Source organism: Myotis nattereri (assembly GCF_964212035.1).
Source record: "Myotis nattereri genome assembly, chromosome: 10".
Classification (NCBI taxonomy): Eukaryota; Metazoa; Chordata; class Mammalia; order Chiroptera; family Vespertilionidae; genus Myotis; species Myotis nattereri.
The window spans coordinates 43,940,346-44,012,434 of NC_138085.1; the positions used below are offsets into that span (position 1 = coordinate 43,940,346).

Below are 72,089 nucleotides of genomic sequence, written 5' to 3' on the forward strand. Positions count from 1 at the left end.
CAGGATAGGGAAAGAGTGAGCAAGGACATTGCCTGAGGTAAAACCTTGGCCTCATCCATCGGATGGACCCTGGAGCAGCGCTGTCCAATAGATATTACTGCAGTGATGGGCATGTTCTGTATAGTTGGCACTGTCCAGTCCAGTGACCACTAGCTATCTCTGGCCATTGAGTGTTTGAAATATGGCAAGCTGACGAACTGAATTTTGAATTTACATAGCTACCTATGGCTAATGGCTACCATATCAGATAATGTAGTTCTGGGGTATAAACCTCACGACAAAATTGAGGGGAGGAGGCTGGCCCCTTGTGCCGTCATTGGCAATGGGCCACCCTGGCCTTGGTGGGAGGGTGGGGCAGGCACAATTTCCCAGGCAAGGCTAGCAGGACTTCACAGAGTGGAGGGGGGTGTGCACTGGCCAAGTAAAGGGGAAGGAGCGCACCAGAGTGCCCACTACAGGTCATTCTCACCTGGGCCATCCTGCCATCCTATTTTCATCCAACTTCATAGTTTTCTCCAAGAACTGAATTTTAACCATAAAATAACTCAAAGCTGACAATTGGCTACGTACCTCATACAGCAGAATGGCCTTCCTAACCCTCCACCCCCACCCGGAGCTGTTGCTTCCTCTCCCCACCCCACTCTCAAATCTCTACGGGCAATTCTTCTACTGGTTTGGGAGTTTCAAGAGGAGGGTGACGATCTTTTGCATAAGAACACAGAAGGAATTTTTCTGTAGACTTATGATTTTTAGCTGTTTCAGCCACAGAGCGGAAATGTTTTGATTTTACAATCTCTCCTATAATCTTAGAGACAGCTAGCCCAACAGCGCTAAAAAATGAGAAAAGAACAAAAACAACTTTGCCTTTTCTACACTGACATGTCTTAGATATGAAGTTATAAATGAGGAAACCCGGGCTCATGTTTTATTTATACCTATTGCACATGATTTATGGTGTTGATACACCCATTCAGCTTAATTTATGCAGAAATTAACATTGGTAGAGATTAATTTTGAATCTATGGCACCTTCCTAAAGTATATTATCTTTATTCATAATCTTGGCTTGCAGATAGAGATGATAGTGAATAAAAAAAAGAAGTAAAATAAAAACAAGACCATAAATAAAAAAAAGAAATAAAGCCCTTAAAATGAGGATAACAAGTTGTTTTTTAAATTTGGATACCTTGGAGTTCACTGACACAGCCAGAATTTAGAATTAATCTAACTGTCCTTTCCATTGAGTTAAGCATTTCAGTAGAGAGTTTCATGTGAAAAGTCATAAAAGAGAAGAAAATAAAAACAAGACCTTGCACATATTAATATATTTATTATTTATTTGTGGGTTTTTTTTAGAGAGTAGAAGGGAAAAGGAGAGAAAGAAAAAGAAACATCAATGTAAGAGAAAACATTGAGCCCTCGCCGGTTTGGCTCAGTGGATAGAGTGTTGGCCTGCAGACTGAAGGGTCCTGGGTTCAATTCTGGCCAAGGGCACATACCTGGGTTTTAGGCTTGAGTGGGGGCATGCAGGAGGCAGCAGATCAATGGTTCTCTCTCATGATGTTTCTATCTCTTTCTCCCTCTCCCTTCCTCTCTGAAATGAATAAAAATATATTTTTTAAAAAAGAAACATTGATTGTTGCCTCCTGCATGCACCCCAACCAGGGATCAAACCGCAATCCTGGCATCTGCCCCTACCTGTATCTGCAACTCCTGGGTGCATGGGATGACGCTCCAACCAACTGAGCCACACTGTCCAGGGTACATATTAATATTTAGTAATAATAAATTAAAAACTCTGAAATATTAACCAGTATTATATCTATGTTACCTATGTCACATCTATACAGACTACCAGGCAAGTGTGTGTGTGTGTGTGTGTGTGTGTGTGTGTGTGTGTGTGTGTGTTGGGAGAGGAGAGGGTGGGAGGGGAGAAAGATAGCTGTGTCAAAAAAAATCAAAGGGGGAGAACCAAGATGGCGGCATAGGTTAACGCCGGAGTTTGCTGCCTTGAACAACTACTTCAAAAGTGAAACTAAAAGACGGAACGGACATCACCCAGAACCACAGGAACGCTGGCTGAGTGGAAGTCCTACAACTAGGAGGAAAGAGAAACGCATACGGACACTCAGAGGAGGCACAGTGCTGAAGTCAAATTCTGAGGTGTGGAGTGCGCGGAGCGGGCTGGCGGCGGAGAGCGCGGTTGGTGTTTTCAATCGGGAGGGAGTCGCAGACTCTGAGCTCCAGATCCGGGCGAGTCTTTAGGGACCCAGACTCAAACGGGAGAAGCGGGACTGTCTGGCTTCGGTCAGAGCGAGTGCAGCTTTCTCTCCGAGGTTTGCAGCGGTCGCTGGGACTCAGAGAGGCAGAGCCCCTGGGGACAGGACTGAGAGCCGCCATAACTGCTCTCTCCGGCCCACCTTGTTGATCCTGTGCGACCCGCCCCGACCAAGCCCTGCACAGAGGCATTTGCCGGATAGCCTCAGGCAAAGGCTAGATTAGCACCTCCCTAGAGGACAGAAGTTCTCTCACTGCAGACACAGCTGATTCTCATAGCCACTTGGCCTGGAGGTCAAACCCTCCCTGGTATTAGCTACAACAATCAAGGCTTAACTACAAGACTGTGCACAAAGACCACTAGGGGGTGCACCAAGGAAGCATAACAAAATGCGGAGACAAAGAAACAGGACAAAATTGTCAATGGAAGATATAGAGTTCAGAACCACACTTTTAAGGTCTCTCAAGAATTGTTTAGAAGCCGCCGATAAACTTAATGAGATCTACAAGAAAACTAATGAGACCCTCGATGCTATGTTGGGGAACCAACTAGAAATTAAGCATACACGGACTGAAATAACGAATACTATACAGACTCCCGACAGCAGACCAGAGGAGCGCAAGAATCAAGTCAATGATTTGAAATGCGAGGAAGCAAAAAACACCCAACCGGAGGGGCGGAATGAAAAAAGAATCCAAAAATGCGAGGATAGTGTAAGGAGCCTCTGGGACAGCTTCAAGCATACCAACATCAGAATTATAGGGGTGCTAGAAGATGAGAGAGAGCAAGATATTGAAAACCTATTTGAAGAAATAATGACAGAAAACTTCCCCCACCTGGTGAAAGAAATGGACTTTCAGGTCCAAGAAGCACGGAGAACCCCAAACAAAAGGATTCCAAAGAGGACCACACCAAGACACATCATAATTAAAATGCCAAGAGCAAAAGACAAAGAGAGAATCTTAAAAGCAGCAAGAGAAAGAAACTCAGTTACCTACAAGGGAATACCCATACGACTGTCAGCTGATTTCTCAACAGAAACTTTGCAGGCCAGAAGGGAGTGGCAAGAAATACTCAAAGTGATGAATACCAAGAACCTACAACCAAGATTACTTTATCCAGCAAAGCTATCATTCAGAATTGAAGGTCAGATAAAGAGCTTCACAGATAAGGAAAAGCTAAAGGAGTTCATCACCACCAAACCAGGATTATATGAAATGCTGAAAGGTATCCTTTAAGAAGAGGAAGAGGAAGAAAAAGGTAAAGATACAAATTATGAACAACAAATATGCATCTATCAACAAGTGAATCTAAGAATCAAGTGAATAAATAATCTGATGAACAGAATGAACTGGTGATTATAATAGAATCAGGGACATGGAAAGGGAATGGACTGACTATACTTGGGGGGAAAAGGGGTGTGGGAGATGCGGGAAGAGACTGGACAAATATCCTGCACCTATGGATGAGGACAGTGGGTGGGGAGTGAGGGCGGAGGGTGGGGCGTGAACTGGGAGGAGGGGAGTTATGGGGGGGAAAAAAGAGGAACAAATGTAATAATCTGAACAATAAAGATTTAATTAAAAAAAAATCAAAGGGAAACACAAAATACAGCTTTGAGCCTCTTGACCAGGGGTCCTCAAACTACGGCCCGCGGGCCACATGCAAATACAAATATTGTATTTGTTCCTGTTTTGTTTTTTTACTTCAAAATAAGATATGTGCAGTGTGCATAGGAATTTGTTCATAGTTTTTTTTTAAACTATAGTCCGGCCCTCCAACGGTCTGAGGGACAGTGAACTGGCCCCCTGTTTAAAAAGTCTGAGGACCCCTGCTCTTGACAGTCAAAGGAAACAGGGAACATAGACCTCATGCCTAATACAAGAAAACATACTACTTTGCCGAGAGGAACTAATTTTGTTTTTGTTTCAGACTATTGTCTTTATTTTAAAAAGAAAGCTTTCTTTATTAAAAAACAAATCAATAATATTGTAGACGTCCTTTTTTCTGATGCTTTTTTAAGACCCCCCAACCCTGTATTGCCTTACATCCGTTTCACTCCCTGACAGCTAGCTGCCTGTGTTCGTGACCCGTGGTCCTGGGGATGCTGTTCAGAGTTTATCTACTCCCCCCCTCCTCCCCACCCTCACCCCCAGCCTCTTCCTGCTGAAGCCTTGGCCAGTCAGAGTGCCTCAGGCGGGCAGAGGAGACCCAGTGAGTGTCCCTCCCCCACTTCCCATGCAGATGACACTCTCCCCACAGCTATTTGGTTTCCCTGACGTTCCCCAGCCCCCAGGCACTGTCGTCCCCCCAGCAGCCAGCCTGGGCCCAGAGCGCCAGGCCATCTCTAGTGATGGGCTAGGGGTGCCCCAGGAGGGTGATGGAGGAGAGGGCACCCAAGAGGTCTCCCTCACAGATGGGGTCTTGTCTGTCAGTTTTTACTTGTAAAAAGGTAGGGGCATTCTACCTGGCCATGCGTTTTGCTGGACAAAAGCAGAGAGTGTAATTTTTTTTAAAAAAATATATTTGTATTGATTTCAGAGAGGAAGGGAGAGGGAGAGAGAGGAACATAAATGATGAGAGAGAATCAAGGATCGGCTGCCTCCTGCACGCCCCACGCTGGGGATGGAGCCTGCAACCCCGGCATGTGCCCTTGGCAGGAATCAAACCCGGGACTCTGCAGTCCACAGGTGGGCACGCTATCCACTGAGCCAAACCCGCTAGGGCCAGGGGGTATAAGCCATCTGATAGATCCTGCCTTCCCCCAACTGGTGGGCGGAGTATGACGTAACCTGCAGCCCAGAAACACCTGAGTGACTAACCATGTACCTTATATGGACTATACATTGGACCACCAATCCACACCTGCCAAATACCCTAAGCCCTTGTCCTATATGGACAATGCAGTGAGCCACCAATCAGTGTGCCCCCAGTACACTAAGCCCCTACCCCTTCCCATTCCGCCCCTCAAAAGGCTGCCCACCCCTGCACGTTCTGCTGTCCTTCCCTTTGGAGACAGCCCGGCAGGGGCGTCTCCTCTAATAAAGCCTGTAGTCCTGGTTTTCGGCCTCTGTCTGATTTTTCACCTTCCAGACTGGTTCATCTGTTTAGTCCATTCTCAATCTCGGCCTCTAGACTCAGCCAGAGGGGATGATTCCAATTGGCTTCCAGTGGTTCTCAACCTTCCTAATGCCGGGACCCTTTAATACAGTTCCTCATGTTGTGGTGACCCCCAATTCATTGTTACAAATTGAACATAATTAAAGCATAGTGATTAATCACAAAAACGATATGTAGTTATCTATGTGTTTTCCGATGGTCTTAGGCGACCCTTGTGAAAGGGTCGTTCCACCCCCAAAGGGGTCGCGACCCACAGGTTGAGAACCGCTGGCTTAAACGGAGTCCTTGCGGGGGTGGGGGTGGGGGTGGGGGTGGGGTGCGGGGGATGGGGGGAGCGCCCCTTTCCTGCGGCCAGCAGCCGCCAGAGCAGCGCGGGGCGGGGGCGGTCGGTGCGGGTCAGGTGCGAGCCCTGCTGGGAGCTTCCTGCCAAGGAGGGATGGCTGGCCCCTGACAGCGCTCGCTCTCGGGTAAGAAGCAGGTGGTCACGCGCCTGGACACGGAGGTTCGCGGCCCCGCTCAGAACGGTGCCAAGTGCAGCCTCAAGGGCAGCGTGTCGGGAGGTTCGGACTGGAAACGGCGTCGCTTTACGCTGCCGTTCTCCTTTCAGGCTCTTCCTCGGGCCTCGCCATGGCGCCCTGCCCCGTCCTTTCCCTCCCCGGGGCACACACGCAGGTTGGCGATGCTTCTCGCTTGCGGACTGAGCAGAGCCGAGTGCATTCGGTGTGACCGACGGCCTAGCTCCGGCTCCGCGGCATGTGCTCGCTGCGGAGGAGAGCACGCCAGGAAAAGCCGCTGCCCCGAAGGGCCGGCCTGTCTCGGGGCAATGGCTCACTTTTGTCCACCCTGGGCCTGACGGAGTAGGTTACTGAAGGGCCGGCCCTGCGGTGGGAAGCCCGCCCCGCAGCAGCCCTGCCCCGGCCCCTCCCGGCCTCCTCCGCCCACCAGGCTCAGCGGCGCAGGCCCCCACGGTCTCCTCTCAATTCCTGACCCTCCCCCGCCCCCCTGAGGTTCTCCCCGGCTCCAGCCCCTGGGCTCCCGGCCGCTGAAACAAAACCGCAGGGAAACCTGCTCAGCTCTCTGCACCGTGCTGGAAGCCCTCCTCAGCCAGGGGCCACCCCTTCATCTCGGGTCAGGGGCTGCTGGAGCCACCGGGCGCAGAAGCCTGAGTCATGGCCCTGGCCAACAGGAGGCCAAAGTCTGCATCCAGAAGGAAGGAGCAGGTTCAGGCCCAGCCCAAAGCCGCCTGTTTCCTGGGAGCAACCTCCCATCTCAGACTTCCCGGGGCATCCTGCTCCAAGCGTCCCTATGTTGGGAGCTCTGAAGGTCCCCTGCCGTTATTGGAGCACGTGTTCTCACTGTGCTGGGCGGGCGGAGAGGTTGGGAAACATGTAGGTTAGGAGCTGACAGAAATCCAGGTCGCAGTTCAGAGTGTGCCTGGGCGCCCAGCCCCACTGTTAGGGCACTGGGCTACTTAGAAGGGCCGCGGGCCGGGACAGCAGCATCCGCTCAGCCCATTCGCAGTCTCGGCCATTGCACAGAAATGGGGCTCTGAGGAGTGTAGGAGGAAGACGCCCAGCAGGACGTGGAGCTGGGAGCACTAGGAGGGCCAGGAGCCTCTGGCAGGATTGCGTTGGAGCGATTCACAGGCAGAGGCCCTCCCCGGGGGCCTGGGGACCTGGGAGAGAGGCTAAGAGGGAAGGGAGGCCCAGCAAAAGGGAGGACTAGGATAAGCTGTGCCTGTTAAGTCATCCTTAACCCCTGGGATTCAACTTTTCATCAGGAATTAAAACTCTTACCACAAACAAGTGACCTCAGACTTGGATACCGATGATGAGACACATTGGCCAGGGCCATTGGCCAGTTCTTAGCAGTCTTACTGGCATGGGTGTTTGAAGATGAACTGTGCCCCAAAGGGTTTGGCAATCTGGCCCCAGTCCACCTTTCCCAGTTCATCTTTCCCACCTTCCCATCAACCCCTTGCTCTTTTCTTAAAATTATTTTTTATTGATTTCAGAGAGGAAGGGAGAGGGATAGAGAGAGAAACATCAACGACAAGAGAGAATCACTGATTGGCTGCCTCCTGCACAGCCCCAGACTGGGATGGAGCCCACAACCCTGACATGTGCCCTGACCTGGAATTGGACCGTGACCTCCTGGTTCATATAGGTCGATGCTCAACCACTGAGTTACGTCGGCAGGGCAGCCCCTTGCTCTTGTCCTTGGGAACTCTTCCTGTTCCCATGCACACCTGCACGCGCACTGCTGTGCTGAGAGCGTTGTCATGCCTGAGACAAGTCCCTCTGGAAATTTCTACTTTGGAAATTTCTTGTTATCTATTCTTCATGTTTCCCTTTGGGTTCCTTCTATCATGATTTTTCTAACTCCCCAGACAAAATTAATCCAATCCTCCTCTGAACTTTCATTTTTATGCTACTTTAGCATATGCAGAATTATAATTATTCTTCATTGCTATTGTTCTGCTAGATCACGTATGCTTTAACCAGGGAGACCAAAGTTAAATTGAGCTGCCTTGTCCTTCATTAAACTAAATAAACAGTCTGAGATATGCTAGTGCTCTCTCAGTATTTGGCAGGAGGGGAGAGAAGGGGGGTAGAGACACTCTATCTCTGCTATCAAGGTTGCATGTTGGCATACACACACACTAATTTAAAAATACTTGTGTGTATACACACATACACACATATATAGATGTATAAAGATACTTACTATGTACCATGTATGTGCTAAGCAATTTTACAGGGACATTTTTATTTAATCCTCACAAGGCAGGAAATAGTACTGCCTCTATTTTAGAGGTGAGGAAATAGAAACCATTAAGGATTTAAGTAATTTGACCAATGTTATATAGATAGTGATAGATATAAATTTAAGTTCAGATAGTCTGGCTCCAGAGCCCAAGACTTAATCTGTTATTATTTACTAGAGACCCGGTGCACAAAATTCATGCACTGGGGTGGGGGCCTGGGTACCTGGGATAGAGGCTAAGAGGGAAGGGAGACCCAGCAAAAGGGAGGACTAGGATAAGCTGTGCCTGTTAAGTCATCCTTAACCCCTGGGATTTAACTTTTCATCAGGAATTAAAACTCTTACCACAAACAAATGACCTCAGCCTGGCCTGTTCCCTCTCACAGTCCAGGAGCCCTCGGGGGATGTTCCACTGATGGCTGCAGAGAGCAGGCCTAAGCTGTCAGTTGGACATCCTTAGCGCTGCTGCAGAGGTGGGAGAGACTCCTGCTGTGGCAGCTGCACTCGCCAGCCATGAGCCCAGCTTCTGGCTGAGCAGTACTCCCCCTGTGGGAGCGCACTAACCACCAGGGGGCAGCTCCTGCATTGAGTGTCTGCCCCTGGTGGTCAGTACGCATCATAGTGACCAGTCATTCTGCTGTTTGGTCGATTTTTATTATATAGGATTTTATTATACAGGATTTTATTTTATTATATAGGATTACCTCCCTTAATCACACCTGCAATGGGCAGCTGTCATTTCCTTAGCTGCCTGTCTCCCACTTTAGAAGCTGGAAAATCCAGACATTGTCACAGCCTCCCTTGCAGCTAGGAAGTAGGCATGTGGCTCAGGCTTGACTAAACAGATGTACCTGCTAGTGACTTTGGCTTGGGAGCTGGTGACATAAAGAGGCAGAGCCAGTGGGGAATCCAGAGGAACCAAGGTGATGGCAACAGGAGCAGCATCTCCCAAAGCTCAGTGCCTGTGTCTGCTGGGCAACCTGAAGCATGCATTGTTCAGTGGTAGGGGCAGTGGTGGTGGTTCCCTCACTAGAGGCGTTAGGTGGTATGCCTTTGGCTGGGTTCTACCTGCTGCCCAGTTTTCCTTCTAAGGTCTCTTTTCTAGCCTGGTCTCAAGAATGTTGAACTATTCAACAACAAACACTTTTTTTCTGCTTAATCAGCCAGTTAGTTTCTGGTGCTTGCAGCTAACAACCCCAGCTGCTATAATATTGAATACAAGTTGACCCTCACGTACATCATTCCTACCTAGAAGAGAAAACACATATATACCCAGAATTTTATCAAAGTTCAACAGAGTGAAGGTGGTAGATTGTGTATCACTGGGAATGCCTTCTAGCTCACCTATGTTACTAACTATTTATGATTTATATTGCTGTTTGCATGGGTGATTACAAGACTTTTCAATATGTTGCAAAACTACTATCCAGACATGGATTTTCACCTTGCAAGTGGAATTTGATCTCCAAGTCTAGCTCTGGGCTTTAACATTTTTGTAATGAATTTGGCTTTTACTTTACTAAATCTTGCCTGCTCATTACAGGCAAAACGGCTTCCCAAAATTGTAGTATTTAAAAAACTAAGATCACAGAGACAGTTGAATTGCTGAATTATGTAATATAATCTGACTCATTAGAGCCTTAGCTTCTGAGATGGAAAAGATATGATAGCTTAAATAAAGGTTATCGATAAATTCCAAGATGAAATTCACTTTGAAGAGAATGAAATGTGGTCAGCGGGGTAACTAATCTCTGTGGCCTAATGCTATGAGGGAGTCAAGTTTACAGTTTGACCCAAGGTTTATAATTACAAGGCATCTCTGAACTTCTGGAAGAAGCTCCTGAATCAGATGGCCAAGTGGTCTACTGAGATGTCAGATAATAGATAGGAATAAACCTTACAGAAGCCAGGGGTTTGACCTTGGTAAGTCTAGACATGCTAACCTGATTATCATCACTCTAATCAGATTATGAAGTAAACACACACTCTACAAAGCAAAGAATCTCATGAGGTTGTTATTTAGAAAACGATGACAAGCTGCTTTCTATCTCTGTTGAGGACTCGGCCAGAAGGAATGGGCTGGTTTGCAGCATAAGACATTCTTGGTTAGATCAATGGCTCCCAACCAGGGGTGAATTGGCAGTGACGGTAAGGGGTGGAAAGGGAGGGCCTAAACATCCTATAGGGGACAAACCCCCACCACAAAAAGTTATCTGGCATCCAAAATGTCAGTGGTGCCAAGGGTGAGAAACCTCAGGTTAGATGCAAGTAAGGAATTTCTGAATCTGGAGTTACATAAATATCGGAATGGGTTTACGGGTCCAGGGCTAGTGTGAGGTGAGGAAAGCACTTGACTTTGCCCTGAACTTCAGGATTCCAGATAAATGACATTTTAAAAAATCAAAATCAACGCAAAAAATCCTTTATGAACAACATATCAAAATTTTAAGTAAAGGCAGCATCAACAGAGATGGGGTTTGGGTGGGGGAAGTGAAAATATTATTTATCTTGATTACTAAGGTTTGGGATATCTCCCCTCCCCCCTCCCTCCCCCCTAAATTTTGTGCCAGAAGCAAGTGCCTCCATCCCCTCACCCTAGTCCTGGCCTGTTGGATTATGCAGTATGGAATCATTTCAGCTAAAAGGTGATTTCTTGTGATTATTACTAAACTGGGGTAATTAAACCTAGTGAAGGCAAATGAGAAGGTCTTTTCCAGCTCTAGACTTTTAGGTTTTTGTGACCATCTTAAGGAAGTGACCCCCGTGTTAACTGCATAGAATTTCCCTAACATGGATTTTTCACTTCTCTGATTTATAGCCTGACTTGATTGGCCAATAACATCTTCATTGTGAAGGGTAATATATGAATGGCTTCCTAAAGAAATATGTGGCTTTAACTGTGGTCTTTACAGCACTCTTCTATTATAACTCATACTTCCAGAAAAAAGAACCACGGTGTGACTTCTCCACTTTACTTAGCAAGTAAACTAGTCCCACTTCGTTGATATTGACATTATTCCACATGACTTGCCCCATTTGCCCCCCAAATGCCTTCAATGGAATTTTTTAGGGAGGTATGTGAAACATTTTTTCTTCTAATAGGGTTAGGGAAATCGTCTGTCTTTATCTAATTACTAGGTTTATGCATGCGGATACAGAGTACTTACAGCATAATGCTGACCCCATCAGAGATGTCAGATGAAAGATTCAAAAATAATTTACTATCCTGAGCAGGGCAAGATAGACAGTTATAAAAAATTATAGCAATATTACTAATTAGGAGAAATGTGGTCTTGGATCCATATCAGAACAAACACTCTAGCTATTATAGATCGCCCTCCATTAATTTCCCGGTTTCCGTCTATGCAAGGCTACCCCGTTAGAGGACCTGCATTCATTCAGCAAATGCACTTGTGCATAAAGTAACTGGATATGGGACCCACCACTCCCCCACATCCTGCCACTTAATCTGACATACGCACAATTCTTTTTGATCTATGCTAACCATCTTTATCTCAATGCAGATCTCAGCTTTCTATCTGTTACTTTAAAAAATGCTTTAATCAGAGGGTAGTGACAAGTTGGGTTAAATTATAGGGTTCGGGTTTAGGATTTTTTAAAAATTCTGTTAGAAACAAGGCAACATCACACTTGGACTCCTTCTTCCCAACCTCTTAGTCATTAGTATTTTGATGAGCTATTTTGTGTTTATTTCTTTTTTAAAAAGAACAAAAAGAAAGAAAGAAAAAAAAAAGGACCTAAGTGGTAGATGGGTGGATGAAGAATAATTCTAATTTAATGTGAATGACCAAAGCTAGACATATCCAAATGATTTATTCTCTTTTTTTCCTTATTCATTTCCTTTTTTCTTCTCAGTCCAGAGGTGAATAGAAGTCCATGTATGTCTGCCCACTTACTGCTTGAGCAAAGGTTGCATGCAATTGCCTAGGATTTGCGACTCTGAGCTACTTGGATGTGCCCTTTACTTCACCAAGAGAGGGCAGTGCAGAGTACTAAGTGGAAAGACTTAGGGCAGAAGTTCTGTACCCACCTTGAGGATAATGCATTTTGACCAAGGACACATTATAGGATCTATATTATATTTCCTATTCACAAAATGGTGATGAATATGCTTAAAGGTTCTTCTACAGTAAACCTTCTACGTGAATATCAGGTTTGTGGGCTGCCTACTGTTCTGTGGCAGGAAAGAAACTATGAGCCCTGGAGAATTTCAGTTAGAGTTTCAGAAAGATCAAAAAAGACAAATTGGATGTTTTTTTTGGTCTTGTTTTCTATATTCCTGTCCTCTAAACAGATGTTACTCCACCATTTTATACAATTGTATTAATACTAGAGGGCTGGTGCATGAAAATTCATGCACTGGAGGAGGAGGGTCCCTCAGCCCAGCCTGTCCCCTCTCACAGTCCAGGAGCCCTCAGGGGTGGGAGGTGACCTGGCGATCAGGGGAAGGAGACACCCCCATCACACTTCTGCTGCTGCCACTGCTGGCAGTGCAAGCCTCAGCCGGCTCTGGTTACCTTTGCCTTGGGTCGGCCCTGGGTGGCTGGGGGGCTGAGGAGACTGGGGGACTCCAGAGGTAGGTGTGCGGCAAGGCCAGGCCCGCCTATGGGAGTGGACTGAGGGGACTGAGCACCACCATCTTGAGGCTGTGGGGGCTGCTGTCTTTGAGGGTGTGACAGTCAATTAGCATATTCTCTCCCTATTGGCTGTGGGTGCCACCACCTTTGTGATGAGGTGAGGGTCAATTAGCATATCCCCTCTTTATTAGATAGGATAGACTGAATAAATAAAGGATCAAGTGAGTAAATCAGAGTTCCTTGTCAATAGTAAGTATTCTTTCATCAAACTGTGGTCTTGGTAATACATCAAGTATGGATCATAAAGTAATATGTGTTTCTTACTGTGGTTCGTGCTAATCACAGCTGATAAGAGAGTATCATACAACATTTTTAACAGAATCGTAGAACTACAATTATCCCTTAAAGGACACAGGGGGTTAGCAGTGCTGTGTCTCCCACAGTAGAAAATACATGTATAATTTTTTTTCTCAACGGAGGATATGTTTTTATGGATTTTAGAGAGAAATGGAGAGAGAGAGAGAGAAAGAGAGAGAGAGAGAGAGAGAGAGAGAGAGAGAGAGAGACATCAATGCTAGACAGAATCATTGATCAGTTACTTCCTGTACACACCCTGACCAGGGATTGAACCTGCAACCTAGGTATGTGCCCTGACCAGGAATCGAACTCGCAACCTCTGGTATATGGGATGACACTCCAATCAACTCAGCCACCGGCTAGGGCTCCACATATAACTTTTTACTCTCCACTATCAATCTACAAGTGATAGAAGAGTAGGGGTTGCCTGGACACCAGTAGGGAGATTGACTGGAAAGGGATATGAGTGAACTTTCCAAGAAATGCTTTATAGCTTGATTGGAATGGTCTCACATTTTCCAGAACTAATTGAATCACACAGTTACAAAGAATACATTTCATTGTATTTAAATTATACCTCGATAAAGTTAATTTGGAAAAAAAAATCTTGAGACCTAAAGTACCTTCCCCCTTAGGTGCTCATAATATGTTCTCAGCTTTTGATACTTTTTTACGTGTGGGCAGGCATATACTGGTTTTAGGCCTAAACTTCCTGTTTGGGCCACCTGTGTAGTCCACAAAGGAAAATCATTGTGTTCATTTCCTAGGGCTGTGCTAACGAAGTACCACCAACAGGGTGGCTTAAACAACAGAAATCTGTCTCAACTTCTGGGGCCAGAAGTCCAAGAGCCAGATGTTGGCGGGGTTGGCTCCTTCTGAGGCTGTGGGGGAGAATCTGGTCCATCCTTTCCCCTGCCCTCTGGTGACTTTCCGGCAGTCTTCCATGTTCCTTGGCTTTAGGTACAGCACTCTGATTTCTGCCTTCCCCGGCTGTCTCTGTGTCTATTTCCCCCCATTTTATAAGGACACCAGGCATAGTAGATTAGGGTTCACCCTAATAACCTCATCTTAGCTGGATCATCTTTAAAAAGTCTTATTATCAGATAAGGTCACATTCACAGGCGCTGAGGGTTAGGACTTCAACATCCTTTGGGGGTGAGGGGGCAGGAGGGCACAATTCAACCTGTACCAAGTGTTTACAAATTAATGTAGAGATATGGGATGTGGCCTTATGACTGGTCGTCTCAACTAGTTCACTTTTCTTTAAGCCACAGTCTTTGGAATCTTTGACTGTCTTTTCTGGCTCTTACATTATCTTGATCTAGGCCAAGTTCTACAATGTTAGCATAATTGAATTGATTCAGTTTGAGGCAAACATTTAAACAGAGAAAAGGCAAACATAGGTACTCAATGCTCAACTATACTGTTCATTCATTGATTGGTTTACATTAGGGTAATGTAAATACCACCTAGTCTGAAAACTTGCTTTATCTGAAATAGTATGGCTGCAGCTGCAGCTGCCTTTACCACGTCTATTTTTGAGACCTCTGACACTGTAATATCCCGAACACCCCCCACTGGGGATTGAGCCTGCACCCCGGGCATGTGCCCTTGACTGGAATCAAACTCAGGGCCCTTCAGTCCACAGGTTGACACTCTATCCACTGAGCCAAACTGGCCAAGCCCCTTTATATTTCTTAATTTCGACATAATAGAAAACTCTCACAGAATATTTGGGAAATAGAATAAAAAATTCATCAAAATGTCATTACATTATAGAACTAGGAATTTTTTCTAAAGTTCTTTGCACATTACATTTAGATGTACTTATTGAACAAGACATTTTCTTTTCCTTCATAATATGGATGTACTTCTTCCTGCTAACAACTTTACTAACAACATTTCCGCTCTGTTTTTGTTCAGGGTGAGGAAAATGGTTCCAGGTTTCCTCTTTTATACTGACCAGTTTACACACTTCTTAGTCTTTTCTTTGCATGATAGCAAAAAGGATCAAAATCTAATGGTCAACTAGCCAGTCAACAACTAGACGGGATTATAGTAATGTATCAGGTACTGAAAAAGAGAGGCAGGAAGAGGTCGCTGTCCTTAAGAACCCCAAATCTAGGTGAGGAGTTTACAAATGAAGTGCCAGATCTGAGCGCAGATCAAATTCCCTCCTGCGTTTATCTGCGCATTATACTTTTATGCCACCTGCTCTCAGTTGCTATTAGATGATTACAGCGATGGCCAAAGACACTGAGGAAAGTGAGAGTGAGAAGGAAGCAATCAAGGAGTCAGCCTGGGGTGGGGGGCAGGCTACCAGAGGAGAAAGACTTGACCTTGTCAAGATTTTTTTCTCCGGAGACTAACAGGCACTTGGGGGAATGTAGTGAAAATAGTATTAGGGCCATCTTATTACTTGATATGAAAGGAAAAAATATGCTATTGACATAAGATATAAAAGCAGATATTCTGGCCCAGCCAGTGTGGCTCAGTGGTTGAGTGTTGATCTATGACCGTGGAGGTCATGGCTCGATTCCTGGTCAGGGTACATGCCCAGGTTGAGGGCTTGATCCCTAGTGGGGGCATTCAGGAGGCAGCCGATCAATGATTATCTCTCATCATTGATGCTTCTATCTCTCCTTCCCTCTCCCTTCCTCTCTGAAATCAATGAAAAAAAACCCCAAAACAGATATTCTACCCCCATTTGGAATTAAAGAAGCAGGATGCTTGCTAGTGAAAATGAGAAATGTCCATTACGCATTCTGTAAAAGAAAGCAAAACAAGCAAATAAAGTTACACAACACCCTATTCGTCTTTCGAATTAAATACTTTGTGACTGAATGTGGAGAGTTAATTATTTTGCTGATAAGATTGAGCCAGTTTTGGTAATTAGAATTTTCAAAAGCATTATCTGCTATCTAGATGCAAGCATTTTACTCCATGGGATTTTATGGGAGATCTATCAGAGAATGAGGCCCTCTTCATGGATAGCTATTTATATTTTAATTAGCAAAAATCACAACTTACAGCAAGTCTGAAATAGTACAAATTACTTCAAATGCCTCTACTCAAACATTTCCAAGGTGAGGAAAATGAAGGCAGGTTTCTTCCTTTATACTAACTGGTTTACACACTTAGTCTTTTCTTTGTATAATTGATAAAAGGACAAATCTAATGATCAACTAACCAATCACCAACTACATGGGATTATAGTAATGTATCAGGCACTGAAAAAGATATTAGAGAGGCAGGAAGAGGTCATTGTCCTTAAGAACCCATTGTCCTTAAGAACAAACATTGTTTGTTACCAGGATAATCATTTCTACAATTTAGTTTATTTTAGCATAAACAGGTTTTTGAGTTTATCTGGATAATTTTTTCAACTTCAAAGTTCCCTGGCTTATCCGGTCCCAGCCTTTTTCTGGGAAAGGGCACAACTCAGCACTTCTTCAAATATTCATAGTAATTTATGATTCTATAAATTAATTTGTTTGATAAGGGCTACTGGGGCTTGAGTTTCCAGCAAGGGCACCCCAAGTTCCTAATACATTGAAGAAATTTGTGTTGACCTGCAGTTTTCCCCTACTTATTCCCCACGCCAAAGTTTTGGGGTGTGTGAGATTTATACCCTCAGAGGTTTTCTGTTTTTGTGGAAACTGGCAGATAACCCGTCCCGCCCTTCAACATTAGCCCAGTTACTGAATCACAGTCATAATTAGCAACATACCCATTTTCCCATTAATTTTGAGAACCAGAAGTACTTTGTAATCATGAATTACTGAACCAGGCCAGGTCCTGGTCTTGTTGTCCTATCCCTGCTGCTAAAACTAGCCATACTGAGTCAACTAAGGAGAGTTTCTAATATATATTATCATTTGCAGATACCTTCTCCCAAACATTTATTGGTAAAGATGTATGTACTACCTCTATGTGCTTTGCAGCACTATTCAAATAGCCAAGGCATGGAAACAATCTAAGTGTCCTTTGACAGATGATTGGGTAAAGAAGAGGTGATAAAGATGTAATGGTGTCCTACTCAGCCATAAAAAGATGAAATGTTACCATTGGCAACAATATGGATGGATCGTGAGGGTATCATGCTAAGTGAAATACATCAGATGGACAAGGACAGAACAGTATGATTTCGCTCAGATGTGGGATGTAAAACAAAAAGCAGCAAACAAACCCATAGATGACAGACAACAGAGTGGTGGTTACCAGAGGTGGGGGGAGGATGAAGAAGATAAAAGGATTCAAATATATGGTGACGGAAGGAGGCTAGACTTTGGGCGGTGAGCACACAATGGAGTATGCAGATGTTGTGTCATAAAGTTGTACCTGAAATGTATATAATGTTATTAACCGATGTTACCTAAAGTAAATGAAAAAAGAAGACCCAGCTTTTTGGTGGTTCTGGAGTCATGGTCACAGACTGCAGGGGGGAGCCTGAGGAACCACGGAACACGTTTGGAAATAGAGCCGTAGAATTCCCTCAGCCTCAGAGGACCTGCTCTGGGGCAAAATCCCCAAACGAAACAATTCCTAACCACCCATTCCTGGAACAAGAAGAAACTCTGCTTTAAGGGACGTTTAATTGAGCCACTAACACATAGCAAGGAGCAGAAGAAGCTCATTTCAGCCTCTGGACTCACTCACCTGGCAAACTAGGCATAGCATGTCATAAGGGTCTCGTAAAACACACCCAGTTGTCCTTTATTCCTTAACAAACTCCTTAAAAGCTGACAATGTGATGATGATCGCACCAAACCAGAAATGAATTGGCACGTTTATCAGCCAACACCACAACTTCCTCACAGAAACCTAGGAAATCGTGTGGAGAGGAAAAGGGCTGCTGACTACAGAAGGAAAAGGCAAAAAATAGTGTTATCAGGAGCTCCTTTCAACCTCTGAGGAAGAAAGTAACAAGTAAGTTAATGCAAGCGAATGCTATCCAGTGGGAAGGAATCTTAGCCCTGGGACCCTTTCGTCAGCTTCCCCTCCTTAGCATAGACTGGCTGAGTATGGAGCACTTAGGGGGGGTCAGCAGTGCCTTCCTTTCTTAGATTGTCTCGCTTAATCCTGCTAACACCCCATGAGGAAGATACCATTTCCATCCCCTTTCACAGAGGAGGAAACTGAAGCACAGAGAGGGAAAGTAATTTTCAGAAGGTCACACAGCTATTAAGTTCTGTGCCAGGGTTACAAGCCAGGAATCCTGATTTGATAGCTGTGTTTTGTGCCACTAAACCAGTGATGGCGAACCTTTTGAGCTCGGCGTGTCAGCATTTTGAAAAACCCTAACTTAACTCTGGTGCCGTGTCGCATATAGCAATTATTTGATATTTGCAACCATAGTAAAACAAAGACTTATATTTTTGACATTTATTTTATATATTTAAATGCCATTTAACAAAGAAAAATCAACCAAAAAAATGAGTTCGCCTGTCACCTCTGACACACATGTCATAGGTTCGCCATCACTGCTACTACACTATACTGCCTTTTCCTCTGCTACCTCTTAAAGCAATCTTTCTCAACTTGGGAGTTAGCACTTAGCGAGCTTTTACCTTTTCGGATAATCTGAAAACAAAAACAAACAAACAAAAAACACAGTGAACACAAGCCTGTTTGGGGGACCGCATGACACCTGGGTGTGGGCCTACGTTGAATTTCCATTTGCCTGTGTGAATTCCTGCCTTCTATGGAGTCATAGCCTTGCAGAGACAGGGATTTGGTTATTGCTGTCATTTGCTTCTGAAAGTCTCGTGCTCTGATTCTCCATGGACTGAAGACAACCTCTGAATCCAGCTTGTACCCCTCGTTTACATCTCTCCTGGGCCTTTTGCCTTTTTTTTTTTTTTTTTATTGGCTGTCAATTCTCATCAGCTGTTTTATTTTCTCAGTTCTTTATGAATTTAAAGTGTAGGGCAAGTGGAGACACAGGGTTCCCTGCCTTCCAAACATTAATTAATTATCTGTGTCCCTATCGTTTTGAGGTTGTACAAGTCATTTTATAAAAAACTGACCACGTATAAAATCAGTCTCCGCTCAAATATCTCTCTCTCCCTTCTTAACTCTAGGTTCTAGCACCTTCCTTCCCAACGCCCTGGAGGAAAACGCAGCATTACTGCAAAGTGCAATCGCAAATGTTGCAAAAGATGCTGCATTTTACGTAATTGAGCAAAGTGATGGGGGAAATGGCAAGTCATGGACAAATGGGGACAGGGCAGAGTTAAACCAGGTATTAAAGAGGAGGAAATCTGCAAGGATTAGGACAGATTGATGATTCAAAAGAGAAAGATTTATTTCAAAGGAGTAAGAGAGACCCTTGGGAAAACTGGTACAGCTTTCACACATATAAAATGAATCTCTTTGTGGTTGTGTGGTTAAAGTAAATGAAGAATGTTATGCCACCAAATAATTTTGAAATGAACTTTTAATTTTGGAGTAAGGCTAGATTTATAGAAACATTCCAACTAGAATACAGAGAATTCTTTTCTACCCCTCACCAGTTTTCCCTAATGGTCCATTAACATGGAACATTTGTTAAAACTAAGACGTCTGATTAAATATGCTGCAAATTTTATTCAGGTTTCACCAATATTTTATTATAATGCACTTTGATGTTGCTGGATCCAATTTACCACACTGCACTTAACATCTAGTAATTTTGTCAGAAAACATAGTTAACAAAAATCCCAACCAAAATTTGATTCTGTTCGGATTCATTCTAAGAATTAGTGTGCTGCAGTTATAATCAGAATTATGTAAATATTTGATATAATAAAATTTTAATCCTATTATTTTCTGTCACTTTTCATACTGGAGAACCGATCAGACCATTTCTTACACAATTTATGCTTCTAAATATGCTTAGATAACTACAATAGATGCTTAGCAAGGCTTCCTTAAAATACGCAAAAGAATATGTGATTAGGATCTGTGGATAGAAAGGTGAGTAAGTTTGATGTCTGTATCATCACTGGAACTGTGTGTAATATGCAGAGTGTTCCTTTGAGCTACGAGTTAAATAAATGAAAAAAGCAGGACTGGTTTTGATGCAGTGTGGAACCCACAGATGAAGCACTGCCAGATGCTAATTATTCTCTTCCTGCCTCTTTTTGCACAAATGTATACTTTCAAACAGATACGCAGCACTGTAGTAAAAAAAGATTTTCATTCATTTTAGGCGTATTCCATTTCACCAATATCACTTTTATCATGTTAAGAGATGAGCACCGATGGATAGGTAAATTATGTATTGGGGGTAAGGCACCTTTCCATTATTTATCGGTTCAATAAATAACTCTCTTAATATGTAGGAGAATTAACATTTTCCAAGAAGCCAAATTCACTCTTTTCTTCAAAAATTTTTACTGAACTGTGGCAGTTGGCCACACAAAATTGCTGTGTGGCATACAACACTGCACATTTATTTTTCAGGTGCCTGAAGATTTCGGCTAGGTTGGCCAACATGTGATCTTGACTGGGCTTCCTCATATGCCTGGGGATTCGGCTTTGAGGCCGCTGGTTTAGGCTGGGCTGGCCGGGTGACTGGGCTCTGCTCTGGGTGACCCTCCTCCTCCTCCTGGGACAGTGGGCTAGCTGGACCCATCCTTGTTGTGACGGCAGAAGCACAACAGAGCAAGCCCAGATTGTCAAGCTTCCTCTTGCATCACATCCATTCTTATCCCATCGGCTAAAACAAATCAGATGGCCACACTCAGAATCAAGGGGTTGGAAGGTGTACTCTGCTTCCTGTCGGGAGGAACAGCAAAGTCACACGGCAAAAGGCACAGGCACAGAGAGGGCTGGAGACTCGTGGATCTGTTTGTTGAAACTCTTTAGCCTCGCGGGCTGGGCTGGTGTGGCTCAGCGGTTGAGCATCAAGCCAGGAACCAAGAGGTTGCCGGTTCCATTGCCAGCCCGCTCAGGGCACGTGTCTGGGTTCTGAAGATCCCCAGTAGGGGCCATGCGAGAGGCAGTGGGCCGAGAGAGGATGTTCCTCTCTCTCCTATGTTTCTATCTCTCTAGCCCTCTCCCTTCCTCTCTCTCTAAAAATCAATAAAAACATATTCAAAGAAAAAACAACCCCCGAACGATTTAGCCTTCTCATCACGGCAGCCTGTCTTTTTTTTTTTTTTTTTAAATATATTTTATTGATTTTTTACAGAGAGGAAGGGAGAGAGATAGAGAGTTAGAAACATCGATCAGCTGCCTCCTGCACATTTCCCACCGGGATATGCCCGCAACCTAGGTACATGCCCTTGACCGGAATCGAACCTGGGAACTTTCAGTCTGCAGGCCGATGCTCTATCCACTGAGCCAAACCGGTTTCGGCACGGCAGCCTCTCTTACAATGCTGAAAATTCAGTAGGGCCTGGCCTTTTAAGGATTACATATAGGAGCAGTCTCAAAGCCTTAAAATGCAAATTGTAACACCCAATTTCTATCATTAGATTTAGAAAAATAATTAATAGTCTGGGAATCATAATTTTACAGATTCTACAGGAAAGGTTCAGTACACTGAACTGACTCATGTACGTCCATTCCTTTGATGAAGACTCATCTCTGAGTCTCGGACCAACGTCTCTTCCCTTTACACCTTGAGCATCAGCCTAGGAAACTCAGGTGACTCTTGGGAATGGCGGGAAGCAGTTTTAAAGTCACAGCACAGAGCTACATGCAGTTCATAGGAAGGATTTATTCTGAGTAATAAATAAATAAATGTATTTATTTTAATTACGCCTATAAACATTGATCTTTCGGGGGTGGGAAATTATTATGTGGCAAGGTTTTAGGGGATATGACAGGATTTAATTTCTTACGTAACCATTGCTTTATCACAATTATTTTTTTTCCAAATGGCTAATTCTAGGAAAGTTTTCAAATTCTATCTTTATTCGATTTTTTTTTTGATCAATCCTCACCGAGGATATTTTTCCATTGACTTTTAGAAAGAGTGGAAGAGAGAGGAAAATACAGAGAGAAACATCGATTTGTGAGAAACACATGGATTGGTTGCCTTCTGCAGGAGCGGTGACCAGGTCTGGGCCTGCAACCAAGGTACAGGCCCTTGACCAGAATCAAACTCCGGACGCTTTGGTCCGAAGGCTGATGCTCTATCCACTGAGCCAAACTGGCTAGAGCCCATTTTTCTAACAAATGTAAATCATTTAGTACAATAAAGCACAGTGAAGTGAAGATGAGTGCTATGGTCTGAATGCTTGTGACTCCTCCCCCCACCCCCCAATCCTCCCAAATTCATAAATTGAAATCCTATTGGCCCAGCTAATGGGATTAGGAGCTGGAGCTTTGGGATTGGATTAGGTCCGGGGGTGGAGCCCTCACGATGAGATTTGTGTCCTTATAAAGGAGGCCTGAGCGAGCTGCCTGCCACATTCCCCAGGTGAGAATCCAAGAGGTCAGAAGTCTGCCATTGGAAGAGGGCAGTTGGCTGGTGTCACAAAATTGCTGCGTGGCACACAACACTGCACGTTTGTTTCTCAGGTGCCTGAGGGCTTCGGCTGGGAGGCAGGAGGCGCTCTAGCCCGTGTCGACTCTCAGAGCGCGAGGAGGCGAACAGGGAGCCAGTATGATGGCGGAACAGGACGTGGAAAACGAGCTTCTGGATTATGAGGAAGATGAAGAGCCCCAGGCTCCCACAGAGAGCACCCCAGGACCCCGCCAGAAAGATGTCAAGGGGGCCCACGTTTCCATCCACAGCTCTGGCTTCCGGGACTTTCTGCTGAAGCCTGAGCTCCTGAGGGCCATAGGGGACTGTGGCTTTGAGCATCCATCTGAGGTTCAGCACCAGTGTATTCCCCAAGCCGTCCTGGGCATGGATGTCCTGTGCCAGGCCCAGTCTGGAATGGGCAAGACTGCAGTCTTCGTGCTGGCCACCCTCCAGCAGATCGAGCCCGTCAATGGACAGGTGGCCGTCCTGGTCATGTGCCACACTCGGGAGCTGGCCTTTCAGATCAGGAAGGAGTATGAGCGCTTCGCCAAGTACCTGCCCAGGGTCAAGGTGTCCGTGTTCTTCGGGGGTCTCTCCATCAAGAAGGACGAAGAGGTGCTGAAGAAGAGCTGTCCCCACGTCGTGGTGGGCACTCCAGGCCGCATCTTGGCACTCGTGCGGAACAGCAGCCTCAGCCTGAGAAACGTGAAGCACTTCGTGCTGGACGAGTGTGACCAGATGCTGGAGCAGCTGGACATGCGGCGGGACGTACAGGAGATCTTTCGCCTGACGCCACGCGAGAAGCAGTGCATGATGTTCAGTGCCACGCTGAGCAAGGAGATCCGGCCCGTCTGCCGGAAGTTCCTGCAAGATCCCATGGAGGTGACGGTGGACGACGACACCAAGCTCACGCTGCACGGGCTGCAGCAGTACTATGTCAAGCTCAAAGAGAGAGAAAAGAACCGTAAACTCGTCGGCCTCCTGGACGTGCTAGACTTTAACCAGGTGGTGATCTTCGTGAGGTCGGTGCAGCGCTGCATGGCCCTGGCCCAGCTACTCGTGCAGCAGAACTTCCCAGCCGTCGCCATCCACAGGGCCATGGCGCAGGAGGAGCGCCTCGCACGCTATCAGCAGTTCAAGGACTTTCGGCGGCGGATCCTGGTGGCCACCGATCTGTTTGGCCGAGGCATGGACATTGAGCGAGTCAACGTCGTCTTCAATTATGACACGCCTGGGGACTCGGACACCTACCTCCACCGGGTGGCCCGTGCCGGCCGCTTTGGCACCAAAGGCCTGGCTATCACTTTTGTGTCTCATCACAATGATGCCAAGATCCTCAATGAGGTTCAGGGTCGGTTTGAAGTCAATGTGGCGGAGCTTCCTCAAGAAAAGGACATGTCCACATACATCCATGTCAGGTCACCACGCACCTGACATCCCGGAGCCACCCTGCTTTCCACGTGCTGCTTCAATGCCTCTTTCTAGGCGACAGTGGGGATTTTTTTTTCTGTTCAAACAATGTACATTTGTGTAACAATAAATTTGTATTATGGAAAAAAAATAAAAATATGGGCTTGTATTTTGCTTCTTCACCCCATTTTTCAAGTTAGTCATATATTCATATATATATATTAGTACATTTTTATTGATTTCAGAGAAGGGAGGGAGAGAGAGAGGAGAGAGAGAGAGAGAGAGAGAGAGAGAGAGAGAGAGACATCCAAGATGAGAGATTGTCATTGATCAGCTGCCTCCTGCATGCCCCCTATGCGGATTGAGTCTGTTACCCAGGCATGTGCCCTTGTCCGGAATGAACCTGGGACCCTTCTGTCCACAGGCTGATGCTCTATCCACTGAGCCAAAGCAGCTCATCCCATATATACATTTTTAATGACCACCAAGACAGGTGTTCAGATCCAATGGGAAAGAAAACCGGCTCATTTCTTCCTGTATTTTACAAAAGTACCTCCTAGCGATGTATTGGGAAAATAAAGAACTTGTCCTTCACTATGGATAATTTGGGAAGCTGCTTTTTCGAGACTCATTTTGCGGGACCAATGGGAGAGTAGTAGGAATCCGGGCCCTGGAATGAGGTCCAGTGAAAAGCAAAAAAAAATGAACAAAGCTTTGGGAAGGAACATTTTTTTCTAGCTCAATACGCTCAATTAGAGCTCTTGGCCGAAGACAAATCTAGAAAAAGGTGCCCAGCACCTCACCCCAGATTCCTTCCACAATGTTGGCCAGCAGCCCTGCGGCACCCCGCCTTCGGGAGCAGGAGGCAAGGAGTCGGGGGGCGGGGCAAGCAGCGTGAGGTCATCGCAGAGCGACGCTGGCGCCGCAGGCAGCGCCGGCGCCACGTGACGTCATCGCCGCCCGACTGCTTTCCGGAAGACGGCGTGGCAGGTCGGTGAGGTACTCTTGCAAGCTGGGTTTCGCGTTTTTCTCGTGCTCGACTGCAGCCCAGCTCTCTTGTCCTGGGCTTCCCCCGCCGCTGGCTGCGAGGAGCGAGGCCGGGGCTCGCAGCCCCCCGCGAGGGCGAGCTCGCCCCCTAAGAGCCTGGCGCACACGTGGTTGCGCGAACCCCGCGTCGCCAGTCCCGGGGCTGCTGGCAGGTCCGGGCCTACCTGGCTCCCTTTCGCCTCTTTCGGTCCAGCCTTTCGCCTTTTATAGGCTCCTTAGCTCCGCCTCCCACAGATTGGAAGGCGGAGAATGTAAGGACACAGGACTGGACCGTTAATTTTCGGCCGCCTTCAGCCCTCGTTGCAGGAAGGAAGGCCGAAGGGAGAGCTGGAGGGGAGGGAGTAGCTTTCCCCAGAGGATGGGCTCCTTTCCCCCTTCAGCTGAAATCGGGCCCAGGAGTGGATACTCTCAAGGAAATAGTTGTGCTTCGTGACCCAGGAACGTTCCGTGTCATTCAGACTTCTGTTCGCTGTGCGGAGGGACCCGCAGCGTCGCCCTGTTTGTTCGCTGATGGGCAGCTGGGCTTGACGACGATGCAGCTCCCCGTGAGGTGTCTGCTGCCCGCGGTGGAGCCTGTCGGGACCGCCTGATGGTAGATGCAACCGAGGCTTCACTGTCATGTTGAGGCTGGGTCTGAAAAATCATTAGACAGCCCCTTTGGAAATCCAGAGAGCCGTCTGTGATCGTTTGAAACGATAGATCGCATTGTTTTGTTGAGAGAGAAAATAATGGCAGTGCGGAAAATGGTTTTTCAAAATAAAACAGTTCTCAGTCAAGCCCTAACCGGTTTGGCTCAGTGGATAGAGCGTCGGCCTGCGGACTGAAGGCTCCCAGGTTCGATTCCGGTCAAGGGCATGTACCTTAGTTGCGGGCACATCCCCAGTAGAGGGTGTGCAGGAGGCAGCTGATCGATGTTTCTCATCATGTTTCTAGCTCTCTATCCCTCTCCCTTCCTCTCTGTAAAAAAACAAAACAAAAACAAAAAAACCCACAAAAACAATTCAGTCAAAAGATGTTACGGCTGATTTTAAATAGCCGTGTTGTATTACAGTTGAGGAGTGATGGTTTCTCATGACCTTTTACATGGCTCTTTTAAAAAAATATATATCTTTGTTGATTTCAGAGAGGAAGGGAGAGGGAGAAAGAGAGAGAGAGAAGCGTGAATGGCAGAGGGAAACATGGATGGGCTGCTTTCCGCTTGCAGCCGAACCAGGGATGGAGCCCTCACCGGGGCCTGCGCCCTGACCGGGAATCGAACAGGTGACCTGTCAGTGCAGCGGAGGAGGCTCACCCAACTGAGCCACACGGCCAGGGCATGATTACGTTAGAGATGAGGAAAATGTCATAAGCAAACTTCATGGTTTTAGAAGGCAATTTTGCAGCTTTATAATTTTGAAAACGCTTCACATTAAACATTAGAATGCAACACTATAAGTAACTTCTTTGTAATCTGACATGATTATTCATCTCCATCTCCAGCAACCTCTTTTTAATGTACTTCTTACTCTGTTATCAGGCTTTGTGGTAACTTTTTTAGAGGTTAACATATTTAAAAAAGACGAAGCCTATTTTTTTCGCAGTAAAATCTTGTCAGGAGAATTACAGGTAACACTAACACGGACTGACTGCCAAAGATAGCAGTGTTTATTGAGAGATTGTTTGTATATACATTGCACTATTATTTTCTAAGATAATTCAGTGCAACAAAGCCATTACGGTAATAGAATTCTGGTGCAAAGTCTGCAGAAATCTCTAGTTCCAAAAAATTTTAGATACTGGCTTTGGTCTCTCACTTAGTTCATAATTATGTGTACCTCTGCTTGGCATAGGGATGGAAGCAGACCCAGAATGTACATTATATTTTTTTCCTTTTGATCCATGTGGTGACTTGCTAATATTTAGAAGTCCAAATTCAAATATGATATTGAGATTCTCCAAAATTTGGTTCCAGTTTACTTACATTGGTTTTAGTCAGTTAACAAAATGTTACTAAATACCTAAGGTGTGGCAAGACATGTTAGTCCTGAGGGAGAGGCCAGCACTTTGTATTAAAAGCCTCTCCTCCGCCCAGTCAGCATGGCTCAGTTAGGCGAGACTACTTTGGGAGATATGGAAACCTCTATAGAGGAGCATGCATTTGATTGGGTTTCAAAGAATTAATAGGTTTTGTTAAGCCCAGAAGATGGGGAGGGGTTATTCCAAACAGAGGAAAAACCCTCACTTCTCTCCCTTCAAGACCTCCCAGTCAGCTGTTTTAAAGGTTCTTTTGCACTTCCTTAGCTTTCTTCTGTGCCTACTATCCAATTCCTCATTCTGGGCAACCATTCTTTTTGTAGGCCTATTGAATATTGCTAAAGAAATTCACAGAAGACAGAAGTTAATACTATTTAACCCTAACTGAGTCATCTCAGTTGCCTGACTTTACCTGGGTCCTCTCAGTTCCCTGACAGTTCCTTTATTTACCGCTGTTCTTTTCTATCTGTGAAGAAGACCGATAGCAAAAAATTGATTCATTTGAAATACGGTATTGGAAGAGAGGTCTACAAATACCGTGGATCATTAGACAAGCTGGTCCTAGAGCAAATTAAGCCTGAAACATTGCTGGAGCCAAAAATGACAAAATTGAAACTGTCCTACTTTGGACACATCTCGAGAAGGCAAGATTCTTTGGAAAAGACAGTAATGTTGGGAAAATAGGAGGTAGCAGGAAAAGAGGAAGATCAAACATGAGGTGGATTGGCTCCATAATAGAAGCCATAGGCATGAGTCTGTAGGAGCTGAGAAGGGCAGTTGAGGACAGGACATTGTGGCCATCACCCATTTGTAGGGTCCCCAGGAGTTGAGCATTGAGAAGACTTACATGCATATTCAAGTATCTCAAAGATAAATATATATATATTATTCTTCAATTTTTGTTCACTTTAATATATCTCCGGACTCTGAGCTCTACTTCATACTTTTTCAATGCTGCAGAGTTTCTTATTGAATGAATAGATCATAATTCAACTAGTTCTTATTAATGGGTACATAGGTTGTTCCCTGCTTTGAAGTATTTTAAAAAGTGTTGCAGTGGATGTGCTTGTGTGAAAATAGATATTTTGAGAAGTAAAATTGTGGGGGTCAAAGAATTTGTACATATATAATTTTGAAGCATAGTGCCAAATTGCCTCAAAAAAACGCCCAGTTTACATTCCAGTTAATATTGAACGAGTGGCTGTTTCTCCTCACCTTTGCCCATACTAGGTATTATCAATCTTTTAAATTTTTGCTTGTTTGACATGAAAAATAGCATCTTGTTTTGTTGATTTATGGTTCTTTAATTAGGAGTAAGATTGAATAACTTCATGCTTATTAGTCATCTGGATTCCTTTACTTGTGAACTGCAGGTTTTCTTTGTTCATTTTTCTTTTGGGTTGTAGGTATATATATGTGTGTGTGTGTGTGTGTGTGTTACATTGATTTGTAGAGGCTCCTTTTATCTCTCTCTATGCTGCAAATATTTTTCCCTAGTTCTTCATTTGACTAAACTTTTTTGGTCTGTTTATTTTTTAATGCATATATTTTTTATAAGATGTAAGATACTAGGATTTCTTTTAAGAGGAAATTTGTGACATTCATAAAATAATTATAGACACCCTGAAATGTCAGCTTTTGTTGGGAATGTTGGCAACACTAACCTCATTTGAAGCCACAGGCTCTGTCTTGTTTTAATGAGTTTTATTTAGCAACTGTCACAGATCTGGTGGCACTCAGTAACCCACCTTCCCCTCCCCTTCAATTATATTTGGAATTGAGATGAGATGTAAGAGAGCTGCTTCGTATTCTAGAGCAGCGGTTGCCAATCTTCCAGACCTCACGGACCACAGGTGGTCCGCGGACTACTGTTTGGCGACCTCTGTATACTTCAGATTTAGGTTTCCCCCAATTTCTGAACTGAATTGTATTCTAAAAGTTAATTTATGAGTTAGCTATCTAATTTCACTATAGATATAATGTACATAGGTTTGTTATTCTTGCTCTCAAAGTGTAATTACTCCATGAAGACTAGCTTTTTTTTTTTTTTTTTAAAGCAAATTTAAGATGTTATGCTATTTTACCCAGGGAGATTATATATATATATATATGGAGAGGGAGAGAGAGAAACATCAATGATGAGACGGAATCATTGATTGGCTGCTTCCTGCATGCCCCACACTGGGGATCGAGCCCACAACCTGGGCATGTGCCCCGACTGGGAATCGAACCATGACCTCCTGGTTAATAGGTCTACGCTCAACCACTGAACACCACCGGCTGGGCAGCCCAGGGACATTTTTTTGACATAACTATAATGCTATTTTCATAGATGGCAAAATTATCAGTAATTTCTTGGTGTCATCTAATGCCCAATCTATGTTCATATTTCTTTCTCTCCAAAATATCTTTTTACACTTGGTTTATTTGAATCAAGATCCAAACAAGATCTATACATTCCATTTGGTTGTTATATCTCCTAAGTTTCTTTTATCTCTTCTTTATCTACCACTGTTCCCTTTTCTTTATTTTTTTTTTCTTCTTCATGCCATTTACTTGTTATAGAAACCAGGTTAGTTATTCTACAGTGCATTTCTCATTTCAAATTTGTCTTTTTGCTTTCTGGTGGTAACTTATTTTTCTGTCCTCCATATTTCCTGTAAATGGAAGTTAGCGCTAAAGGCTCAATTAAATTCAGATTCAACTCTTTTGGGGAGTTGGAAATGAAACATAGATGATGCCGTGTACATCATAGTCACGTCAGGAGGTTCATAATATGTTTGTCAAACTTTCAGTAAAGTGAGGACAGATCTCTCTGTTCAGGGAGTGTTAGTCTCACCCCTCCGTTGTAAATTTCCTCATCATCCTTTTATTTGTTGGTGATCATTGCCTGCATCTATCATTTCATTAGGGGTTGCAAAATGGTATTTTGGGAAAAAAAAAAAAAAAAAGTTGTCATTTCTTTCACATTTGTTAGCCGGAATTTGAAATCTAGTTTTATTACCCGGGAGCCTGACAATCAAAAATAACAAAGGTGCTGTGGGAAAATGCTGTCAGAATAGCACCTTGAGATGCCAGGAGTATACCTTTCTTTGCTGTAGTTCTGGTGGTTTAAGGAGTGTGGTGGTCTTCTTGCTGTGTTAGCATGGCTGGGCTGCTGTCCCCAGATATTCAGTAAAACACCAATCTAGGTATTTGTAGATGTGATTAAAATCCACAGCCAGTTGACTTTACATTAGGGAAGATTGTTCTAGATCAGCGGTTCTCAGCCTGTGGTCGCGATCCTTTGAGGGTCGAACGACCCTTTCACAGGGGTCGCCTAAGACCATCGGAAAGCACATATATCATTACATATTGTTTTTGTGATTAATCACTATGCTTTAATTATGTTCAATTTGTAACAATGAAAATACATCCTGCATATCAGATATTTACATTACGATTCATAACAGTAGCAACATTACAGTTATGAAGTAGCAACGAAAATAATTTTGTGGTTGGGGGTCACCACAACATGAGGAACTGTGTATTAAAAGGGTCGCAGCATTAGGAAGGTTGAGAACCACTGTTCTAGATCATTAAACTGAATCGTTGAAAGGCTTTCAAAGCAGAGCTGAGACTTCCCTGACAGAAGAGAAATTTCCACCTGTGGACAGCAGCTCCAGCTTGTGGCTGAGAGTTCCAGCATGCCCTTCCTTGGAGGCCTGTCCTGCAGATTTTGACTTTCTTAGCCAGCCCCCACAGTTACATAAAACCGTTTCTTGTCATTGATCTCTTCATATACTCATATCAGCTACTCTCCTGACTCTTGTTCTCTGATAAAATGGGGTGGTGAGAGTCAGAGGATCTGCTTAGGGTTACCATATAATGAATTGCCCCGACTGGGACCTTTGAGAGAGAGATGAGCATGTGGCAGGCTGGACTGACCTCCCTGAAGTGGAGAGTCAAGGGAAAGGGAGGTGGATGACTGCAGTTCTGTGTGTGACGCTGTGCGCCCCTCCTTTTCTCCTGTGGGTGCTATGGCTACCATAACCAGTGACAGGAGGGAAGGAGCAGCCGCATTCCAGTACTCAGGAACTATCTATGTAAGATGTTAGAAGAAATCATTTGAATTTGGGGGAAAATTCTAATAGTAAAAGAACCTTTTTTTTCAGACTGTCTTGCCCCCTTTTTTTTATTTTTTTGGTTAAGTAAAAGGTAAGTGGTTCCGTTCAGATTTAATGAGGGTAATTATTCTTACTTACTGCCTTGCTTTCAGTGTTCACCTTAACCCATTTTAACAATAAATAACTACTTGTTTATTGGGGCTTAGGGACAGGGAATAATTGCAGGAAAAAAATCTCCATTATGATTCTAAAGAGTGAAAATATTTTCTAATAGAAAAATTGGATGAAAAATGTACATTTAAATAAAGGCTTTAAAAAATATACTTGCAGTATTTGTTAAAAGCCAAAATACTTTATTAGAATATGCCTTTATTTAAATGTAATGATTATTTTTATACAAATTTAACATGCTTTTTGAAGTAACAAAACTTAAACAATGAAGAATGAAGAGTTAAAAGAATGAGCTTTCCTTGATCCTACTCCCTACTCCCTGCCCTTTCTCTGAGAGAATTGTCTTTTTTTTTTTTATGTCTCCTTCAAATCTTTTCCTACATACTAGTAACTACAGATACAGGTTTTGAAAAACAAATGGCACATACATTATGTGTTATATACTATAGAGTGTTCTATGACATTTTTTTCACCATTTCTCATTATGTGTTACTACATAGAGATTTACTTCTTTCTTTTTTTTTTTTTTTTACTGTGAACAATAATTTTTTTAGTCATTTTTGTTTACAACTGAAGCAATGGGAATTCAAAATTAACATCCTTGCCTGTGATATTCTTATAGATATCAGAAAAAGTTTCAACCTTGTGCTCCACGTTGTTCTGGTGGGCTTTATCCAAATGAACTTGCTTAATTATAATATTCTCTTGGATGGATGCGCTACAATTTAGTTAGCTGTTTCTGTATTGGTGAATAGATTATTTCCAGGATTTTGTTATAGGTTATTTATTGAACACATGTTTATTGACTGTCAGGCTGTGCTAGTGAACAAACCCCCAAAATTCTCATGTTATTACCATTCTTTAAGATGGACAGACAATAAATGAATTAAATATGTCAGATGTTAATTGAGGACTGTAAGGTAATTGAGGAGATAGGAAGTGTAGGGCCCAAGGGGTGGGGTGTAGTGGGCGGGCATGCATTTTAAAGAATGTGTTCAAGAAAGGCTTACCAGTAGGTGACATTTGAGTAAAGATCTGGCAGATAAAGTAATAAGCTATGAAGCTGTTGGTAGGGGAGGAGAGGAGGAACCGGACATTCTAGGAAGGGGAGAAGAAGTACAAAGGCCCTGAGGTAGGGCCAGGCCTGCTGTGATGGGGAAGAGCAGTGATACTGTCCTGGCTGGAGTGGAATGAGCAAGGGCTGGAGCGGGAGAAGCTGAGGTCACAGAAGGCTGCAGAGAGGGTAGATTGTGTTGGGCTTTTTAGGGCCTTGTAAGGACTTTGTCTTTTACTCTGAGTAAGTTGGTAAGCCGTTGGAAGTTTCCAAGCAGAGGTATGACATAGATTTGGAATGACCACTCTGCTTTTTCTTGATAATAAACTACCGGGTTGCAAATAAGGAAGCCATTTAAGAGGTTATTGCAGCAGTCTAGACAAGGCATAACGATGGCTTAGACTGGTTTGGACCAGGTTGGTAGCAGTAGATGAGGGAGGATGAGGTTAGATCAGGGGTGGGCAAACTTTTTGACTCGAGGGCCACAATGGGTTCTTAAACTGGACCAGAGGGCCGGAACAAAAGCATGGATGGAGTGTTTGTGTGAACTAATATAAATTCAAAGTAAACATCATTACATAAAAGGGTACGCTCTTTTTTTTTTTTAGTTTTATTCATTTCAAACGGGCCGGACGGGGCCGTAGTTTGCCCATGGCTGGGTTAGATTCTGAATATGCTTTAAAGGTAGGGTGAGAGAGGAAAGAGTCCAGGACTTCTCTAAAATTTAGGGCTAGACAGTTGAAAAGGTGGAGTTACCATGAAATGAGGCAGGGAAGACTATAGTAGGCAAGATTAGGAATTTGGCTTTGGGTGCATAATACTTAAGAATCTATTAAAATATCCAACCAGAGATATTGAGTAAGCAGTTGGAAATGTAGATTTAGAATTCAATAGGGAGATCAGGGCTGGAGATACAAACCTGGGAGTCATCAGTTTATTAATGCAATTTAATTAAGGACAGTCCTTGGGACACTTCAAGGTTAAGAGGCTGAGGATATGAGAAGGATACTGCAAAGGACACCAAAAAGGAGCCAGTGAGGTAGGACGGAAACCAAGAAAATGTGATGCCCTTGGAAACCAAATGAAGGGAGTCAATGAAGTCAAATGATGAGCACTGAGACTTGACCATTGAACTTAACAGTGTGGCTCTGTGGGTGATCTTGATGAGCAATTTTGAGTGAGAAGTAGAGGGCCTGTTTGTAGTAGATTCAAGGAAGAATGGAAGGAGAGGAATTAGACTGTTAATATAAGCAGCTCTTTTGAGGAGCCCTGAAAGGGAGATATAAAATGGAGCCTTAGCTGGAGCAGGATATGAAGTCAAGATGTTTTGTGCCTTGTATGAGATGGAGAAATAAAATGTTTTAAGATTGATGGTTAATGATCCAGCACAGGGAAAACTCATGCAAAAGAAAGTGGGGAAATTCGGAGAAGAGTTTGAAGAGTCTATTTTACTAAGTTTGTATGCATGTATACAAGGATTTCTGTAGATTATTAAGAGGATTTCCTGAATCAAAATTCAGTGTGCCAAAGTTGTGGGTTGGATCCCAGTCAGGGCACCCACAGGAGTCAACTAAAGAATGCATCGATAGGTGGAGCAACATGTTTCTTTCTCTTTTCCTTTCTCTGAAATCAATAAAAATGTTTTTAAAAAAGAGTATGTGCATTTAAAAAATCTGTGCCAATTTATATTTTACTTTCAGTATATACCCTTGTTAACATTGACCTTTCATAATCTTTAAAATTATTACCAATCTGATAGGTGGTAAGATATCTTCATTATTTTAATTTGTTTTAATGGTTTGTAGGAACTCAATGTAATCTAATTAATTCTTTGTTATATTTTGACAGATATTTTCTCCCAGGTTGTTTCTTTTAATATTGCTTATGCTGTACTTTTACCAAAAAGATTTTTTTTTTCTTTTTAGTGTTTATGTAGTTAAACCCATCATCCTTTTCCCTTTTTAAAATATATTTTTATTGATTTCAGAGAGGAAGGGAGAGGGAGAGAGAGATAGAAACATCAATGATGAGAGAGAATCATTGATTGGCTACCTCCTGCACACCCCACACTGGGGATCGAACCCCACAACCCAGTCATGTGCCCTTGATCGGAATCGAACCCGGGACCCTTCAGTCCATAGGCTGACGCTCTATCCACTGAGCAAAACCAGCCAGGGCATCCTTTTCCTTTTATAGCATTTGGGTTTCATTTGGATTACATATATATTTTATATAATCTTGTAATATGTTTATTCATTTACCTTTTAGATTTATGTGGAATTTATTTTTGTGTATGTTATGAAAAAGGTGTGTAAGTTTTCCATCTTTTTCTACATTCTAACCAGTTAAATACTAGAAGAATTAACTATTTCTTGAAGGTTTGGTAGAACTTACCTGTAATATCTTGTAGGCTGTAGGCTTGTATCCTTTTGGAGGGCAGATCTTTGACTTTCTATAAATTTTTCCTTTAAGGCTCATGATCTGTTTGTTTATATACTTCTTTTAGGTTAGTTTTGGTAATTGATTTTTTCCCCTATTATCTCATTCTTTTTATTCACATTTTCAAATTTATTGGTTTAAGATTTTACATGAAGAGAAGAAACACTGAGTCTCCTCTCTATTTGCAGTGTATCCCTTGTACTTATATCTTTATTTGGACAGTAGGTGCTGGAGCCATACTTTGACAGTGCTAGAGACTGGGGTAGCTGCTTTCAGCCCTTGTGGCCCAGCTCTTACTGCCCTTCATCTTGGGGTTATTCCTAGATTCTCCCATTTGGTTTCTAAGAGATTGTAGGCTCCTTTATTTCCGTTTCCTGTCAGTCTGATCCCATTTGCTCTTAAGCTTCAAAAATTTTTTTTTAAAATATATTTTATTGATTTTTCACAGAGAGGAAGGGAGAGAGATAGAGAGTCAGAAACATCGATGAGAGAGAAACATCGATCAGCCGCCTCCTGCGCATCCCCCACTGGGGATGTGCCCGCAACCCAGGCACATGCCCCCCGACCGGAATCGAACCTGCGACCCTTCAGTCCGCAGGCCGGCGCTCTATCCACTGAGCCAAACCGGTTTCGGTGCTTCAAAAATTTATACTGTTGGATTTGCTGATGGGCATGTGCCTCTTGGTTTCCAGCATTACTGTCAACTTATTTTTGTTTCTTCTATCATTTTGGAGGGATTTTTTTTGAGGGATGAGAGGCAAGTATGTGTTTTCAGTTAGCCTTTTGAAATAGGAAGTCACAAGTTTTTCCCCAGTGTTTTTCTTTTATCATAGTTCTTGGTTTATTTTTATTTTATATGTTTTATTTTGTTAATCCTCACCCGAGAATATTTTTCCATTGATTTTTAGGGAGAGTGGAAGAGACAGGGAAAGATAGAGAGCAACAGCAATGTGAGAGAAACACACTGAATGGTTGCCTCCTGCACAAACCAGGACCTAGGCTGGGGAGGAGCCTGCAGCCAAGGTACTTGACCTTGACCGGAATCAAACCCGGGACATTTTGGTCTGTAGGCTGATGCTCTACCCACTGAGCCAAACCGGCTAGGGCAGTTCTTTGTTGAATTGCCGGTTGCACAGTAATTAGTAACTTTACAGCATAAGAAGTGATAGTCAGTTGGACTTTACTTTTTTTTTAAAATGAATGCAGATATCTCAGTAGAATATATACTTGTTGAATAGAAATGTTGATATATTATGACTAAATATTCAAATAGCACTTTTTAAACTTAAATGACATAGTCATAACATTTAGAGCTATAAGGGTCTTTTACAGACCATTAGACCATTTTATGGATGAGGTATTTGAGGCCTAGAGAGATTCAGTAATTTATCTAAGGTGACAAAGTTAGTGATCAAGCAAGATGGAAAACCCAAGTCTTTTTACTTCAATTCTGCTCTGCTATGTGCTATTTTACCACATTCTTGCTGTTCTCTTTAGCTATGTAATGAATGAGGTATTTTCAGCTAATAAAAAATTGTTTTAAAACATGGCTTAGAACTGCTTCTGAAATTTGGTCTTAGATACCATATGAAATACATTGATGTGTATTTTTCATTTTCTCACATAGATATTAAATATTATGATATAAATGTGAATTTTAAAAGAATGTGCTGTCAAGGTATGCTCTAGCCTAAATGAAAACCATACAGTTTATTTCTCCCAAGTTTCCTCTTTTCTGCTTTATGTGATTTATGGGCTCTTTGACTTTCTTCTTAATATTTTAAAGAAGCTTAAGGAATATATACATATATATATATATATATATATATATATATATATATATCGGCTTGAAAATGGTTTTAGTGATAAGTAATCTTAAGATATTTCAGACTTAGCATTTCTCACTTTTTAGTTTAATATACCATGCTGCTAGATCAAAATCCTAGGTTTGGAAGGACTAAAATATATATTTTTAGAAAAGAAAAGATTATTTTTTTTCAGCAAGCATTAGGGGATATACTTATCACACTTTCATTGCTTTGCTTGGTCTTTAACTTCAATAGAAAGTTTTTAAAATGTAGGATTTTGATTATTGATATTCTATGTTTGGTAGTCATGTCTTTAGTTCTTGAAAAGCATTCAGAGTTTGATGTGTAGCATTAGTGACTTGTCCCCTGCTCTCCACTCCATCCCCCTTCCCAAGCAACTTAAGAAGAGGGGAAGTTTGTAGTTGCTCTATAATTATATTCTAAGGTTTGTTTAATTATCTTCAGGTTTTAACTCCTAGCACTTTTGAAGTACACGGTATGACCTATTGATTTTTTTTTAACCCAAAGAACAATCTCTGTCTCTATTGTGAATTCTAAGAATTTACTTTTTTTTTTTTTGCTAGGTCATAATGGCAGAAGAAGAAATTAATGAAGACTATCCAGCAGAAATCCATGAGTATTTATCAGCATTTGAGAATTCCATTGGTGCTGTAGATGACATGCTGAAGACCATGATGTCTGTTTCTAGAAATGAGTTGTTGCAGAAGGTACTTTAAAAATGTAATTCAGAAAACAGTGTTATGCTAAGAAATAGATTAATGATATATGCATGCTCCTTTCCCCCTTTATTTCAACTTTATAAGTGTTTGGAACTCCAACCTTAGGAAATACCTCTTAACTGTGTTTTTATTTTGACTTGGTTTTGGAAACAAAAAGGAACACTCACAGCATTCTTTTCATAGACTCTATCTTTGACCTTTTAAGTATTACAATGATGTTATCAGGGTTTCTGGAAACCCTATAGGACAAAAAGAGTAAATTGACTTTGACAGTCTAAAACAAATCTCATTATGTTTCTTCTGTCTTTGGTATTGCCTAAGCATTTTAGCCTGCTTCTTATACATAAATGCATCATGTACTATGTTTATATTGATAAATTACTTTTGACATACAAAGCCCAGATCGTAAGTCCTGAAATTAAAATAATTCAAAAGAATTTTTCTTGGATTATACACATTCCTTGTCTAACTAAAGATGATACTCTGAATTGAAAATTTTGGGGCAAAAATCACTGGTTAACAAACCTTTTTCTTTTTGCAAATTATTTCCAGATCATTTGGTTATTGGATTATAAAACGTGAAAAAAACATTTCTTTGAAACATTGTGCTCGGTGAAAATTTAAAATATATGATGGTTCTCAAAGTTTGAATTTATTTTCTCTCTCTTTCTAATAGTTGGACCCACTTGAACAAGCAAAAGTGGATTTAGTTTCTGCTTACACATTAAATTCAATGTTTTGGGGTATGTATATTTGGAGTTAATTACAAAACAAATTATTTATTGAGTCAAGGGTGATTTATTTTTTAAATGCTAGCACTTTATATGTAGTTATACTTTGTGACAATTTTAATAGTCAGATACAGTATTTATTTCTTTTAAATAAAAATGCCATATTCTTGTGAGCCACACACATATTTATTATTACATAGAGGTTGAATAATTTAAGATTTAGTCAGTCATTTGTGTGGCATTTCTTTATTTCTTTAATTAATGCTCTTCATTAATATATACACCGTTTTATTTCATGAAATCTTTCTCTTGTAGTTTATTTGGCAACTCAGGGAGTTAATCCTAAGGAACACCCAGTAAAGCAGGAATTGGTAAGATTGCAGTGGATTTCTTTTTACTTTACATGGCTGTTTGTTGTAGTATTCCTGAAGGTAAACTCACATTACCTTTATCCACTAATTGCAGAGAATAAAATTATTCAGAGTTGAAATTATGAAAGTTAGTCCAGATTTCAGCATGTCTTTAGTTTTTCCTTTTCTTACCTTTGTCAGAGAATTGGTGCTTCATATATATTATATAATCTCTGGATGAGAAAAATATGTTATGATTCTAGTAATTATTTATAACTTCATATTATTTTTCCTATAAATTCTTGAAATCTTGTTCATCTCTACAACTGCCTTTTATTTTTTTAAACTCTTACACAATTCTTAAAAGTATATTCTAGTTGATTTACTAGCAAAGACGGGAAAGTTTCTCCCCCACCTTTTCAATTCTTCCATTAATTCATTTTCTCAGCAGTAAAGAATCCAGTTCAGCAACAAAGCTAAAAGCTTTTTTGGCACCAGTTGTATGTGTACTGTCCAGTAATTCTGCATTAGTGACATATTTACAACCTGTAATAAATCTTCTAGGTTTGTCTTTGTATTCCATTTAGATGTATAAGTACTGTATATAAGGTCTGGTATCTTAGAGGTTTTGCTGACTTCAAAAATTAAATCATTCAATTTAAAAGAGAAAAATCAGAAATCAAAATTATGGTTACCTTCTTAACTTCGTTTTATGAATAAGAATATTAATTTAATCTTTGTTTATAAAATATAAGGTAAATATAAATGTGAATATACTTGACACTATATGATTATCCTAAAGTCTTATGGTAGTTGATATATATGTTACATACCACTTAATAAAGCATAGACTACAGTAAAGTACATGGTCATTTACTTTTAAAAAAACGAATAAACCAGATCTGTTGTCTTCATTTTGTTAATGTGTGGACTAAGATATTTTCTTCTTTTAAAGTTCTTGAGGGAAAATAAATATATTTTTAAATACAGAAATTGTGAAAAAAATACTTAAAGCAAAATATAAAGCAATATGATACACAGATCTTGATCTGAGCAGTGATATTGACTTTAAATCCTAAGAAGTATGCATTTTACCATCTGTTTTCAACTGTCTAATATGGACTGCGTGCGCCTTTATAAAATTTCTCTTTTTCTTTTAACACAAAGTTATTTGGAGTATTTTAATACTTGGTTCTGTCATTGGAAAAAGATAAAATCATCTGTCTTCTTTCTCTCTCAGAACCCACTTTTTGGAGGAGTACATTCATATTCTGGACAAGGGCTGACAAAAATATATAAATCTTTTTTCCTTCCGTGGCCTTGTGACAGACATCACTAATTGATCATTGAGTTAGTATATGAGAGTTATATCATGAATGGGAAAGGCACTAAAACTGGTGAATTTATTCATTCAACAAATATTTGAGTGCCCGGGAGGAGCCACGTATTATTTTCGAGTGAGGTGATTCCTCAGTGAATAAAGCTCATGAATATCCTTATCCTGTGGCAGATGTCAGCCTATGGAGTGGAAAGAGACAATTAACATAATAAATTAACAAACAAATATTAAATATACATTAATACATGGTATGTTAGGGGATATATAATATATATTATGGGAAGAAATTAAAAATAGCACCAGGCTGGACTTTTGCTTTTATTCTGAGAGAAATAGGAGCCATGAGAGGGTTTTGAGCAGAGCTGTCAGTCTTTTTTAATTAAAAAAATTCCATGGTTCTACATTTTTCTGTGTCAGAAAAACAAAACTCCAACCTTTATGTCACTGTTTTGATTATTTTCATGAAACTTGCTTTTAAGCAGTGATTAATCATTACCTCTATTTTCTGACTCTCGTACCTTCATTTCTCCATTTGAACTATAGAATAGTCCTTCATTCTGATTAATGATCTCAGAACATTTTAATGCTATGACAACGTATTGTGTTTCTCACCTTGTTAAGTCTGATTAGAACTGTACTAGTATATGTCGTTAGAAAATATGTGCTTATCAATCAAAACTATGAAATTGAATAAAAGATTGTATATTTTCATTCTTCTTATTTTAATTGTGACACTCCAAGGTAACATTAAAAAAAAGAAATCGCCCTAACCAGTTTGGCTCAGTGGATAGAGCGTTGACCTGCGGACTGAAAGGTCCCAGGTTCGATTCCAGTCAAGGGCAGCATGTACCTTAGTTGCAGGCACATCCCCAGTAGGGGGTGTGCAGGAGGCAGCTGATCGATGTTTCTCTGTCATCGATGTTTCTAACTCTCTCTCTCTCTCCTTTCCTCTCTGGAAAAAAATCAATAAAATATATTAAAAAAAAAATCAATCCTACCTTACCCATTTTCTGCTTGGAAAATTTTTAGGAGAGTTTAGTTTGTATGTTAGAAGTATATGAGGTTTCTGTTTTAGATTATAGACTTCAGGTAAATAAGAGCTAATATGTGGATTTAGGTTAATGCTATCTAAGAATGTATAACTACATATAAACACTTAAGTGTGTACCTCTGGAGTGATGTCAGTATAGTTTCTCCTCTTTTGAAATGACTTTGTGATGCCTATATTCCCCTAGACTATGAACTGCAGGAGAGCACGGGTATGTTTATCCTGTTCACGTGCACTTGCTAGCTCCACCTCATAGGCAATAAATACATGTCTATTGAATTTAACTGAGGTATAGCATAAAAAATTACTGGTGGTGAATCTTTTGCCTTTCTCTCTCTCTTTTTATCTTTAAGGAAAGAATCAGAGTGTACATGAACAGAGTCAAGGAAATAACTGACAAGAAGAAGGCTGCCAAGCTGGACAAAGGTGCAGCTTCAAGATTCGTGAAAAATGCCCTCTGGGAACCAAAACCTAAAAATGCATCCAAAGTTGCCAGTAAAGGAAAAAGTAAAAAATAACCTTTTGGTTTTGATGTACACATGTTCAAAAAGTACATCATTTTTATTGTTTAACACAAAATAGATGGTGATTATGTGGCAATGCACGGTTTAAATGTATTCCTTATTGAATTCATATATAAAATTTACATTTGAATTTGTAATGCTAAATACATTTCCCCCCAGAAAGATGAAGTTATCTTTATTGATTTTCGTATAGTGTACTGTGAGGTTTTTAACATTGTGGTGTATTTTATATTTATAGTTTACCATCTCTCTTGACAGGACTCTTGTTTCCTTATATAGGTCAACCTTTCAAGTACTATTTTATAAGCAACTATGAAATTTAAGTTAAATGTTCTTTGTAAACATTTGTCTATTTTAAATGAATAATGACTTTATGAAGTATGCTTTCTGAAGTCTGAAGTTATAAATACATCTGTTTTCACTATATACAAGAAAAAGTGAAATGACTTAAATGTGTTTTTTTTATGTGTAGTTACTTCATCATGTTTTCATGATTTGGGAATTGCTTCTTTTGATATTTGAAGTGTGAATTTAAGACTTTAAGGTTATACTTTAACTTTTGGCACTCTGCCTATATGTCCCATTTGAAGTAAAATATATTCTCATTAATTGTGGATGGGAAATGAAGTTGTAATTGATGGCTGAATTTGGGCATAATGGCTACATCCTATCAAAAAAGGCTGTAAGTGTTGTATAGCTGACCTGTTTATTCTCTTTTGAGTAAACTTGCCCTTGAAAATGGGAAGTTAGATTTTAGAAATCATTAGGAATAGAAAGATTCATGAGTTTTGTTCCTGATGTGTAGTGCCCACAGTTCTATCAGTCTCACTTTTCATGTTTGATTACATGTTTTTGAGGTCATGTCAAATACATGCAAGCATTTTGGAACAACTTTCTATGTTAACTTCCACTTAAGCAGAGGAGAAAGCTAAAATGATATTTTATTGTGTTTATATTCTGATATATTTTCTTGAAATATTTGTTACAGATAATTCTAACATTAAAATTATTTTTATGGCTAAGCCTTATGAATTTTAATTATATTCTCTTAATGTTTTCAGTCTTTGAATTCACATCATGTGTAGGAATGCCAAGTACTTTAATTTTTGAAAAAGAAGTTAAAATTTTCTGTGTGATTAATTTTCCATAACTAACCTTGAATAAATGGATTTCTTGATTTATGGTAGCAGATATTGGAAATGGTCTTAAAAACTAATGGATTTTGTAAAGCATGTTGAACTCTTTCTGTGACATGAAGAGGAAGTCTCTGATAGATACTGAGAGTCTTCTGGCTCAGATGTCAGACAATTTTTGAAGTGGAAGAACATTTATAGTTATTTCATTATTTTTTTCTCCATTCAAATTTTAGTTGTTTATTTTTAAACAACTTCTTTATGAAAGATATGTTATTAGAATTAAGTGCAGTGTACATGTGTGGCCTTATTTATTGCAAAGAAACTTACAACTTGCATTTCTGTATGTTTCTAATTTCACAGAGAAAAAAATACACAATTGTAGAAAATCATTAGCCAAATTACAAGTTTGTAAATGTCCAACTTTATAGTCTGTCACGTTGGAGATTTTTAGGTGAATAATTTTTTCAGTGTTTGCTAGTAGAAATAAAAAACAGTTTGAGCTTTGCCCAGTGTGGCTCAGTTGGTTGGAGCATTGTTCCTTACACAAAAGGTCATGGGTTTAGTTTCAGGTCAGGGCGCATACCTAGGTATCAGGTTTGATCCTTGGTCAGGGTGCTTATGAGAGTGTGTATGGGAGGTAACTGATCCATGGCTTTTTCTTTTACATCAGTGTTTCTATCTCCTTTCTTCTCTCTCTAAAATCAATAAAAACACCCTCAGGTGAAGATTAAAGAAAACAGTTTGAGTGTATCTCACTTTATTATATATAATTTTAAATACTTAGCACATAAAAAAGAGCTGAATGGTGATAGTGCACTGGGTTGTGTATTTGTTTATTCATTTCTCATGTACTTAATGATATTTCCATTGCCAAACACTGCTGGGTTCTAAATAAGATGATTTCAGCCTTTATTCTATTTTTATAGAGTGTTTGAAAAAAGTAGTCTTTTTGTTCAATTCAGATTTTCAGTTACTGGAAAATAATGACAAATTGTGCTCATTAACCTTAGTCAGAACCATAAAGGGTGAGAGGTTGATCTCTTTGACTCTGGTACCGTTATTGTTAACACAGTTTGTTCCAAATGGCAGTCTGCTCTAAGTTTAGATGTTAATTACACCTTTTATTAATCTCTGGGAATTAATAAGTTGGGGAGGTTATAGCTATAGATATTTTTAAGGCTAGAATTATGGACCATTAATTTAATACTAAATAATGAGATTTTGTCTTTTAATATTATTTTAAGTACAATTTTCTTGTTCATAGTTGCAGGATGAGAATTCGTTTTAGTAAAGTAGAATATGTTAAGGGGAAAATCGAAGCTTGAATTATGGTTTACATTCCTGGAATTAGGAGGTTATGGCAAATTGATTGGTTTTTAAAATACCCTATAGATTGAAAAATTGTTCTACTTAGCTGTTAGGAGAGGGTTGGCATTATTTCTAAATAAAGCTTTGAAAATTAGCTACAAATGTAGCCAGGAAATGCTTCAAAACTGAACCATGCATTGAATACAGATACTGTTTTCTTTTTAAAAAATATATATTTTTATTGATTTCAGAGAGGAAGGGAGAGGGGGAGAGATATAGAAACATCAATGATGAGAGAGAATCATTGATTGGTTGCCTCCTGCACGCCCCCCACGGGACTGAGCCCACAACTCAGACATGTATCCTGACCGGGAATCGAACTGTGACCTAGTTTGTGGGTCGATGCTCAACCACTGAGCCTTGCTAGCCAGGCCAGATACTGTTTTCTTAGGTCATTGGAGTGAAAGATGTTTTAGGAATCACTCAGTTATGATACAGTTGAACTATAATTTTATGCAAAAAATGATCAAATTTTGACTTGACAAAGTGATGTTAACTGAGAAAGATTTGAACAGTGATTCTGATCCTTATGTAATAGCTAAGTTTGATGTGTAAAGGGAAGGAAAAAAGCACCGTCATCTCATTTTCTCCCTCCTTAGCATACTTACTAAACTTGCTCAGATAAATTCAGTGGCTCTTGGGCCAAATGAGCTTGGTAGCAACCTATTTTATATAAATGTGGTGTACTTTCCTAATAAAACATTTCCTTTCCCCTATATCTTCATCTGAAAGTCTTTTGTTTTAGAAATACAAACCATATTTTGTTTATTTTATATATTAATATTCCATAGTTGTCCTTCACAATTATGGGGAAAGGTGTACAGGTTTTATTACAGAATTCTGTAGACTTGCTCTTCATTAATTTGCTGTATATTGCTTGTGAGCAGTAGTTTAAGGAAACGCTTAGAATGTGTTCAGTTTGCAGATTTGTTCTCTTACAGAGTGAGCTGTCATAGACCCGCCACTCCATGTGCCTTTTTAAAGTGTTTATTTTATTGCATAATTTGTAATATAACCTGGAAGATAGTGCAGCTATCCAGAAAAGGAGACAGTTATAGTGATATCTATTACCAGTGGAGGCTTGCTTTTAATTCCTCCCCACAAAGGCCCAAACCCAAACTATCCTGACTGTGTCACTCCTCTGTTCACAAAGGGTTGAAAAAGTGCTAGTTCCCGCCACCCGCCTCCCCCATCCTTGAAGCTGAGCAAATGTGCCAGGTCAGAATAACTGCATGCAAGTTGTCTATTTTGCAAAGTGATATATTTCAGACAGTATACAAAATTTGATGGTGGGAAAAATAAGCTTTTATAAGTGAAACATTTAAGAGACTCTTTTTATTACTTGCTTTCAGTTTAGTGTTGCCTTTAAGGCATACCATTTCAGTTTGGCAGCTACAATAAATGACTGAGGGAAATTGAAGATGATAATTCAACATTTCAAGATGCTTCTGCTGAAATGAATGTAGACCTACCTAGGGCTTGAATTTGAAGTTGATAGTAATACAGTATTTTAAAGCCAAGCACCCAGGAAATTCATGGTGATAAGGTCTGAACGAGATGATTAGGAGAAATAGAGAAGAATACCTTCAGTTCCTTGTTATGTAGGTATCTATTGAGGCTATGTTGAAAAATGTCATGGGTTAAAAGAATAGAGGCTTGTTATAGTACACAATTTGCTATAGTATACAATTCATCTTGGACTTTGTCCTAGGGTTTAGTTATTAAAATGAGAGAATTATAACAAGGAGTCATCTCTGATGTAGTGCTATAGTGTGGACTACCTATAGACCATGTTGTAATGTATCTGGCTAATACTGTCTCATTTAGTGATCTTTGCTCTCTCAATAATTCATTTCTTGACTTATTTAAACAAATCATTTGATACCCTCTTTCTGATACTGTATTATTTTTCCCTTAAGAAATAAATTATTATTAAAAGAATATGCCTGTATAATAGTTTCTGAGTTGACATTTGTGAGTTATCACATGGACCTTAGAGATTCATGGGGCATATAGTGTTTTGCAGTTTTGCCGTGGCACATGTTAAGTCCTGCTAAATTCCATGCTGGAAGGCATTACTCAGCTAGTGAGTCAGCTGAGCTCAACTCTGAGCATCCACAGTTGGTTTTTTTCTCACTTGCAGTCTCATTTATTCACTCATTCATTCAAAAAGTGTTTATTGAGCTCCTCCTGTATTCCAGGTTCTGTTGCAGACATGGCAAATCCAGCAGTTATTCAAACAATATGCAGTGATTGGAAAATGTCAAACTTTATCATGTGAAAACTGGCCGCTATGGGTTGAGATGTGTCTCCCTCTCCAAAAATACATATGTTGAAGTCCTAACACTCAATACCTTGTAATGTAACCCTATTTAGAAGTAGTATCTTTGCAGATGTAGTTAGTGAAGGTGACATCGTTAGGGTGGGCCCTAATCCAATATGACAGGTGTCCCTTATAAAAAGAGGGCATCTGAACATAGACAAGCACAGAGGGAGAACGTTATATGAAGGTGAAGGCAGAGATTGGTGATGCTTCAAGCCAAGGGATGCCAGGGATTAAGTAAGCTAGGGGGAAAGGCATGGAACACATTCTGTCTCTCTCAGGCTTCAAGAAGGAACCAGCCCTGCCAACACTTCGATGTTAGACTTCTGCTCTCCAGAACGGTGAGACAATACATTTCCATTGTGTAAGCCACTCAGTTTGTGGTACTTCGTTTTGGCTGATACAATGGCCGTTAATTGTTAAATGAGAAGAGCTAAAGGGAATAATCACCTGGGTGTGAAAACATGTATAAGAAACTATGACACAAGATAAAATGGGATTCTACAGAAAACCAGGGACTTGTGTCAACTTATCCAGGAGTAGTTTTGAATTTGGGCAAAGATCTCAAGACTTAGACCTTGAGATGTCAAGGGTCTGTTCCTTTTAAGACAAAACATTCGAACCTCTCTAGCTGACATTGTCAGTGACAATGGAGGGTGCCAACTTTTAAGATTTGTTTTCTGGGTTTGAAGAAACTAATTTCCCTGAAAGAAAGAAAACCTTGTCAGGTTTCCATGAAGAGTAGCTTTTCCCCAAGCCTATATTATGTGCCATGTGGTTTTTTCCTAATAAAAATGCAGCAGTCAAGTTTAAATAATGGAAATAAATATGTAAAATATTTGACATAAGTTGTATGTAATTTATGCTCTTGGATGAGGCCATTCCACTTAAAAAATCTCATATTCATCTGGATAGATTTTAAAAGTATCTTAATATTTTTTTCAAATTCAGTTTTATTTATTTTTAAAATGTTTTTATTGACTTCAGAGAGGAAGGGAGAGATAGAAACATCAATGATGGGAGAGAATCATTGTTTGGCTGGCTGCCTCCTGCATGCCCCACACTGGGGTTTGAACCTACAACCTGGGCATGTGCCCTAACTGGGAATTGAACCATGACCTCCTGGTTCACAGGTCGATGCTCAACCACTGAGCCACACCAGCTGAGCCACTTTTCTTCTTTTAAAGTAACGTATCAGAGAACTCAGAAGTGGGTTTCTTACTGTTAATGATTTAGGCTCAGTGTAATTTTCTCTTCCAAATGTTGCTTATTGGTTTTTGGCTATTAGAATCCACCAGTGGATTACATTGAATATGAGAATGTAAACAAAATTAACCTTGACAATGTAAAGAGCAGGGGGCATCCTCAGAGGGCGAGAAATGCAGACACCACACAACATTGGTGGATGGATATGGTCATAAGTTTAAGTTGTAAAGGTAATAGCTATATTATTCTTTTTAAATCTTCCATCAAAAGCTGGAAGGGGGATTAGTATAAATTAAACCCTCATTTTTAGGGTGAGTCAGTGAAATATCAATGTCGGTATGCGTTATTGAAGTAACGATCAGAATTAAAGACAGAAATGATGTAAAAGTGATAATCCCTCACATGAACAGCAGTTAAGTGGGATCACCGTTTTTGTTTTTTTTTTTCAGCATGTAATTTCTTTAGTCAAAAACAAGAAATTTGTTCAAAGCAACAGTATGACACCCAGATAACCCAGTGAGTGCCAGTTATTTAGTTTTTGGAATGCTAGGTAATAAAATACTTCAGTGATGGGGACATGACATAAAAATGCTAAGTGTAGTAGCAATTATTTCATTGTCTAAAAAATACTGTGTAAAAATGTCTAGGTATTTAATCATTTTCCTATATTTGGGCCCAGTTTACTTTTTCATTTTAATTTTAGACAAGACACATTCCAGAGATCGCCAGAAAATAAGAATTCTTATTTGGAAGTGGCTCTCTTTCTAATCTGCTTTCCATTCTTTTTAGCTCTGGCTGGGTAGCTCATCAGTTGGCTAGAGAGTCATCCTGACACCAAGGTTTCAGGTTCCATCTCCGGTCACGCATAAATAAGTGGAACACAAATCTCTCCCCTTCCTCTCTCTCTCTAAATCAATATAATTTTTTTTAACTTCCTAATGTTATTTAAGATAAGGTTAGACACTGCAATAGGATTATATGTCAGTGATAGTGTGTGTGATCTTTGCTTGAATGTCTTAATACTAAATTGGAGGAGGGATTTTACTGTACCTACTTTTCACAAAAAGAGACTAGTTCATAGCAAACATGCTTATATATTTTTTCAAGATCAGTTTTCTCACTGCTATCTGACTAGATTATAATGGAAATTGATTGTTCAGTATCAGAAGTTATATACTTCAGAAGTGTAGCAAAATGTAAAATCTTTAGAACTTGTCCTGAGAACAATTAAAATTAGGGTTTAAGGAGTTGGAATTCCTAGGTTTTTATCTATCAGTTTTTTTTAATTTGTAGAGAACACTAGTAAAGACTAAACTAATAGCGTTTTCTTAATTATGGGCACGAAGATTTTTATTTTAACACAAGTTGTTATTTGAAGTTACCCAGTTACACGATGTTGCCTAAATGCATATCATTGGAAATCAGTCGCCTTCGTATGTGCCCTGACTGGGAATGGAACCAGCGACCTTGTGGTGCTCAGGATGACTTTCAGTCAACTGAGCTACTCCAGGTGGGCCCCTTACATGTAATTTTAAATAAATTAATAGACAATTTTTAAGAGCAGTTTTAGATTCCCAGTAGAAAAGTATAGAGTTCCTGTATAGGCCCCTGGCCACCCCCACAGGCACAACCTCTGCCACCATCAACATCACTCTCCAGAGTAACATGCACAGTTGATGGACCTGCATTGACACATCATTATCGCCCAGACTCCATTGTTTACATTAGGGTTTACTCTTTTTTTTTTTTTTTAAGTTGAAGTATAATTGACTTGGGTTCACCCTTGGTGTTACATACTCTACGTGTTTGGACAAATTTCGCCATCATTATAGTATCATACAGAATACAGTAGTTTCACTAACCCCCAGGTCCTCTTTATTATGCCTGTTCATCCACCCTGCCTCCAACCTCTGGCCACCATTGTCTGCATAGTTTTGCCTTTTCCAGAATGTATCATATACTTGAAATCCTATAAACATACAGCCTTTTCAGATTGGCGTTTGTTCACTTAGCAATATGCATATAAGATTCCTTCATGACTTTCCACGGCTTTGCCAGCTCATTTCCTTTCAGTGCTGAGTACTATTCCTATTCCATTGTCTGGATGTACCACAGTTTATTTATCCATTCACCTACTGAAGGGCATCTTGGTTACTTCCAAGTTTGGGCAGTTATGGATACATCTGCTATACACATCTGTGTGCAGGTTTTTGTGTGGGCATAAGTTTTCAGTTTATTTGGATAAATACCAACGGGTGTGATTGCTGGATCATATGGCTAGAGAATACTTAGTTTTATAAGAAACAACCAAACTGTTTTCCAAAGCGGCTGTACCAGTTTGTATCTTCACCAGCAATGAATGAGAGTTCTCGTTTTACATTCTTGCCAGCTTTTTTTGGTAATATAATTTATTTTAAAAGCTTTTATTTGTAGTTCTGTCATATTTTTTTTTTTTGTAGAAGTTTAAAGCAAAAATGATTTAAGTGACCAAAGGAGATATAGAAAAAATTTCTTAGTGATAAAATTGGTGTGGAACTAGGAACTGCACCTGAGAAGCTAGCAACTAGAACACTTTATTCAGAATAAGACATGGGCTTTAATTTAAAATGCATCTTCAAATTCCTTAAATTTCCATGCACCTTGGAAGACATCTTCAATACCTTCACCTTTCGACAAGGCCAAGTACTGGAATCTTCTTTCGCAGAAGGGAAGGCTGGGTCAGCCCGGTGCGGTTTGCCAGTGGCCAACGTGCACTGAATTCTCACATCCTGTCGCTGGGTTCAGTTTTGGTTTATGTGGTGTCAGTGGTAACTGTGCACACGACAGTAAGGCAGGCTTTGGAGCCATATCCCGTTTCTGATGGGCTGCTCTATTGCTAGTGTCGGCCGTAGGCAAGCCATCCTGGCCATTCCGATCAGGTTTGACAAGTTACCCTGCAACTCGGACCATCTTTAAATTATTTAAGAAGTGCGCTGTTGATACACCTAGGTATATTCCTCAAAAAGAATTCTTTCCTCAAGTTACTTGATTTAATTTATTGATTACTCTTCCTCCTGGCCATGTAAAACATGCTCTTTGTAGGAAATAAGGAGAAGAAACTCTCCCCACCTGGTGATAACTCATTAATATTTAAAATATGTTCTTTTAGCCTATGATTGATCCGTTTATATGCTCAAGAGCAAATACATTGTTTGTATTGTTTCTCTTGATTATAATAGACATTTTAATGAAACAGTTTGAAGATATAGTTGGTTGAAATAAACAAGTGTTTATTGAGTGCCTACTCTGTGCGGATCCCCAGCCAGCCTCTGAGACTATGAGAAGTGAAGTGCGGCGCTCCCATTCTTGCTTGAATTCTCATTTGTGGTGGGGGTGGGAGGATGGACATCTTTGTTCAGTATTTATCAAAACAAAGTAAACCTTTATAGTATAACTACTCGCTTAAAATTTATCACTTTCAATAATTTGAATTTTCATACAGTGGATTTTCTTAAAGGTATGCATGCCTATGTCTCTTCCATGTTAGATTTGTCATTATTGCATTTACTAATTTGAACCACTGGGTGGCAGCAAGAGAACATAGAAGCTTTTCTAGTTTTGCTTTTGTGTATACAAAAAAGTGAAAGCTATTCTAGATTTAATGGGTGATGGGGAGAAAAAAAGATAGCGATTAAAGCTTGACATTTAACTAAAGCAGATGAGACCCCAACACAACTCATCCCTAAGTGTATGTTACCCTAGTGTCAAAATTAAATTTATGCTTTACTATTACCAAAACCATATTGTAAAGTTCTCTTTCAGTTTCTTTTAGTTCAGTTTCTTTAGTCAAGGTTCCTATCAATTGCTTTCCTATTTATAAAGGTTAAAAAAAAAAAAAACGACCCAAGCCAGATACTAAGAAAACCTTGTTTAGTAAGAAACTTGTGAACGGAGATTTTAAATGTCATGAAACAATGGAAAGGAGTTGTCCTCTTGAGATAGCCTGTTTCAAAGGGCATTCTTAGGGAAAAATTGAGTTTGGAGATCTTGTTCATAGACAAGAGTTTGTTTTCCTTTTTCTTTTAAAAGATCACTTGCAAGCAGATTTTAAGTAATGTGAGTCTCTTTGAAGATTTCATCCCATTCCTATAAAGTTACAATGGCTTAGTTCCAAGCTGATACTTTATGTGATATACAGCTCCAACTAAAAATGTGAAATAATCATGAGGTAGTGATTTGGTAACAAAAATTTGTCGTTTTATTATTTTGTATAGATATTTGAAATCTGTTTAGGAGAAAACACAGCTTCCCCTTTCTCTCAAATATGTTTCAACACAATACTTAAAAATATTTTCTTTTGATTTTTAGAAAAAATATATTTAGCCTATCTGGAAACTTCTAAAGGTTGCTTTTTTTTTTTTTTAATATTTTTTATTGATTTTTTTTTTTTTTTTTTTTTGGATTGAGGAAGGGAGAGGGAGAGAGGATGACACCCAACCCATTGAGCCACACTGGCCAGGTCTGGCTGGGAAGGTTGCTTTTGCCCAGAGTGCTGAGTGTTAGGCAAAGCCAGGATCTTGTTCTTATTCCTGGAGGGTTATTCTTATGGAAGAACTGCATTTGTGTTTCTTTCCCTGTTGAGTTGGGGACCTACCAGTTGTACTTGGAGGCTCAGCCCTTGTTTTTATTTCTTTTTTTTAAAAAAAATATTTTTATGGATTTCAGAGAGGAAGGGAGAGGGAAAGAGACGTAGAAACATCAATGATGAGAGAGAATCATTGATCAGCTGCCTCCTGCATACTCCCTACCGGGGATCAAGGAGAATTGACCCGTGACATCCTGGTTCATAGGTCGACGCTCAACCACTGAGCCACACCAGCCAGGTTTGATTTTATTTCTTGTTGGCAACATTATCATTGCTTTTAGATATATGTGCGAACCTTATGTTACTTTACTCTTAGTGGAAATGAATGTTTTGAAAATAGGGAAGTTTTTTTGCTCATAATGAGGTGTATGGCCCAGCAGTATTGATAGGAACTGAGACCTGGAACATAGCTGATAACCTTCCTGGCTTGGACTCCGGCTGCTAGTGTCTGCTGTAAATGAAGACAAGGGGAGAGAAATTATTTCCACCATTCCCTCCCTTTGAAACGTTTTTTTTTTTGGGGGGGGGGGCGAGGGGAAGCGTTTTTGTTGTTCCCAATGCAAGGGAGATTTGTGTGAGATGTATTTAGTTTCTTCTTTAGAAACTATATAGCCTGGTCAGCGTGGCTCAGCGGTTGAGCATCGACCTATGAACCTTAAACATTTCTTTTATTCTCACTCAACTTTAGTTTCCTCATTTATAAAAAGGGGTTGCATCTGTGACTTTATCTAATACTATGATGCTCATTCAGCATCATTCCTGCTGTAGAGATTTGAAGTTCCAATTAGTCCTAGACCTGCTTTAGAAACATTTTGGCCACAGGTGATAATTTTTACTGGGTGAGTAAAAACGAACGTTCATGTCATTTACTATCAATTGTATTTGTTCCTTTTTTATGAAGAAGATAATGCAGATATTGAAATTTCAAAGATGTCTTAGACAGATTACACGGAGAGCTGGGAAATTACCTTTTCACTGATTATATTGTAGACACTAATGTTTAATATGACACATAAATCAGCAAACTACATGAACAAGAGTTTGACATATTTTTAAAAGGAACCTAGCAATATACTTATGGGTTTGACATATAGTTGGTGCTCAACAAAAGTTTGTTAAATGGTGAATAGATTTAAAAGGTTCAAAAGCAGTTTCTCAGTCGCAAATGCTAGTTTAAAGAAGTTCAAAAAAAATCAGCATTTTTCGGTCAAATATATACTTTTTCATTTAGATTGGATTTCTTTAAATGGTTAAAATTTGAATCCAGTAAAAATGGAAAAATTATAATGGGAGAAAAATGACAATTTTTATTTAGATAGTTATTGGACTAATAAACTTACATAATCATTTTGAAAAGTTTACAAAATTATAGCAAACTTTGAAATATTTTTAACCCATTTTAAAAACTCTTTAACCCATTTTTTAAAAATCATAATCTCAATGAAAAAACTACAAGGGTATACATCTATAGTTATATCAACTATTATAAACTTTGTGGCTATGTAACACAGTTTTAAGATTTTGAAGAATATGGAAGTTATAGTCTGATATAACCATTTACCTAAATCAACATTTTTAAAAGACATTATTTTGGTCAAATGAGTATTTTGTTACTTTAGATTAGCTAATTATAAATTGAGAAACCACTTAGGAAAACTTTTTGTTTTCCTAATTCCTTTTATTTAAGATTGAAAAGAAAGGAGGAAATTATATTTGTCTTTTGCTTTTAATAATGGTAGACACAGTCACTTGGACTCTCCCTCTTGCTGAGTCCAATTTGAAGAGCTGAAATAAAACTAGTAAACAAATAGTCAAGAATGGGTTAAAGATCCTAGAAAGTGAAAAATGTAGTAATGAATTCCAAGGCGAGGATTTATAGATAAAGCAAGACTCAGAGAGGTGATCCTGGATCTGAGGTTGCTTTTCCTTTTCTTGGAGATAAAGTCTGGGGTGTCAAGTGATCATGCATTCATTGGTTGATTCTTGTATGTGCTCGGACTGGGGATCGAACCCACAACATTGGTGTATCTGGATGATGCTCTAAACCACTGAGCTACCTGCCCAGGGCCTCATGCAATAGTTTTGATGTTCCATGAAACTAACACAACAGGGATTGTTGTCCAGGGCCCACCAAGGTGGAGAAGAGTTCTAGTACTTCACTCCCTGACTTTGAGTTGGGACTCCAAAGGGTTGCAGTCTGGGTGCAGAGGAAGGTGGATGGGGATCCAGAGTATTTCTAGGCACCCAGTGAAGAAAACATAAATCCCCTCTGCAGAAACATCATTCATTATGCAAGGCCTCAAATTATCTCTACAAGGAATTTTACAAATATAATATTTAGGGCATAATAAAAAATATCCAGACAGGAGACGTGAATGAAAGCCAACAGAAACAACACATTGGGAATAGATCACAGGGCTCCAGATGTTAGAATTATCAGCTGTAGAATTCAAAGCAAACATATTTACTTTGGTAAAGGTGGTAAAGGGCAAGATAGAGAAATTTGGCCAATGTAGAAATTAAAACAAAAGACCAAATAGAAATCTAGAACAGGACATTTAATGATGACACTGGAAGATCTCAGTAGTTGAGTTTAATGGCAGATTGACTCAGCTGTTGTGAGAATTAGTAAACTGCCTTATGGGTTAAAGAAAATATCCAGAATGAAACATGGAGAAACAAGAGGGATAATCAGAATAGAGGGTAAAAGACAGGAAAGGTGAAGTGAAAAGCTCTAACTTAATTGCAGTTCTATAAGGAGAGGAGAAAGAATGAAATTCATCAAGCCCCAAAGAATACCTACAAATCTGAAACAAGATAAATATAAATAAAATTAGATGCCCAGTGCATGAAATTCGTGCCCTCGGGGGGTGGGTGTGCCTCAGCCTGGCATGTGCCCTCTTGCAGTCTGGGAGCTCTTGGGGGATGTCCAACTGAAGGCTTAGGCCTGCTCTCCAGGCCTAAGCCAGCAGTCGGACATCCTTAGTACTGCCGTGGAGTGGGAGAGGCTCCCGCCACTGCTGCTGCGCTTGCCAACCATGAGCCCAGCTTCTGGCTGAGCGGCACTCTCCCTGTGTGAGTGCACTGACCATCAGGGACAGCTCCTGCATTGAGTGTCTGCCCCCTGGTGGTCAGTGTGTGTGATGATGACCGGACATTCTGCCATTAGGTCAATTTGCATATTAGCCTTTTATGCTGCGGGATTGGGCTGAAACTGGCTCTTCAACATCCCCCAAGGGTGTCCTGGATTGTGAAAGGGTGCAGGCCAGGTTGAGGGACCCCACCGGAGCATGATTGGGGCTGGCTAGCCGGAGAGGGACTGCGGGAGGGCTCCAGGGCATATCCGGCCCATTCACTCAGTCCTGACTAGCTGGACCCCATCAGCAAGCTAACCTATTGGTTGACGTGTCTGCCCCCTGGTGGTCAGTGCACGGCATAGTGAGCAGTTGAGGGACCTTAGCATATCATTAGCATATTATGCTTTGATTGGTTGAACGGACAACCGGACAGTTAGCATATTAGGCTTTTATTATATAGGATTATATTTAGGCACATTATGGTAATATTACTGAAATTAAGGTTAAAAAACAGGCTTAAAAAATAGATTGCCTTCAAAGAAGTAATAAACTGACAGAACTGATATACCTAGAAAGTAATTAAATCATATTTTAAAGTCCTGAAAAAAGATGATTACCAACCTAAAATTCTAAGCCTGTTGAAATACCCTTCAGGAATGAAGATAAAGACATTTTGGGCAAGCACTAAATTTAGAAAATTCGTCATTAGCCGACTCCCACAGAACGAAATTCTAAACGTTTTTCTTTACACAAAAGGAAAATGAATCCAGATGTAAGTCTGGAGATGAAGGGAAGAACGAAGACCTTCTCCCCATCCCCAAAGAAACTATATGAGTAAATGTAAGTTAATAGTCGTTGTATAAAACAACAATAACAACAATAATGCATTGTGAGGTTTCTTAAAAATAGTTTTCATTTTTAGAGAGAAAGAAAGGGAGAGACAGAGAAACACAGACGTGAGAGCAAAACATTGATCAGTTGCCCCCAACCAGGGACTGAGCTCAAAACCTGGGCATATGCCCCCACCAGGAATTGAACTGTCACCCCTCGGTGCATGGGACAATACCCAACCAACTGAGCCATAATAGCCAGAGCTGTCTTGTGAGGTTTTAAGTGAATGAATAAATGAGTGAATGAATGAATAAAATATGTAAAATACATGACAAAATGTCACATAAATTGTTAGGGGCAGATACATGCAGTTAAACTGTTCTGCCTGGCTGGTAGTTGGTTGAGCATCATCCCATGTACCAAGAGGTCCCCAGTTTGATTCCTGGGTCAGAGCACATGCCCGGGTTGCAGGCTTGATCCCTGGTAAAGGGCATGCAGGAGGCTGCTGATCATCAATGTTTCTATCTCTTCTTCTCCCACCCCCCCTCTCTAAAACCAATAAAAAACATTTTTAAAAAAAGTATTCTAAGGCCTTTTGTTCATCAGAGAATAATTTTGATAGGTGTTGCTATCCAAAGTCACTGCTAAAAGAGTATATAATTTCTAATGGGAGAGAAACAAAATAATAAAGGTTGTTTCAATAAAATCAGAAAGGTAGGAGAGAAAAGAACCATAGCATAGGCAGGACAGGGAAAGAGTACTGAGTATGACAGTAGACTTTAAAAGAATCAGGCATTAGATAAACTATAAATGGACTAAAATTGTCAATTGTATGAAAATTTCATGAGATTCATCTAAAACAGAAGGATACAGAAAAGTTGACAGTAAAAGGATGATAAAGTGTTTGATACACAGGAAGATGTGACAATTCTACTTTTGTAGGTAATAACATAATCTCAAATGTATAAAGCAAAATTGACAGAAACTAAAAGTAATAGAGAAATGGACACTCTCAGTTGCTGTTGACACACCTCTCGCAGGAAGTGATAGAACAAGCAGAAAGACAATTGCAAAGGTGTTGTGATTTTGAGTAACATAATTAATAAACTTGACCTAATTGACATAGAATTCTGCACCAGATACCTGTGGAATTCTTTTCAACCGCATATGGGAAAGTATCTTTAAAATTAATAGTGGGCCATAAAAGCTAATTTCAGGTACTTGAAATGAAACAGAAGATATTATATTCTCTTATCACAACTACAGAGATTACCAGATAATTAACTACAGACATTACCAGAAAATTCCCATATATTTGGAAATTAAGAAATGTATTTCTAAATAATCCATGAGACAAAGAAGAAATAACAATAAAAATCGGAAAATATTTTCAACTGAATGACAGCCTTTAGGGTAGACCTAAATAAATGGAGTAGTACAACAGTTCATGGATTGGAGGATAATAATTTTCTTCAAAGTGACCTACAAAAGTTCTTCTTAAACTTTACTTCGTACACAAATGACCAGAGTCTTGTTCAATGCAGTTTCTGATTGAGAAGGTTCAATGTGTGGCCTGAGATTCCACATTTGTAACAGGCAGGCAGGTGATCCTTGTACTTGAACTACACTGACTACCTACGGTGGATAGATTCAATGAAATCCCCCTTGTGTCTGAGCAGTCTCTCCCTGCCCCCAACTATCTCTCTATATCAACTAGTGATGTAACTTCCGCAATTCTCAGCATATGACTGTCTCAACCCCTCCCAATGGATTATTTTGAAGTAAAATTAGACATTGCATCATTTCATCTGTAAATACTTTAGTAGGAACCTTTTTCAAGCATAAGCACTACATCTCAAAACCATCAAATACATAAAAAGTTTTGACATTTCCCTTTCTTACAATTTGTTTATCAAAAAAACTGATGTACTGAAAAGTTTCTCTTTTCCTCCATGATATGGTTTCATATGTTCTTTCACCTCCTTTATTACCTGTAAAATGGTCATAGATTTGACATGATTTGACGAGATTCGGGTTTGACTTTTTGTTTTTGGCAAGAACACTTCATAGGTGGGAATTTTCCCTCTTCAATGATTGTTACCTTAAGGTACAGTTTGCATAGGAATAGCTGAATAAGTACTTGACTTTTTTCTTTTGTTTTCCAGCCTTCAGAATAATGGGTTGGGTTCTTTAGCATTCTCAAAAGGTGACTAAACTTTCTAAGTATTATTTTTTCAGTATTTTAAAATTACCTTTTCATTAATTTCACAATTTAAAAATGTTTTTTTATTAACTCTGTGTTTCAAATTTTGTAGATGTCATGTTTTTGGATGCCCTAATTGTCCCTTCTTTGGCCAGTGGGGGCCTTTTCAAGTTGTGTGTGGCATGACTTCTGACACAACCCCAATGGGTCGGCAGCTTCAGTTCAGTTACTGTTTCGCATTTATGTTCTTTTCTGGCCCACAGAGATTTTTATCTGGTTTTTGAGCTCAAGCTTTTATTTTTGTTTTTCTGTCTTTACGCTTTACCATTGCTTTCTTTCTTTTTTTAAGAAAATATATTTTGCCCTAACCTGTTTGGCTCAGTGGATGGAGCGTCGGCCTGTGGACTGAAGGGTCCCGGGTTTAATTCTGGTCAAGGGCATGTACCTTGGTTGCGGGCACATCCCCAGTGGGGAGTGTGCAGGAAGCGGCTGATCGATGTTTCTCTCTCATCGATGTTTCTAACTATCTCTCTCCCTTCCTCTCTGTAAAAAATCAATAAAATATATATATTATTGATTTTTTACAGAGAGGAAGGGAAAGGGATAGAGAGTTAGAAACATCGATCAGCTGCCTCCTGCACACCCCCTACTGGCGATGTGCCCGCAGCCAAGGTAGATGCCCTTGACCAGAATCGAACATGGGACCCTTCAGTCCGCAGGCCAACGCTCCATCCACTGAGCCAAACCATAGGTTAGGGCTACCATTGCTTTCTTTATGGGGCAGGGTGTTGAGTCAAAGCGTTGCCTCACTGTGCCACCTTGAATGAAAAGGCTAAAAGAATTTTTGAAATAATCACCTATTTGTAAGATGTTTTAAACAAACTGACATTTCAGTGATGATGATGAAGGTCAAATGTTTTATGATCATGAGACACAGGTAAGGAGACTGAGTGCCCAGATAGGGTCGGGCTGTGACCTTGACCACAGCGGAGGAGGAGCTGGCTGTCAGAACGCCACGTTTGCTGTGTGCCTTTCGCTCCAGGTCAGCTGGAGATGTGTACCATTCTCGTTCTACAACGCGAGTTAGCTCCTCTCACAGATATTTTGCTTTCATTATGTTTTGGCTCAAAAGACTCTCCCAGGTAATGGCCATAGATTCTTGGATGGGGTGACCTGTACATCTGGTGCTGGGAACAAGCAGAAGCAGGTACAGTGCTTCCAAATTGTCCTATGAGGCTAGATTTTGCTGAAATCGGCTTTACTTTGTAATGACATACCCAGAATTTTAAGTTCTCCAGTTGATGTAGAAATAATCTATGCGTGCTCCATTTTTTAGTAGAGCACATTTTATTATTTAGCTTCCATGAATTATTGAATAGTTAATATTTCAAAAGGATGTGTGTTTCTAGTTAAAATGATACATATTTTATGCTGAGTGAAAGTGTCTGAAATGTGTTTATTAATTTAAAAAGATGTGTGGGTGTGTGTTTAAAGTATTATTTTGAATTTTAGGACTACCATCCTTATCTGGCATCACAAAAAATCTCCATACTTTCTCCTTCCCAGATCTTCATGATTCATCTTTTAAATTGAGGCTGAATAGCAAATAAACAAATAGATACATCAATAAATATTATTCTCTGAGGTACTTTTGAAATCTGAAAAATTTCTTTAAATTGACTTTATTTTTATTAAGTTTAGAATAACTCAAAACTTTCTTTCGGTAAGAAAGATGCTAAAATTAATCCTAGGTGGATATTGAATTTTTCTGAATAGTGTTGTAATTTAAATTAATTAAATCAATTCAACTTGTGTTAGTTAATGCAATTGAAACAAGTTGTTAGTTAAAAAAATATATTTTTATTGATTTCAGAGAGGAAGGGAGAGATAAAAACATCAATGATGAGAGAGAATCATTTTTTTTTTCATTTTTTATGGGATTTTTAAAAATTAAATCTTTATTGTTCAGATTATTACATTTGTTCCTCTTTTTTCCCCCCATAACTCCCCTCCTCCCAGTTCCCGCCCCACCCTCTGCCCTCACTCCCCACCCACTGTCCTCATCCATAGGTGCAGGATATTTGTCCAGTCTCTTCCCGCATCTCCCACACCCCTTTCCCCCCCAAGAATAGTCAGTACATTCCCTTTCTATGTCCCTGATTCTATTATGATCACCAGATTATTTATTCACTTGATTCTTAGATTCACTTGTTGATAGATGCATGTTTGTTGTTCATAATTTGTATCTTTACCTTTTTCTTCTTCTTCCTCTTCTTAAAGGATACCTTTCAGCATTTCATATAATCCTGGTTTGGTGGTGATGAACTCCTTTAGCTTTTCCTTATCTGTGAAGCTCTTTATCTGACCTTCAATTCTGAATGATAGCTTTGCTGGATAAGGTAATCTTGGTTGTAGGTTCTTGGTATTCATCACTTTGAATATTTCTTGCCATTCCCTTCTGGCCTGCAAAGTTTCTGTTGAGAAATCAGCTGACAGTCATATGGGTATTTCCTTGTAGGTAACTGAGTTTCTTTCTCTTGCTGCTTTTAAGATTCTCTCTTTATCTTTTGCTCTTGGCATTTTAATTATGATGTGTCTTGGTGTGGTCCTCTTTGGGTTCCTTTTGTTTGGGGTTCTCTGCGCTTCCTGGACCTGTAAGTCTATTTCTTTCACCAGGTGGGGGAAGTTTTCTGTCATGATTTCTTCAAATAGGTTTTCAAAATCTTGCTCTCTCTCATCTTCTGGCACCCCTATAATTCTGATGTTGGTACGCTTGAAGCTGTCCCAGAGGCTCCTTACACTATCTTCATATTTTCGGATTCTTTTTTCATTTTGCTTTTCTGGTTGGGTGTTTTTTGCTTCTTCGCATTTCAAATCTTTGCCTTGATTCTTGCACTCCTCTGGTCTGCTGTTGGGAGTCTGTATAGTATTCGTTATTTCAGTCAGTGTATGCTTAATTTCTAGTTGGTTCTTTATCATAACATCGAGGGTCTCATTAGATTTCTTGAGGATCTCACTACATTTATCGACGGCTTCTAGACAGTTCTTAAGAGACCTTAAAAGTGTGGTTCTGAACTCAATATCCTCCATTGACAGTTTTGTCCTGTTTCTTTGTCTCCGCATTTTTTATGCTTTCTTGGTGCACCCCCTAGTGGTCTTTGTGTGCAGTCTTGTTGTAGTTAAGCCTTGATTGTTGTCGGAATACCGGGGGGTGATTTGACCTCCAGGCTAACTGGCTATGAGAGTCCGCTGTGTCTGCAGTGGGAGAGCTTCTGTGCTGGATCTCTAGGGCGGTGCTAATCTAGCCTTTGCCTGAGGCTATCCGGCAAATGGTTCTGCTTAGGGCTTGGGTGGGGCGGGTCCCCGGGTATCTACAGGGAGGGCCGGAGCGAGCAGTTATGGCTGCTCTCAGTTCCATCCCTAGGGGCTCTGCCTCACAGAGTCCCAGCAACCGCTGCAAACCTCGGAGAGTTCCGACCGAAGCCAGACAGTCCCGCTTCTCCCGTTTGAGTCTGGGTCCCTAGAGACTCGCCCGGATCTGGAGCTCAGAGTCTGAAACTCCCTCCCAATTGAAAACAACAACCGCGCCCTCCGCCTCCAGCCTGCTTCGCGCGCGCGCGTGCACTCCGCACCTTAGTATTTCACTTCAGCACTGCGCCTCCTCTGAGTCTGGGTATGATATTCTCTTTCCTCCTAGTTGTAGAATTTCCACTCAGCCAGCCTTCCTGTGGTTCTGGATGATGTCCGTTCCGTCTTTTAGTTGTTTTTTGAAGTGGTTGTTCGAGGCAGCAATCTCCGGCGTTAACCTATGCCGCCATCTTGGTTTCTCCCCGAGAGAGAATCATTGATCGGCTGCCTCCTGCACAGCCCACACTAGTGATCAAGCCCACAACCCGGGCATGTGCCCTGACCGGGAATCGAACCAGTGACCTCCTGGTGCATGGGTCGACGCTCAACCACTGAGCCACACTGGCTGGGCAGAATATCAATCTTTTATAAAATTATTGGACTGTCATGGAAATAAGCTATTGCAACCTCCACTTCATGGTCTACACCAGTGATTCCCAGCATGTGGTTCCAGCAGCTGGGAACTAGTTAGAAATGCAAATTCTTGGGCCCATCCCAGCCCAAGAACCCAAGACTTTGCAGGTGGACCCTGCAATCTGTGCTTTAACAAGCCCTCCAGGTGATTCTGGATTATACTTAAATTCTCCATGTTACAGAAGAAAAGACAAGTGAGGATGTGACATCTAGTCACAGGCTCCTGCCTGGATTCTTGCACCAGGGCGGGCCCTAATCTTTCCCTGCTTGCCAGAGCGGCCCTGCCGCCAGGCCTGGAGGAAGAATGCCCCTCGCGGTACCCCAGGCCTCTGAGCGCAGGGTCCTGAGACCAGGGAGCAAGGCCCCAGCTACCTCCTGGTGAAAGCTAAAAACTCCCTTGTTGGAAACATTGCAACTGCCTGCCAAGCACAGCTCTGGTGGTTCTGGCCTGTGGAAAGGCTTCCTCTGCCCACCCCCTAAACAAGTGAGTACAACGGCCCTCGCAGGTGAGTTCCCATGATGTGCCCAGCGCCTGCTAACCAAGCCCAGCAGGGAGCCATTCCATTTGCTCATCACAGCTCTCCGTGCAAGTACTTGTTATGGTCTGAATGCCTGTGCCCCCCTCGAATTCGTACACCGAAGTCCTAAGCCCCAGTGTGATGGCATTGAAAGGGGGGCCTTTGGGAGGTGAGTGGGTTTAAATAAGACTGGTCACCAGGGGGGAGCCCCCGGATGGGATTATTGTTCTCCAAGAAGGGGAAGAGACTGGATGGAGCTCCTTCTCCACTATGAGAGGACAAAGCCAAGAGGCTACGCGCCAGGAAGAGGTCCTGGACCAGAACCGGAGGTGCCGGCAACCTGATCTCACTCCAGCCTCCAAGATGGTGAGAAGTCACTTTCTGTTGCTTAAGCCACTGGTCAGTGGTATTTTGTGATGCCAGCCAGTACGACAATTATCCCATTTTATAAATCAGTCAGCAAGCTCAACAAGGCCAGAGAACCTGTCCTGGTGCACCCAACTAGTGCTCTGCAGAGTCCGTATGGCCTGTAGTTATGGCCCGTGTGATTCTATCCTTGTCTACCTGCAGGCCTTAGATTTCCTGGGTGGCTGAGGGTTTAAATCCCAGCTGTGGGCTGGAACCTTCGTGGAATGATCCAGGGCTCCGTGTCCCTGGATGCTGCCTCCAGAAAGTCGTCAATCTAGGGAGGAGCTATGCTACCCTGCTCAGCTTGCACGGGCCTCCACTCCCTCCTTCTTTCTCACCGCAGCCCCTTGAACCACTATCTCCTCAGGACTCGCTCAGGTGCCACATCGCAAACGCTGCTCTCAGAAGGCCGTTCTCTCTACCTTTCAAGACTATGCTCTCTTGCCTTAAGGCTGCCCTTACTCAGTCTAAGCAGACGAGGCCACCTGTATGTCCTTTAAAAGGTGGACCCCCACTTATTTGCATGTGTGTAGCCTGTGTTCGTCCTGCTTCTCTGGTGTGCTTGTCCCCTTTAAGAGCAAGGACAGCACTGGAACTCCTGGGTATTGCCATTCGGTGGGGCTGCAGCGGAATTCTGGGGAGAAGGACAGCGTTGTGAGTGAGGAAAGGCTGGAAGTGTGCGTGGAGGGTGATGGCTGCTGTGGGCAGAGGGAATGCTGCTTTTCCGGACGTTATCTGTGTTTGTGTTGACAGTTCCTGTTTGCAAAACTCACAGCTTGATGTGCTGATCTAATAAAATCATCAAGGGAATGAAAGAAAAATACCCAGGTCTGTGGACAGGAGAGCCGGCTGTGTGAGAGGCACCAGAAAACTCTGCCTGTCATGTTAGCATTGCTAGAAGAGAAAAAAACACACCAAAAACAGTCAAGGGAAAAGGCCCAGTGGGCAGTAGGGTGACGGCAGCCACTCTGAGTTTGCCTCGAGCCTCTAATGATGGGCTTTTACCCTATTAAAGCTGATTGACACAGAACTTATTAACAAATTAAGAAGTGTTTATTTCTTGAAATATTTTCGACATGATACCCACTTTCTCCAGCGGTTGTTGAAAGGCCTCAATTATGTCAGGTTGGCTCAGAACCCAGGAAGTGAGCTGGCACTCTTCGAAGTTAATAACACATCATTTGTCATAGGATTTGCAGGTGTGACTCAGTTCCTGCTCTAAGGTGTACAGTAGGAGCCCAGGGCTGAGGAGTCAGCCCTCTGCCAAGCCCAGTGAGCCTTCTGCACCTGACATGCTCCGAGCCCACCTAGCCCACCACTGTGTTTCATAAATAAAGTTTTTTGGAACACAGCAGAGCCTGATTCTTTAGGTCAGCGGTTCTCAACCTGTGGGTCGCGACCCCTTCGGCGGTCAAACAATCCTTTCACAGGGGTCGCCTAAGACCATCCTGCATATCAGATATTTATATTATGATTCATAACAGTAGCAACATTACAGTTATGAAGTCGCAACGAAAGTAATTTTATGGCTGGGTCACAACATGAGGAACTGTACTAAAGGGCCAGAAGGTTGAGAACCGCTGCTTTAGGTACTGTCTGTGGCTGCTTGAATCTCCTGTGTGCTGCTGAGGCCTGAGTGTGTTGTTTTGTCTGTGAGGACCAGACCGCTCACCCTCACGTCCCCTTGAGCCCAGTGCAGGGAACCTCCTGTGGTTTCCTGGGGCCAGTTGTAGGTCATTCTACAGGTGAGCTTTGGCAGTGTGACTTCTGTCTCTATGAAGAGGGGAATTTTGTTGATTTCATTTGTTCGTCCATCTGGTTGGGCTCATGGCTGTGGCAGTGGCCTTGGCGGCCAAACCTTGAGTCTTTTTCTAGATGAAATGGATTCCGCAGGTGCCTGGGGGTGTCCACGTGGAGTGCTGTTGTGCTCACCTTCCCAAACCATCAGCCAACTATGGGATCTGTCCTACCGGTAGCCAGAGCAGGCTTATGGCCCCAGGGTGAAGGGTCCCCACCCCGACTAGCTCCCCTGGCCTTTCCAGAGGTCTGAAGTTCCTTGTGAAGATGATGAAGTGTTCATACTGCAGGGAGAACGGGGGTTTTCAGTCTTCGTTGGTTGCAGGTCCCATTTACAGTTATAAATTAATGAGGAATCCGAAGAGCTATTGTTTCAGTTGGTTATATCAATATTTATTGTATAAGGTAGAAGTGGGTAAACAATGGCCCGTGGGCCAAACCTAGCCCACCACTATGTTTCGTGAATAAAGTGTTTTGGAACACTGCAGAGACCATTTGTTTAGGTGCTGGCTATGGCTACTTGAACGCTACAATGGCAGAACTAGTTAGGAGAGACCATATGACCCGTGAAACCCAAAATATTTATTATCTGTGCCTTTATAGAAAAGTTTGCCAACCCCAGCTATAAAAGTGAAAATGAAAAATGTTTAAAATTTCTATGCATTTATTAAAAATATCAATAATAAAGCCAATACAAGAAAACAGATTACATTCTTTAATTGCAAAAAAATTTTTTTTCTATGCTTTCCCAAACAACAACAAAAATATTAGTGAGACTCAGCGTGTCATTGTTTTACACTTTTGCAAATTTCTTTGATCTCTGGCTTACTAGGAGCAGCTGGAGTCTCATCTGCTTCTGCATTTAATTGGGGGTGGTATGTTGCTTTGTTTGAAGTAGGTGGAGAAAAATGCAGCCCCATGGAGGTATGTAGTTAGAAAAGGGAGGAGAATTTCAATAGTCATCTCAGATATTTATGGATATTCTTCTTTGGCACTCCAACAAATCTTGACAAGTGGTAATTTCTAGGAGGTCGCATGTAGAATCTGAAACCATAGCAATGAAAATTTCATACTCTGTTACATTAAACTCCACTGGTCTAAATTGTACTTTGAATGGATCTTATCCCCATGGAAGATTTTGTAACATCATGCATTAATTATTTGGAAAATATTAGTTCACTGAGTTATTCAGCTCTCCTAAGTGTTGACATATTTCATTTTGTATCATATCAAAATATCACATTTGTTAATATCACCATTGAGCTCATTAAGAGTCTTTAAGCTGTCAAAGGCATGGCGGTGTGTCCACAAGTTTTCCCAAATTCTAAGTCTTGCTTGAAAGCTCAAATTTTATAATTGACATCAAACTCTGTCAGTTGTTTTCCTTGTCAAGATCCGCTCATTTCATTCATTTTCAAGAAAAGGCCTGCCAAGCACCCAAATCTGTATAACCAGGCTCTGTCTGTCAGTCAAGTAAAATGGCGCCCCATTGGGAAAAGGGCCAGTCTAGCTGCAGCTCCAACCACTGCGCAGGAGCATGTCCCCGCGACAGCCACGGTGCCTCAGTGCGCAGTCGACGTGCTTTCACGCAGTTCGCACTTATCTACACAGCATATTTAAAACATTCCTAGTCAAAAGTTGTGATGTAATCAAGGTAATGCTTTTTCACCTTCATCAAGGATATTAAGTAAAACCGATTTTTCTTTTTTGAAAGTGTATGACAGTAAAGGGTACAACGACCATTAGCACAATTTTTGTTGCTGCTGTTGTTAATCCTCACCCGAGGATATTTCTTCCCATTGATTTTTAGAGAGAGTGGAAGGGAAGGGGAGAGATAGATAGAGAGAGAAATGTCGATGTGAGAGAGACACATCAATGGATTGCCACCTGCACGCGCCCCACCCAGGGCTGGGGATTGAGCCTGTAACCAAGGTATGTGCCCTTGACCAGAATTGAACCCAGGACCTTTCAGTACATGGGCCTATGCCAGCCGTGGGCAAACTACGGCCTGTTCAGCTGTTCTATCCGGCCCGCGGAGCCGAAAGAGCGGAGGGTTCTCTTGCTCTCCCCTCCGCTCCTTCACCAGCAGCAGTGTTAACATGTATTAGTTCACACAAACACTCCATCCATGCTTTTGTTCTGGCCCTCCGGTCCAGTTTAAGAACCCATTGTGGCCTTCGAGTCAAAAAGTTTGCCCACCCCTGGCTATGCTCTAACCATGGAGGCAAACCAACTAGGGTACAGTTAGCACAGTGCGAGGCCACTGCCTTGACACAGGCTGAGGCACCAGCAGATTGCCTGTCCCCTTCCATGTGATGGTATCGTTAGTGTGAGTGTCAACACAGTGGAGAAGGCTAGTAATGGCTTACTATTATTATGGACACAGTTTTGACCTTGTGGATGCTTGAAAGTGGGTCCATGGACTTAAAGGGAACGGTGACTAAGTCATGCTGGGAAAGACAATACACTGTATCATGTTGTTGGAATTTTCCAGCACTCATCAGACTCAGAAGGCTCTGAGAAGTCCTCAAGAAAATGCCTTTTAAGTTTGGAGTTCCCAAACCCATTTGGGCCAAACATCCTTTTCCTTTTTCAATATATCTTTTGGGAAACCGTGGACCTTTGGGTATAAATATGGCTCTTGGGATCCTCCTGAAAGCAGACTTTGATGGGCTGGGAGGTGGTGTGTCAAAGGGGGTAGCCTGCGGCCCTCAGAGACTGACCCCTGGCCTGAGGTCACTTCCTGTGGCCTCATTGCCCTTCTCCTTCCTTTCTGGGCTGGAAACAAAGCCAGTGACTGAGCCATGGGGAGAGAATGAGACAGCCTTAATCCTTCTGTCTAGCGTGGGGGCCCTGCTGCCCTCCCTGTAGAGAATGCCAGCAGACCTGCATTTTTCGCTTTGCTGGGTGGGTTTTGAAGAGCTGAGCTAGGCAGAAAAGGCACAGACATCTGCCCCGAGAGGGGGCGGTGTGCGGGGAGGGATCCACGGGGAGCACTTGGCACAAGGGGTTAGCTTCTGGCTTCCAGGCCCTGTTTGTGTTTGTGGGTCTAGACCAGGGGTGGGCAAACTTTTTGACTCGAGGGCCACAATGGGTTCTTAAACTGGACCGGAGGGCCGGAACAAAAGCATGGATGGAGTGTTTGTGTGAACTAATATAAATTCAAAGTAAACATCATTACATAAAAGGGTACGGTCTTTTTTTTTTTTTTAGTTTTATTCATTTCAAATGGGCCGGATCCGGCCCGCGGGCCGTAGTTTGCCCATGACTGGTCTAGAACCTCACCAGCCTGGCTCTGGGGTACTTGTGCTAATTGTGTGCACCCTCTCCTCCCCCGACCCCCCATCAGTTATGACAGGCTGGTCCTGGGAACCTCTGAGGCAGGCAGGCCCTCCCAGGGACTATTCGCCAAGGATCTAATCTGACTTGCTCATCTTCAGAGAAGAAAATTTTCCTTCTGGAAGAAAAATACTGAGTGAGATGATTTTGTTTTCAGTGAAGTTGAAATTTCAAAGCATGTTCCTCAGCCCCCCTGCACCCTCTCCTGCTAATTTATATACACACCCCCTTGGATGTGGCTTCCCCAGTGTCCCAAGGCTCTAGGCCTGCATGGTGTAAGTGGGCTCATGTCCTGGTTTTTCCTGCAGACAATGACAAATCTCAGAAAGGAAGTGTGTGGGCTGTTTACGAAGTCTTTCCAAATGCTTCCACCCGGACCCAGGTATTCCATCCCCTCTGGTGATGATGCCACAAAGCCGGGGTGCGAGATGGCCAGACACTTCCAGAGCCTTCTGATGAGCATCTGCTGTGGGCAAGGTGCTGCCCTAAGTGTGAGTGTGGGCAAAACAAAGCCAATCAAACCACCCAGCATGGGCCGGTGAGGTGTTCCCAGGTATCCCCAGTGCAGGGCAGAGAGAAGCAGGGGCCAGAGGAGCCTTAGCAGAGGGCTGTGGCTGGAAAGACAGGGCAGGAGCACTTTGACTCGAAGACCCCAGGAGGCTGCCTGGAGAAGGTGGTGTTTCTGTTGGGCCTTGGGCCTTGAAGGTTGGGTAGCAAGCTGACTGGACTGGGCAGAGTTGTGTGAATGTGGGAGGTGCAGAGAGAGAAGGACCCTGCAGACAGAGCACTGTGTGTGTCAGCTCAGGGGAGGGAAGGGGGTGTGGACAGGCAGTGGGAGGAGATGGGTCCCCGTGAGGGAGGGCTGTTATCCAGGAAATGAGAATCTCTGCAGGCGAGCGGGTGGGGACTGCCAGGGAAGGGGAGGGCGACCTTTCTTCTCCTTGTAAGGCAATGGGTGTCAGACTGGATCGGTGGGGAGGGGGAAGGGAGGGGGAGGAGGCCACAGCTCCCTGGTTTTCACTCCCCTTCAGTTTGAGCACCCCTGCATTTGCATTTTCTATAATCTGAACTTTGGTGTATGACTTCATTTGAACGAAAGATTCTACTGCTTAAAAAAATACTGAAAGTCACCAGGTGACAGGTCTGCTAAGGTTCCTCCCATCTCTCATTTTATTTCACATTTCCAGGTAATCTCAACTTCCTGTTGCTTTCTGGATATTTTCTTATGTTTCTCATGCATTTTGCACACAGCTATCATGTGTGCAATCAAGGGAATTCTGGGAATGAGTGGACAAGATATTGGAGGGCCTGTGCGGTGGTCTAACTTTTGATGACATCATAATCTCTTGCCAGTGTTGTGCTCTGATTTCAAAGCAATTTCAAGGGCAATTTGGATTTCAGTTATTTTCTGTCTTAACAATTATTCTGACTTGAGCAATTTTAATCAAAATCAAAAGATCTGACTGTAGTCTGTTAATAGCTAAGAAAACAATGGTCAAAGGTAAAAGATTTTTAAAGAACTACACGGCACTTCTGTTGGCAGAATAATTGAGGAACAGCTATTTGGGTGGAAAACAATGTAATTTGGATTTATAATTCAGCAAAATTACTTAATTGGCAACACATGCTTTCTAATCACCATAGAAGGCGGGAGGGTGATGTTTTAGGCTGGTGCATATGGGAGTGGTGCAAGATGGCAAAGGGAAAGGTTTCCTTCTACTTAATGTTAAATTCTTGTCATTAATTCTTTTAGTCCCTCTGTCATCCTGTGATCCTGAGGCTAGTGACACATACCTCCCATCAAGGGCTGCTTTAGAATTGCATGGGCTACCAAGCTCTACAACTGTGCCCTGTCCAATACAGCAGATGACTGAGGGCACTGGAAGGGCCTTGGCCTACACGCACAGTGGTTCTCAGACAGGGACAGTGTCCTTCCCTTCCCCAAAGGTTTTTAGAAATATGGGGCTGGGGAGGGAGCTCTTGTCACAATGAATAGGCTGTCACAAGGTGGTCTTCAAGTATGGGGGCTACTGGAATTTAGTTCCCAGGGGATCAGGAATGCTAAGTATCCTGTAATACACAGGACACTCCACTCCCACTTGAGGAAGAAGTCTCACTCTGAATGACAATGAGCATTTAGAGTGAGACTCCTCACCAACACTGGGAAACTGGGAGGAGAAGTGACTTGAGAAAGATAATCAGCTTCAAGTAGGAGACACAACGGCCTCTGAAAGGACTTAGACTTATTTCAGGTACCCCTGGAAAACCAGATGCGAAATCAGAAGGAGGCAGAGCATCTCAGCAGTTAAGTCTGCTCAGAATGGAGTTGCCATGTTTTTGGTACTGAGTTCCCCATCAGTGGAGGTATTAAAGAAGAGGTAAGGATCCCAGGTGAGACTTGGGAAGAAAGGACTTAAAACTGAGCTCTTGCCCAGCTGGTATGGCTCAGTGGTTGAATGTGGACCTTTATACCAGGAGGTCACAGTTTGATTCCAGGTCAGGGCACATGCTGGGGTTGTGGGCTCGATCCCCAGTAGGGGGCGTGCAGGAGGCAGCCAATCAATGATTCTCTCTCATCATTGATGTTTCTCTTTCTCTCTCTCCCTTTCTCTCTGAAATATATATATTTAATGAAAGGGTAATATGCAAATTGACCCTAACAGCAGAACGACTGGGAATGACTGATTACTATGACACACACTGACCACCAGGGGGCAGACGCTCAATGCAGGAGCTGCCCCCTGGTGGTTAGTGCGCTCCCACAGGGTGAGCTCTGCTCAGCCACAAGCCAGGCTGCCGGCTGCCAGTACAGCGGTGGTGGTGGGAGCCTCTCCCACCTCCTCAGCAGCGCTAAGGATGTCCGACTGCAGCTTAGGCCTACTCCCTGCTGGCAAGTGGACATCCCCCGATGGCTCCCAGGCTGCCAGAGGGATGTCTGACTGCCAGCTTGGGCCCGATCCCCCAGGGAGCAGGCCTAATCCAGCAGGTGGACATCCTCCGAGGGGTCCCAGACTGCAAGAGGGCACAGGCCGGGCTGAGGGACCCCCCTCCCTGAGTGCACAAATTTTTGTGCACCGGGCCTCTAGTATATATATATATAAAACACCAAAAAGAAACACCCCCAAACAAACAAACAATAAAAAAAACAAAAATTGAGCTCTCACCAGAACCCAACCATGCTGGCATCCTGTTCTCAGACTTCCAGCTTCCGGGGCTGTGAGGAAGTAAACTTCTGTTGGTTAAGCCACCCAGGCTATGGTATTCTGTTGTGGCAGCCTGAGCACTCTAATACATCCCTGAGAAAGTAAACTGCCCTGTGGTTGTGGTCAGAGGGCCATGTGGCAGGAATAGCAGGTCTCTAGGAGCAGAGGGCCTCAGTTCCACAGCTGGGAGGATCTGAATTCTGCCAACAGTGAGTTTGCAAGAGAACCCTAAGCTCCAGGTGAACATGCAGCCGTATGAGGCCCTTGTGAGACTCAGCCGACTGATGCTCAGGGTCCTGACCCATGGGAACTGTCAGATAATATATAAGTGGCTGTTGTTTTAAGCCACCAAGTTTATGGTAATTCATGACACAGCATAGAGCACAAACTCGTCGTGCTTGCTGGAGGGCTGCCTTTGTCAGGCACAAGATAAGATGGGGAGAGGGGGCCAACCCCTTTCCCTTACTTTCCTTCTTAGTGCCACTCAGCTGAATTTTTGCACATGTGCTGTGCCAGCACGGCCAAGGGTGAACCTTTACAGGGGCGGTGAAGGATTAAAGAAGACAGACAAGAGAATACAGCCGGGGCTCGGTGGATCTCCCATGCCTGGATGAGGACACAGAAAGACCCAGCCTGCAAGCCGAAGCTTTATTTTAT

The 72,089-nt window shown here is 41.7% G+C and overlaps 2 protein-coding genes across 2 annotated transcripts; both read left to right on the top strand.

The window, feature by feature from the left end:
• Positions 1-22,716: 22,716 nt before the first annotated feature.
• On the top strand, positions 22,717-24,012 carry LOC308525803 (ATP-dependent RNA helicase DDX39A-like; the record flags this gene model as incomplete). Its single annotated transcript, XM_081100652.1, has 1 exon — positions 22,717-24,012. One exon carries the CDS (start codon positions 22,717-22,719, stop codon positions 24,010-24,012), a length of 1,296 nt encoding a protein of 431 aa, XP_080956778.1.
• Positions 24,013-24,924: 912 nt separating this feature from the next.
• C1D (C1D nuclear receptor corepressor) lies at positions 24,925-42,975 on the top strand. The gene is made up of 5 exons (XM_081101418.1): positions 24,925-24,978; positions 37,211-37,354; positions 38,043-38,109; positions 38,413-38,468; positions 41,188-42,975. Exons 2-5 carry the CDS (start codon positions 37,217-37,219, stop codon positions 41,350-41,352), a joined length of 426 nt encoding a protein of 141 aa, XP_080957544.1. The 5' UTR covers positions 24,925-24,978; positions 37,211-37,216; the 3' UTR covers positions 41,353-42,975.
• Positions 42,976-72,089: the final 29,114 nt, after the last annotated feature.

What these genes read in the sequence shown, in the direction of transcription:
- C1D (XM_081101418.1), top strand. Translation starts at nt 37,217, where the DNA reads ATGGCAGAAGAAGAAATTAATGAAGACTATCCAGCAGAAATCCATGAG. An exon ending in ATTAAATTCAATGTTTTGGG is followed by an intron (nt 38,110 to 38,412) that starts GTATGTATATTT and finishes TTTCTCTTGTAG; the next exon opens with TTTATTTGGCAACTCAGGGA. An exon ending in ACCCAGTAAAGCAGGAATTG is followed by an intron (nt 38,469 to 41,187) that starts GTAAGATTGCAG and finishes TTTATCTTTAAG; the next exon opens with GAAAGAATCAGAGTGTACAT.